At 45.2% G+C, this 72,089-nt stretch overlaps 1 protein-coding gene across 3 annotated transcripts; it reads right to left on the bottom strand.

The window, feature by feature from the left end:
- Positions 1-17,733: 17,733 nt before the first annotated feature.
- On the bottom strand, positions 17,734-57,527 carry TNFAIP2 (TNF alpha induced protein 2). 3 transcript variants are annotated; one of them, XM_050954140.1, is made up of 13 exons: positions 47,480-47,655; positions 42,593-42,698; positions 36,915-37,318; positions 34,001-34,640; positions 29,235-29,349; positions 27,681-27,803; positions 26,350-26,450; positions 26,148-26,246; positions 24,267-24,393; positions 23,380-23,502; positions 21,505-21,660; positions 20,851-20,972; positions 17,734-19,792 (listed from the first exon to the last, which is right to left on the bottom strand). In XM_050954140.1, exons 3-13 carry the CDS (start codon positions 37,300-37,302, stop codon positions 19,651-19,653), a joined length of 2,136 nt encoding a protein of 711 aa, XP_050810097.1. In that variant the 5' UTR covers positions 37,303-37,318; positions 42,593-42,698; positions 47,480-47,655; the 3' UTR covers positions 17,734-19,650. The 3 variants fall into 3 exon arrangements, with proteins under 3 accessions (XP_050810097.1, XP_050810094.1, XP_050810095.1); XM_050954137.1 differs by lacking the exons at positions 42,593-42,698; positions 47,480-47,655 and adding an exon at positions 57,355-57,527; XM_050954138.1 differs by lacking the exon at positions 42,593-42,698.
- Between the last annotated feature and the right edge of the window lie 14,562 nt (positions 57,528-72,089).

Here is a 72,089-nt window from a genome sequence, read left to right as displayed (position 1 = left end):
TCATGGTCCGTGACCTGTCCATGACTTTTACTATATACCCCTACCTAAAACCTGAGGGGGTGGTCTGGGGGCAAGGGGCTGGGCTGGTGGTCTTGGGGTGCTATGGGTGCTGGAGGAGGTGGCCCAGGACCTCCACTGGTGCTGCGGGGGGCAAGCTGGGCAGCAGCATGCCACCTGGGACCCCCACTGGGGCAGGGGAGGGTTGGTGCGGCTGGCAGGCTCTGTACCTGGCTCCACGTATCCCCGCAGCTCCTAGGCGGCGGAGGGGCTAGGGGGCTCTGTGCATTGCTCCTGCCGCAAGCACCATCTACACAGCTCCCATTGCCTGAGAACCACAGCCAATGTGACCTGCAGGGGCGGGGCCTGCAGACAGCATGCAGAGTACCCCTGTCCCCTCTGCCATCTAGGAGCTGCAGGTCCACGCTCGTGGGAGCTGGGAAGCCCCCCACTCGACGTAAGCGCTGCCCCACACTCCAACCCTCTGCCCCTAGCCCTGAGTCCCCTCCCACACACCCAAACTACTGCTGCTGGCCCAGGGGCTGCCTGAGCCAGGCAGCCCCTGTGCCAGCACCAGCTGCTGCAGAAGTCTCAGCCTTATCTGTGACTAAACCGTGGACTTAAAATATGTTTCACATACTACATGCTGGGTAATAACATGAGAGGATTCCATATTTCTAAAACTAATCTGAAAACTATGTATAAAGATATTGGAACTGCAGATAACATTCTAGCCATGTAAACACAGAAGACTGCCTTCATGGTGTCTCCTTCAAACTCCTCTCTCCTGCAACCTGTGATCCTTCCTCCAAACTCCATGCAGGTTTCTACATCCATCTTTCCTTTTAGCAATTTTTGCTATGTCTTTTGTGACCGGTTTTACTGACTTGGGACCAGAGGTTGTTAGTGTATGGCCTTTATCACCAGCCCGTTGCAGCTTGCTCAGCTTTATAGGCTTCAAACCACTATCCCACTTATTTGTGTTATTACTGTTATTACAGGATATTGCATATGTACCTCATTTCTTCTACCTCTCCTACATCAGGCTACCTGCTAGCTGAGGCTCTCTAGGTCCATATTTTCTATTAGAATGCTGGACAGTGACTGTTCTCCCTCCTCTCTCAAACTGGGGATATTCTCGTGCTGTATTGCAACTAAATCCATGGTTTGCACTGCCCAGCTTTGAGAGATACTTCTATGCGTCAGCTACTATAACTCCCAGAGATAATCTCTTGCTTTGTGGGTTTCTTATCAGCAGTATGTATTTGTCCACTGGCCTCAGAATGGTTTTATTGTACGTCATGATCACTTGGTCATGTTTCTGCCGTATAAAATTGCTGTTTATCAGCGTTGCTGGGATTACTCTGCAGCTGGCTCAGCAATCCATCTGGGATTGAATTAGTCGTTGTTCTAATAGCATAGCTGTAAATATGGCAATTAAATGACTAGCAGCCTTCTTCCATAGTGTGTGTACATTAGCAGATCCCAAAGAGTCTCCAAGTCACACTGAAGATATTCTCCTCTTCACTAGAAGTCTTTACATCCTCAATCACTGCACATTCTGCTGCTTTTTTCCCTTCTTCCTGGGGTAGCTTCAGCATTGGAACAGACAGTGGTTCTGTTTTCTACTCCCTTTACCCCATTGTCCATAAACTGGGCATTTTTCTTTCTGCCTTTTGTGTTGCTTTCCGCAGTACGTACACTGGACTATGATGTTCACATTTTCAGTCACTTCATCTTTGTCCTGCTTCCTGGGTTCCTGTGTACCTGTTCTGCACTAGTAGCTATTGCTGTTTTGATCCTTTCCTCGGGCAGTTCATCTGCCCTTGCTATTTGGAAGCATTTTTCTGGGGGTAGATCTGTTTCACTCGTGGAAGCTGGAATCAAGTGTCCCACAAATTATCCTATCTCCTAATCAGGGAATCTTTTATGTCCCCAAAGTTGCACGTGGACAACAGAGTTCTCAGCCCTGCAATGTAATTATCTGTTCTCTTTGCTGGTTTCAGGTTTTAAAAAAAACAAACCAGTATCTCTCCACAGTTTCATTTTGTCTGGTGTCACAGTACACCTCAGACACCTCTACCAGCTGTTGCAGCATTATGGGCATTATTCCTGGCAATTATCAGAGGGGTAGCCGTGTTAGTCTGGATCTGTAAAAGCAGCAAAGAATCCTGTGGCACCTTATAGACTAACAGATGTTTTGGAGCATGAGCTTTCGTGGGTGAATACCCACTTCCTCAGATGCATGTAGTGGAAATTTCCAGGGGCAGGTATATATATGCTAGCAAGCAAGCTAGAGACAACGAGGTCAGTTCAATCAGGGAGGATGAGGCCCTGTTCTAGCAGTTGAGGTGTGAAAACCAAGAGAGGAGAAACTGGTTCTGTAGTTGGCAAGCCATTCACAGTCTTTGTTCAATCCTGAGCTGATGGTGTCGAATTTGCAGATGAAATGAAGCTCAGCAGTTTCTCTTTGAAGTCTGGTCCTGAAGTTTTTTTTGCTGCAGGATGGCCACCTTAAGGTCTGTTATAGTGTGTCCAGGGAGGTTGAAGTGCTCTCCTACAAGTTTTTGTATATTGCCATTCCTAATGTCTGATTTGTGTCCATTTATTCCTGGCAATGGTTCTCACTTCTTGTCCTGTTTTCCTATAGAGAGAGTTTAAAAAAGCTTTACCTCATTTTTTTCATCTTTATCCCTATGCTTGGAAGGATTAGATTTTTACTGTAAATATTGAGGAAAAATATTTCCATTGATAATAAAAGAAATGTACAGATAGGCAGAGTAAGAAAAATGTTGTTTGAGAACTTATTAGAGTTAGATTTGAAGATATTTAGTTTGTGTATATTTTTACGTGTGATGTTGACCCTTCCTCCCCTCATAATTTCTCACAAATGAACATTTAAAACAATGTAAATTGGGAAAAAAATGCTTAAAAATAAACTGATATTTTCTGTCAAATTTAATTCTCTCAAGTCTTTTTATCCCCCATGGTCAGCTCTGCATACAGACTCAATTACATTGGTCTACAATTTTTGAGAAGTCGTCTGCTTCAGAGATAAAATGTGATATTTATTATGTATTTTGATGTGCTGAATTCAAATATGACAATTAAAACAACTGATTGGCTACTGTTTCTAAGATATTTACGTTTTTACATTTTATGTCTATGTATATTGTGTAGATAGTAGAGTTTTAATCATAAATTGTAAACCTAGGTCTTTTCATGTGTTTATGGTTGCTTTACATGATACTATTTCACCTGTCCTGTTTATGTAACACTTTAAAAATCAGCAAAAGGGTTATATAAATAAAATTTATTATGAAACAAAAGGCAAAAAACTATTATGTACATAGTTTAGTCCTATTCAGTGTCTACTCGGCGCTTCTTGGCTTGTCTCTTGTATTCATTAAATGGAGCATCTCTTGTCACTGTCCAGCAATAGACTGCAAGCATTGATGGGCTCCATTTGCCCTGATAGCCTGCCTGGAGATTCCACTGCTGTAGTCTGGAGCCCAACAGCTCTGCCTTACTCTTGGGTAGTTCCAATCCCTGACAAGGTCATTCAGTTCACCTTGTGTTATGAGGTGTGGTTCAGAAGAGGAGATGGGAGAAAATGTGGGTCCTGTCCTGTGACATTGATGGTTCAGGACCAGAAGTTTCATCCTCTTCCTCTTCCTCATCTGACTCAAGTGAGAATGATTCTGGTGCATCAGGAACCGGCAGTCCTTCTCCGTGGGGTACTGGGCGTATAGCTGATGGAATGTTTGGATAATGCACAGTCCACTTTTTCTTCTTCGACACACCTTTCCCAACTGGAGGCACCATGCAGAAGTAACAATTGCTGGTATGATCTGTTGGCTCTCTCCAAATCATTGGCACTGCAAAAGGCATAGATTTCCTTTTCCTGTTCAACCACTGGGGAAGATTTGTTGCACAAGAGTTGCAGCATATGTGCGGGGCCCACCTCTTGTCCTGATCTCCAATTTTGCAGCCAAAATAAAGGTGATAGGCTTTCTTAACCATAGTGCTTATACTGCGCTTTTGTGATGCAAAAGTCACTTCACCACAAACATAGCAGAAGTTATCTGCACTGTTCACACAAGTACGAGGCATCTCTGCTCACTTTGGCTAAACAGAAATGAGTCCCTTTGCAAAATTAAACACTGACAAATAAGAGAGCACGACACTGTATGATTTCTAGAGCTGATATAGGGCAATTTGTTCAGCAGAGTGATGTAAGCTTCGTTATGATTGCATCATCCATGACTTCTAGGAATAACATGATGCAATTCATATCATGTATGACGCAATACCAGCTTCAGATTGCATCATTCATTGTTTTGCCTAAAAAGCAAGTACTGTCCAAACCCAGTCATAGATTTATTCATAGATCCAGTCAAAGATGTATTTTAGTCATTTCTGGTTTAAATTGAGATCCCTTCCCTTTATAACTCACTTATCCTCCGCCATTCCCAAGTCAAGGGTCGTATATACTGACCCAATAGCATATCTTGAAAACTAGAGCCAATCAACAATTTTAAGCATCATTTTCGTTCTCAGTGACCCAGAATTAGAAAAGTTGGACTACATTTATTTCAGAAGCATTTTGGCTGTAGAGCAGTGTTATTGCTTCCCCTGCTTCCATGCTTGTCCGAAGTATTTTGTCTGCAAATTCAGCAAGCCCTGTGTTTGGAGTCCCTCCATGCTGCCTCTTCGCTCTGTTTCTAGCTGTTGCTTTGTTTGCTTGTTAATCACAATAGGGACCCCACTCATCTGATTTTTGAACTGGGCAGCCCTCTTTTTGGGCAGTTTGTTCCCCATCTGGTACTGAAACAAAACTGGACATAGTTTTGTCCAGTATTGGATGGGAAATGCCATTCTGAAGCATGTGCTGCTCCATTCCTGCCAGCTTGAACTCATATGCATTGTGTGTGTAAGGACATGCCGGCAGGGATGAAGCAGTGTACTCTTCAAAGTGGTTTCCCCTGTGTGACATGATGGTGCGTGTGAGGTCATGCAGGCAGGGGAGGGCCCACACCATTCCCAGAAGTACTGGAATGTCCTAAATCACAGTCTTCCTTGGTGTGGGCCTCACTAGAGTGCCTGGTGCTGCCATGTTTTTTTGTACCATCTGTTGGGTAGTAACATGAAGACTCCATGTTTCTAAAACTTAATACTGTTTGTTAAGAGAACTATTTACAGAGGTGCTGTAACTGCAGATAGCATTCCAGCCACTTGCACACAGACTGGCTTCTTGGTGCCTCCTTCAAACTCTTCCTTCCTGCAACCTGTGCTCCTCCCTCAAAGTTCCCTGCAGGTTGCTGAAAGAGGACCTGAATTGTCTGCTTGTCTGGGTTTGGGAATGTCTAAACTTGGTCCTGTTGTGCTTTGCAACTGTGCAAGCTGAATCTGCTGGTTGGTGTTGAGGTAATAATATCATTGAGGTGATACGCACAGTATGAGAACTTGCATAGAATATAATAGGTCTGTAGTGGCTGGTTCACGTGCAGTGCTGGGTGTATTCTGAGTGGAGGTACTTCACAATGAGGCATAACATCTTGGCTCTGTAAGAGGGGAAAAAAGTTGTTTTGCCAAAGTCTCTTTTCAGAACCCCCATTTCTGTATCCTGATCCTCTCTGTGGGGAGCTGTGCACTTCATTTGCCCTTCCAAAAAATCTGCAATGTTTGGTTAGGCTTAAAGGTGTCAGGATCCCAACACAGGCAGTCAGGACCAAGGGTTGGAGCAGGAGCAACCCTGAGGCATGGAGTAAAGTGTAATCAGGTTTCAGGTCAGGTTTGATATTAAGGGTCAGTGTCTGAGTCAGAAGGCAAATTCCAAATCAAGCTGAGGTTGAAGCCAGGAATTAAGGAGCAAGGAATGGCATGACAGCACAGGAAATCAACACTGTTGCCTGGACACTTTCTTGAATACCCTTAGGTTTATATAGGGTGGGGAGTCAATCAGCAGCCATGAGGTTGCTCCCGGTCAGACCCCTTGTGGCGGAACTTCCCATGGTCTGTGTCTGCAGATGGTCAAGGGCAGTGTGCGTGAGCCGGTTACAGCTCTTGCTAGGTGGCAGTATGGAGCTGTCAGCTACCTGCTAGCATTTCAGGCCTGATTTCTAGACCTGTGGGGCCTTACCAAAGGGAAGCCTTGCCTTTTCAAACAAAAAGAGGCACAGTCCGTTTCTGATTGACAATGGCATAGCCACTTGACTCCCATCCTACTGGTCCTTCAGCATGTAACATCTTTAATTACAGTACTTTCCCAGTCTGGCTTTCTAGTTGGAACCATGAGCTTCAGCTTCTAGAACAAGAACCAGTTTGCTGTGAGTTTTTCCTTAACCAATTTCCTGTGGGTTTCATGCTGTACGTGCTCATCTGGAGAAGCGTTTCCTGCATAAAAGCAATTTGAGCTCCTTGGGAGTGTTTTTAATAAGGAGATCAAATCAACAAAATGGGAATGTGTGGTTTATACATTCCACAATATCACTTTAGCCCTTGTAATATTTTAAAAGATTAGTAGGGGATCCTGAGTTGGTTTTTGAGGCTTTTGAGCATAGCTATAAACACTGTGAGCGCTTTGACGGCTGCATATCCTTTGATGCATTCTCTGTTTATGTAGCCATGTTTCTCTAGGGCAACTCCTTAGTTTTTCATACTGCCTTATTGCTAAGGATGTCCTTGTGCTTGCTGCTAGTGCAGTACAGGGTTTTGCTACCTTCTAGTTTACTCCTGTTCCCAGTGAAGCCTAGGAAAGTCACTGGGATGGGAGGAATGCTTCCCCTGTTTATGAACTGCCCAGAGTAGACATTGCCAGGGGATGGTTTAGCCCTCTCAGTGGCTTCTAAGGTTACCCTAATTTGCTCCCCTGATACAATGGTTCCTATTGCCAGGTTGTAGAACCACAGGGATGCAGCTTCACCCTGGCCATGTCCCTACCTGCTAACAATCTGCCCCTTCCACTTTCTGGCCCTCTCCTGAATGCCCTGTGAACCCAGGGCTCCTTTGGAAGTAGTGCAGAGGTTCCCTATGCTGGGGATATTCCTCAGGTGTGGGTGTGTGTGTTTGGGGGGGGTTCATGCCTGTTTACAGCCCTTTTATGCAAGGTGACCCACAGGACAATAATGAACTGGGCTCCATTAGAGCAGTACCAGCAGCCCCCAGCGTGAACCAGACAGAGAAGGAGCTGGAAAAGGGGTAGAGAGAAAATATTGAAAACTTTGGAAATGATTGACTGGGTCAAAAACAGTGACATTCGCCCTTTAATTAGGTGCAGCCTTTGGAGACAGCTGCTCCCAGCACGCCTCACTCCTAACTGGAAACTATAGCCCACACATGCTGGAGGATGGACTTGCTCTAATAATGTCTGTGATCTGGATCCAAGACAGAATGTGTCTCCAAGATGGAGCATTTGCATGAAACAGAATAGTTGAAGCTGCCATGTCTGTGGGCTGCAGATCGGTATTTAAATTAAGGGCAATTTCAACCTATTCTGATTCATGCAAGTTTAGAGCTTCCGTCAGGCTGCTGACATGTTGCCAACGTGGCCATCAGTTTGGTAAAGTTTGGATGTCTGAATAAACAGCAAATAACAACCCTGCTTGCTGGGGATATAATGTCAAAGCTGGGCTGGAATTCAGATGCCAGACATAGGCACAGAAAGGGGCAGCATTAGGGCTAGGCCTCCACTTTCACTTCCTCTTGTTCATCTTCCACATTTCAGTTCCCTCCCTTTGATCTTTGTGAACAATCTTAAAATTACAGAAGTGGGAATTAGAAGAATATGCTCAGAGTGGGCCAGAAGCTTTAAAAAGCACTGGAGGCTTAATTGAGGCTGAGAAGGATTGCAAGTTATGTACTTTCATTATATGTATTCATAGATCACAGGATGTCTGAGCTGCCAATTAAATACAGCTGTGAAAAAAGTAAATGCGATCCTAGGATGTATCAGGTGAGGTATTTCCAATAGATGTAGAAAAGTAATAATGCCATTCTGCAAGTCACTGGTAAGACCTCATCTGGAATATTGTGTATATAATCGACATGCATCTGACAAAGTGGGTATTCACCCACGAAAGCTCATGCTCCAAAGCGTCTGTTAGTCTATAAGGTGCCACAGGATTCTTTGCTGCTTTTACAGATCCAGACTAACATGGCTACCCCTCTGATACTTGTATAATTGTGATCACTCACATACCTGGAACTGGTGCAGAGCCGGGCTACTAGGATGAGCAGAGCAATGGAGGAGACTAAGGCCTGGTCCACACTACAGTGTTAAATCGATTTAACGCTGTACCCATCCACACTACAAGGCATTTAAAATCGATTTTAAGGGGTCTTAAAATCGATTTCTGTACTCCTGCTCAACAAGAGTAACCCTAAAATCGATATTACTATATCGATTTAGGGTTAGTGTGAACGGAAATCGAAGTTATTGGTCTCATTCTTTTACTGAGCTACCCAGAGTGCACCGCTCCGGAAATCGATGGTAGCCTGGGACCATGGACGCACACCACCGAAGTAATGTGCCCTAGTGTGGACGCGTAAAATCGATTTTATAAAACTTGTTTTATAAAATCGATTGTATTAATTTTGATTTTACTCTGTAGTGTGGACGTGGCCTAAAAGAGCTTGGCTTGTTTAGCCTAGCAAAACGGAGGCTGAGGGGGATCTGCTTGCTCTATATAAATACATTGGGAGTCAAACATCAGGGAGAGGGAAGAGCTATTTAAGCTGGTATAGGAACAAATGATATAAACTGGCTAGGAGTAAATTTAGACTGGAAATTAGGTTTTTAACCATCGCAGCAGTGACATTGTGGAACAGCTTTCCAATAGGAGTGGGGGGAGGGGCAAACAATCTAACCAATTTGAAGATGGAGCTTGCTACATTTATGAATGGAATGTGACAGGTTTGCTTGTGATAGCAGGGGACTGGAGTCAATGACTCAGAAGGTCCCTTCCCATCCTATGCTTTATGTTCCTATGTATTACAGTAACGCCTAGAAATCTCAGCCAAGGACGAGGACCCTACTGTGCTTAGCATAGTTCAGAAAAATAATGAAGGTATGTGAGTAGGTGGGATCATGACGGAACCGAGTGAGCAGAATCCAGCAGAAATAGGTCCCTATTAAATAGGACATTGAAGCTGCCTTTACAAAATCACTTTTATTCTTGCACTTGGCTGAGCAGTCAAGCTTCAATATTCTCATCTGTGAGGTTTATGGGTTGGGTTGGTGCCTGTGGGATAGGATCTGGCAACTCTGAGAGACTCCAGGACCAATATTTTTTTCTATCAGATGGTTTGAGTTACAGTATCTCCTCCCTTTCCCAGTTAATCTCCTTCCCTCACAGGCATTCCAACATCAATGAGCACTTGGAGAGCTCAGCATTTTTGCTGAAAGTTCACTCTTTTTACTTGTCGAAGATTGAATAACATGTCCGTCTCCAGCAGGAGTTATTCTTGTCTGAATGCTCTGTCCTAGTTAAATATTATTGGAGCTTGTGGCTCATTCCTTCTCCTAAAGCAGATGGCGTATTAGGACAGCTTTTACTGTATGCTCTGCTGCATTACGTACATGGGCTGAATGGGGGAATGGTTCAAGAGTGCACTGGGAAGGTCAGAGGGAATGCATTAGGTAAGAACTACAGAACTACCAGTGAATGCTAAGAGAGGATTCAGAAAACATCCAAGGGGAGATAAAGGCCAGAATTGCTGCTATGGGTAGGCACTAGAAGAAATTAAAAGATTCAGAGGGAATCACAAGAAGACAGAGAAAGGGCAAAGAGTGCCAAGGAAAACTAGAGCTATTGAGCAGAGAGATTTGACTGAAAACATCAGCTACTCCCTGTGCTGAAAGGGTGGCAGATAACTGAGAACAAGGGAAAGTGTTGGGGAGCTTGCCATGTGGGACAAAAGTGTGGGTGATATTGGAGTGCCAAAGCAGCAGCAGGGGCAGGTACCACACTGCTTGGGACCAAGAGCAGGGAAGAGGAGTTTGGAGAGATGGATGATAAGCACAAAGGGTCTGGCTGAAGACAGAGAAGCAGAGCAACACAGGATTGAGAAAAAGAGCAGAGTAGTGACTAGTGAGAGGAGAGGCACTGAAGGAACTGGAGAGCTTCAAAAGTCAAAGTGCAGGAGTCTACAGTGCATAGGGCCTACTGTAATACATAGGAACGTGGAGGGTGGAGAAGGAGCCGACAGGTCATAAGAACAATGAGGAGATCTCCAGGCTGATCAAAAAAACGAAGGACTTTTTATTGTTACAGTCTCCCTGGGCTTTAGAAATTGGTAACATACAAGCAACAATGTTCACATTTCTAGAGCTCATCTGCTTAAACAGTGTAATTACTCAGCCTTCAAATCAACCTCCCAGATGACACATGTGATCAGACTGGCATTTGTATTTGTTCTAACACATTTCAACAGGTCCATTCTCATCTCCATAGCAATGTGGCTGGCGAGACTCAGAGCTTTTCTTAGACTTGCGGAATCACTGCTTCACTTGGTTGGGGCAATGTTCTTTGTTCAAAACGCTGCAGTGCTAAATTATTGACAAAGGCAATGGATTACGCTGCTGCCTATTTTGATACTTCTCTTACACCTAACTGCCCAAGATATAGTCAATATTTTAAAAGTGCCATAATAGGGTGTGTGGCCATATCCTCTCTACAAGCCATGTATGTAGCCATCACGCCAAAGCCTCTGTCTACAGTGTTCTGAGGCACCACTTTGATCAGATGTTATAAGTGCGAGGAATGCATGCAGCAATTTACAAACATTCAATACAATCTAAACACTAAACACATTTTTATAACTCTAATACCTATTTTGACAGTACTAACACACAAGTGAACCAGACTAATTCAAGCTATGTGTTGTTCAGTATGCAAGTGAGATGCGGGGAGCTTGGCATGAGCGGGCACCTTGTTTGCCAGTGTCACACTCATTTTTTAATTTTAGAACATAAGGAAGGCCATAGTAGATGGACCATTGGTCTCACCCACCCCAGGATCCTGTCTTCTGACAATGGCTGGTGCTAGATGCTTCAGAGGGAATGAACAGAACAGAGCAATTATTGAGTGATCCATCCCCTGTCATCCACTCCCAGCTCTTGGCAGTCAGAAGCTAGGGAAACCCAGAGCATAGGGTTGCATCCCTGATCATCTTAGCTAATAGCCAACCTTCCATGAACTTATTTAGTTCTTTTTTGAACCGAGTAATACTTTTGGCCTTCACTACATCCCTTGGCAACAAGTTCCACAGGTTGACTGGGTGTTGCATGAAGAAGTACTTCCTCTTGTTTGTTTTAATCCTGCTGCCTATCAATTTCATCGTGTGACCTCTGGTTCTTGCGGTATGTTAAAAGGTAAATAGCACTTCCTTAGTCACTCTCTCCCCACCATTCATGATTTATAGACTATCATAGCTCCCCCTTAGTCAACTCTCTTTCAAGCTGAAAAGTCCCAGTCTTTTTACTCTCTCCTCATGTGGAAGCAGTTCTGTATCCTTAATCATTTTTCTTGCCCTTTTCTGTACCTTTTTCAATTCTAATCTATCTTTTTTGAGATGGGGTGAACAGAAATGCATGCAGTATTCAAGGTGTGGGCACACCACAGATTTATATAGCAGCATTATGATATTTTCTGTCTTCTTATCTATCCCTTTCCTAATAGTTCCTGACATTCTGTTAGCTTTTATGACTGCTCCTTTTCAGAGAACTATCCACTATGACTCCAAGATCTTTGAGTGGTAACAGCTGATTTAGACCCCAACAGTTTATCTGTATAGTTGGGATTATGTTTTCCGACATGCATTATTTTGCACTTATCCACATTAAATTTCATCTACCATTTTGTTGCCCAGTCACCCAGTTTTGTGAGGTCCTTTTATGTCTGTGCAGTCAGCTTTGAGTAATTTAGTGTAGTCTGCAAACTTTGTCACCTCACTGTTTGTCCCTTTCCAAGGTCATTTATAAACATGTTGAACAGCGCTGGTCCCAGTGCAGATCATTGTGGGACTCCCCCCACTATTTAACCTCTCTCCATTCTGAAAAATGACCATTTATTTCTATCCTTTGTTTCCTATCTTAACCGGTTACTGATCCATGAGAGGACCTTCCCTTTTATCCCATGACTGCTTACTTTGCTTAAGAGCCTTTGGTGAGGGACCTTGTGGAAGGTTTCCTGAAAGTCCAAATACACGATATCAACTGGGTCACTCCTGCCCACTGCATGTTGACACCTTCAAAGAATTATAGTAGATTGGTGAGGCATGATTTCCCCTTACAAAAGCCGCGTTGACGCTTCTCCAACATATCATGTTTATCTAGGTATCTGGTGATTCTGTTGTTCACTAAGTTTCAACCAATTTGCCTGGTAGTAAACTTAGGGTTATATCTGAACAAATCATATAGATTTAAATCTGGCAAGAGAGAATCCTACCAAGACATAAGGAAGCTTGGCAAAGCAGTCCAGTCTGGTGATGGAAGAATTCAAAGGTTCTGGCTTCTCACTCTTATTTCTATGCTCCAGAGCCCATTAGTGCCTTGACTGGATCTGACAAAGCATTCTTTATTTTTTATGCCTTCTCATCAGAAACATGCTTTAACAACCCATTTCTCAGCTGCCCAGAAATCTCAAACACACAATCTTTAATTTCATCATAAACTTCTTAAATTTGGCAGCAGTTCCAGAGACTTTGCTGACTTTCCTTGGCACTAGAGAGACCTTCTAAGAGTCAGGAACCAGTTGGGGCCAGAGTCAATGATCTAAGCAGAACTCCCGTTGATTTTAATGTGACCATTGCTTGACAGAGGTGTGTTGAACTGAGGAGCTGCATTTCTTAAAATGTTTCTGCGTGTCCCATGTTCAGTAGGATCTAATGAGGAATGTATTAGACTCTGGATGAAGGCTGGTATTTAGATCTCACTACTTAGCAGCTCCAGAGAACAGGCAGTGCTGCCCTCCTCATATATGATTTATGCTTTTTAACAAGAAATCATTAACAGTATCATTTACAATGTAAAATAATAAAACTGGCATTTAATCTGCTCCAAGTTTCTTTTCCCTTTGATATTTCCCAGTGCCTGCCCCTACTTCCACAAAGGTTGAGTTCTCCCCAGCCCACTCCTTCTTAAGCATGTTTTTCATTTCTTCCCTCTGCCTTAGCAGACTCATGGGAATACAATGCCATGAGTCAAGGACCAGACTTCCCCCACCCCCGTCAGTTTTTCAGAAGAGAAATGCTACTTTATCTGGTCTTAATGATCAACTGATATGTCCAAGTGTGGGAAGATGCCAATATAAATAGACGGCCTATGGTAACTAAACAAGCCACGTTACTGACAACAGAAGTTGATTTTATTTATCTTATAGGAGCACTGGTTTATTTGTGTTAAAATCTAATCAAGCCATTCGTGCATCCTCGTAAGTGTGCCTTGAAAATGTATATGAAGTATGCTATATATAAATAATGCCATTATAAGTGTCAGGTCAGACAATAAGATTAAAAGACTTTTTTGTTCCTGGGCTCACTGAAGCTGAAAATGAAGATTTTATAAGTGGGGTCTCATACAAGGCAATTACTCATGCCATATGAAATGTGTGTGAGAGATCATTTGTTCCTTTCCCTCAGATATTTAGATTTGCTATTTTCCTTCAAGCATTTATTTAAGTGGAATATTTACTTTTAACGCCAACATAACAATTTACACGATGTTTCTCTAGTTACCAACAGAGGTATAAATCAAAACTTGAACAGCATCAAGCACTGCAAAAAATTGTTTATAGCAAGTAAAACATTATTTGGCTAAGTAGAGTATAAACTTTCATATGATGGCTAATAGATGCTATGAGCATTCATGCTTGAATGTTAAAAAGTCAGTACTGCATCCAGATTTTGATTTGTAAGTATGTAAAGAGATGTAGATACACTGAGTTGCAATCAACTCACCTCAGACCTGATAAACTCATTACACCAAATACAACTTACAGGATATTTTATGCATAAAGAGTAATATGCAGGGTATCTACAGAAAGCTCATAACTTGTTAAGATTTGTAATCTTGAACATATGTACAGGTAATATTTAAAGAACAATGTATTTTATATTGAAAGTATGCTTTATGTACTTGGAGTAAAAACAGTCACCAGAGATAACGTGTCTCAGTGATGGTCCATTCCAACAGGGTTGGAATGATCACCCTGGGTTGGTTGATGATGTGGTGCAAGGCTCAACATTTCGCCTTGCACAGTACTAGGACTTCCAATGAGAGATCATCAGAGGCAAATGCAAACAACCATAACCACCTCAAGCTAAAAAAGGAACTTTACAATAAGACAAGGGTTGCCCTGTCTGTGAATAGAAACAAAAGGCTGTTTTCAGTATAACGCAGGGATGGGCGAAGCACTCTTCACTGAGAAACCCCCTTGTGGAGGGGCAGTGTTTCATGAATATTTGGATCCTGCTTCTTGAGAAACCAGCCAACTTTGCAACAGCCTGAATTTTGGGGGAGGAGTGGAACACCCTACTTTATGAGGTATGAAAGGGAACTATTGATAAGTGTAGATCCAGACTCACATTCTGTAACTTTCATCTTGTATTGTAACCATTTGTTTCCATGGCCAATTCTAGTTCAATCTTTATGCTGTCTTAAACCTACTTTGGTTTTATAATAAGTGCTGTGTGGTTTACAGGAGTGGTGATTTAAGATAAAACTGTAAACTGGGGTAAACTGCACCTTTAGGTGTGGAGGAGCTGGTATTTCTGTGAGTAGCCAGTGTCAGGGGCTGGAATTCACAGGGGAATGATTCAAAGGGACTCAGGGATGGGGGGGGGGCATCTATTGTTAACCTGCAAGGTAAAGACAGGGCTAGCATAGCCCAGAGGAGAGAGCTTGAGTAGCTGACACCCAGTCAGGCCAGCCAAGACTCCCTCACACTGGAGGCAGCGGAGGACAGTCCTGGCTGCCCCCAAAACTCACAGCATTTGAAATATTTTATGGTGTTGCTTTTTCAGCCACGTCAACAACATTCAGCAATGGCTGGTCGTGCTCTCTGGGACCTGATGCTTGTTGTTAAAATGGGTATGATTCCCATTGGTTTCAATTGGAATTGTCTGTTCCTGAGAGCCTGACTGACTCATGGTGGTTAGTCCTTTAGGATCAGTCAGGCATGTGACTGCCATCTCTAGGGAGAGGAATGTTGTAAATTGTGGCAGTGAAATGGTGGCTGATCCCTCTGGCCAACTTCTCATCTTTCAGTGTAACATCTTTGTGGCAGTAACTAGGGAGTTGGAGACTGCTTCCATGGAAGTTTAGCAACCTCAGCATGGAGGTTGGGCCTAGGAGCACAAATGACAATATGTGGTGAACTGTACTTTCAGTCACACAAGAAAACAAACTGGAAACAAGGGTGTGCATGAATAACAAGAATTGCATGAATAACAAGAATTAAGTGGTGTGATGTTTCATTCCATATTCTCTTTGAAAATACGCTTATGATATGACACAACTGAAATGTACTTTATGCAAGATGGGTTTGCAAGGTATCATTGGAAAGGTTACAATTTACTGAATGTAACTGTCCAATTTGTATGTCTGTATCATTTCTGTATCTGAAGTTAGGAATATTGATTATGTATCTGTAGTTCAACTATGCTACTTTGGGTGACGTCCACTGCTAACACTTCAGATACAACAAGGGAAAAGGGCCATTGGCCATTAGGAAAGACAATGGACTGTGAAAGAGCTTAGCTTTCCAGTAGACACTGGAGACTGCCTACAAGCAATGGCTGCCACAGCCATGCAGAGACCGGGGTCCGAGTCACTTGGTCCTAGATACCCCTCTTCCCCTTTTGGAATGCCAGTGGTTTTCCACTAGAAGACAAAGGGATCTCACCTTACACAAGAGCTATATAAGGCAGGGGAGTGACATCATCATGGTTCTCCTCTACCTCCCCACCCAAGGAGAGACTTAAAAAGACTTGGAAGCAAAAACTGAACTGAGGGGAGAAGGGTTGAACCCAAGCTAGAAGAGAGCGTAGCTTGTGGGTAATAATACCTGAAGTCTCAAAAGGGAGACTTTCAAGACTTTCTGTAATCTGCCTGCAATGATATCTAGGGTGAGAAATATTCTTTGTAACCAGTTTCTTAAGTGAAACTAGTTTAGTTTGTATGTTTGGTTTCATTTGCTTAGTAATCTGCTTTGTTCGGTTTGCTACCCCTTTAACCACTTAAAATCTGCCTTTTACAGTTAATAAAATTTGGTTTTGTTTATTATTAAACCCATTTTCTGTAATGTCTAACCAGGGCAGGGATGGGGGGTGAGAAGTTGTGCATTCCTTCTTCCACATTAAGGGAGGAGGCGGATTTCATAATATATCTTTGGGTCTGTACTCCCAGGGAGGTAGACACCTCAGTGCTGGGGCAAGTCCTTTAAGATGAGCCTTCCCAGAACTGTTTGTTTCATTCTGCAGTTGGGTGTGGCCCTGCCTGTGTGTTTGCTGGAGGAGGTTTAATAGCCTAGGTTAGCAAGATAGGTAAAAAGGGTGCCCAAGCTGGTATAAGAGGCAGGCTCAGTGGTATCTCAGCACATCAGGTGGCATCCTAAGGGGTCCAACCTGTCACAAGTGTATCCTCAAAAAATATACTGATCTGTTTTTATTATTCAATGTTTATAGTTCCGTAACACCTAGGCTGGGCACCACGGTGCTAGATGCTACACACACACACAGGAAATGACAATCCCAGCTCCCAAGACCATAGGAAGCCAGGCTACAGTATCAAGTGAATAAGATAGAGTATGCGCGCGCGCGCACACACGCGCACGCGCGCACACACACACACACACACACACACACACACACCATGTGGCCCTGCACTACAGCTTCTCTTTATTTGTATTCCAGTAGTACCCTCAGCGTATGAGGCACTGGACTCTAACATAGGGTTGCCAGGCGTCCGGAATGCCTGCTTGAAAAGGAATGCTGGCAACTCCAGTCAGCACAGCTGACAGGGCTGCTAAGAGTCTGGTTGGCCACCCAGAGCAGGCAAGCTCTGTGCCCAGCTCCCCATGACTCCCAGGAAGTGGCTAGCATGTCCCTCCGGCTCCTAGGCAAAGGGGTGGTGAGGGGGGCTCTGTGCACTGCCCCTGCCCTGCCCTGCCTGCCAGCTCCACAGCTCCAATTGGCCAGGAACGCCATGGCCAATGGGAGCTGTGAAGAAAGTGCTTGGGGTGGTGCCTGGGGGCGGGGGTAGCGCACAGAGCTTCCCTGGCCACCCAACTGCCTAGGAGCTGGAGCGACATGCCACCGCTTCTCGGGAGCCATGTGTACTTCCTCCATCCCTGGGAAATGCTTGGGCTGCTGAGGTCAGTGCTGCCCAGAACCCCTCCCATGCCCCTACCCGAGCCCCCTCCTGCACGCCAAATCCCTCTTCCCTGGCCCCAGCCTGCAGCCCCAGCCAGAGCCCACACCCCTGATCCAGCCTGGTGAAAATGAGCGAGTAAGTAAGGGTGGGGGAGAGTGAGCAACAGAGGAAGCCAGGACTGAGTAAGTGGGGGGCAGGGTCTCTGAGAAGGGGCAGGAGTTTCTGCAATTAGAAAGTTGCCAATCCTACCCTAACATTCGTCAGGGTGCAAGTACTAAGGGAATCATCTCTGAAGGAATACCATAGGGTTACCCATGCATATGGTATATACAGTACATACACACAACCAGAGGTAAGTCACCTACATTTCCAGCATAATTTTAATACTGTTTAAATATAAATATTACATACAAAGATAATTAGAAAATAAAATTGGATTCTAAAATACACCGATACCTACAAGTACCTGTGGAGATATAACCTCAGGGTTAGAAAGCAGACGCTTACATGCAGTATACACAAGATGTGGTCACATTTAAAATGGTTTTATAGTGACGTTAATGCCAATAGGCTTTGTCTGCAACTACCGTTTCACAGTTTCTGTAGTCATTATTAATCCTCCTGTTAGGGTGAACAGACAGCAAGTGTGGAAAATCGGGACAGTGGGTGGGGGTAATAGGAGCCTACAAAAGAGATCCCAAAATCAGGACTGTCCCTATAAAATCAGGACATCTGGTCACCCTACTCCTTGCAGATGAGCTTTCTACAGTCTGATACAAAGGGTAAAGGTCTTGGATTCAACAAATTGGATATTTTGATGATTAATTCTCTGACTAAAAGATTAGGTTTTGAAAACAAAAACTTGCTTTCAAAACATACTAAAGATTGGTATTTCCAACCCGATTCTAGACTCACACAGCAGGATAGAGGGCAACTAAGAGAGAGAGAGATTTTATACAAAAAGATAACACAAAATGTGTGCTGCAGTTAGGCTCCCAAACACTTAAAGCACATGTTCAAATCCCATTGAAAGCAATAGAACTGAAACACATGCTTTGCTGAATGTTGTGGATGTAAGCACTTTGCTGAATTGGGGCCTTAGGCTACAACAGCTAGTGCAATGTATAATTAGTTATAGAAACCTTTTAATCTATAGCACTGGGAACTACTGAACATAAACAGGAGGAAGTCAGAAATGTGAATACTTAAAATCCCACTCCGACCTGGAACTCTGATGGGAGCTCTGTGTGCAGAGCACTTGCAGGATTGGATCCTAATTTGCCAAGCAGGCTTAGAAATTCACACCTCGGGGAGGTGAATGGGGTATAGGAGTGGTAAATCCCACCTCTGGCTGACTGCTATGATGTGGCTAGGGAATGCTTTCTGCAAGGCTTGCTTAGCTGAGCAGCAGCCCATCAGTTTACACTGTGCTGGCTATAGCCTCACAAAAGAAAGGTATCAAAACTTAGATTTTTAAAAAATTAAAATTTGGATTTTACAAAATGCCGAAAGCTCCTGAAGTTCCAAGATCGGCAACTTTCTGTGCTGTGACTTTTCTCTTGTCCATGATAAGGCAATTTCACTTTTTGAAACGCATGCAGTCACAACCTTCAATGAGACCCTTTAAAACTTTCCTTATCCAAACTGTTCCTGCAAGCCAGCCTGAGGGCAGGCTTGGTTCCTTCCTGACTCCTTTGCCACATCTTATTGAACTAATAGAAAATGCAGCTTCTTAGCCTCTGATTAAAAAGAAAACCTAGCAGATGTCTACTGAGCATGCTCTGAAATTTTTTCCCCCCAATCACTTTATATTTAATTTTTCCCACAAAAGAGCTTAGCAAAGAGCCTCTTCTTCCATAGAAGACAAGCCATGCTTTATAGAGCTTAGCTAAATAATTAGTTAGCTAGGTAATACTTGTAATGCCCCGGGAAGTAACTGGAGTATTATTGTACCCAGGGGGAAACTGAGGCATAGTGGGATTGCCTGAGACCTCAGAGGGAGTCAGTGTCTGATTTGAGAGCTCTGTTTGCTGTTCAGAGAACTAGAACACAACCCCTCCATTAGATTCCATCCCTTCGTAGCTAAGCACAGAGCAAATCTCTTCCCACAGGGGAGTCACTCACAATGACAAAAAAAGGACTTCAGTAGAGAAATGCTTCTGCACCAGTTAGCTACACAGCCCATGCGTGAGGCTTGCTGAACCTAGCCCCATGCTGTGACTTTTACTAGCTTAGCAAATAGTCGCATACAGTATGAGTGCTGGGTGCAGGGATCAAGCCTAGGAAATCTTTATAGCTGAGAACAGTGATTCACAGGAAGTGGTGGACTTTGTGCTGACATCCAGGATGCTCAGGATGCTTCTTACTTCACTGTTTGGCAAGTTTCCCTTGATGTACAAGATGGCAGCAACGTGCTTTTTGCTAGCGAACAGAAAAGATCCAATGTTAGTGCCACTCTGTGTACGTATCTAAAGGTTCCTTTGTGGCCCCATCATCTGACCACCTAAAGGTCTTCAATGTCCTTATCCTCACAACACCCCTGTGTGGTAGGGGAAGTGCTTTTTGTTCTGTGTTTATACAACACCTAGCAGAATGCGGTTCTGTTCCAGGAGTGAGATGTCTAAGCACTACGGTAATACAAATAATTCAATCTCAATTCTGTTGATTGCAACTGAGACATGGAGAGGCTAAGTGATTTGTCCAAGGTTACACAGGAAGTCTCTGCAGAGGAGGGAATATAATCCTGGTCTCCTAAATCCCAGGCTAGTACCCTGACCACTGCACCATCCCCTGCCCTCAGTTGACATGAAGAGGAGAAACCTGGCTCAGAATCAATAAGGAGTCCGGTGGCACCTTAAAGACTAACAGATTTATTTTGGGCATAAGCTTTCGTGGGTAAAAAACCCACTTTTTCAGATATGCCCAAATAAATCTGTTAGTCTTTAAGGTGCCACCAGACTCCTTGTTGTTTCTGTGGATACAGACTAACATGGCTACACCCTGATACCTGGCTCAGAATGTGTAGATTCTAGATGGGGTCTTGTTTAAGACAATTTATTTTAGCTGATGGGTCACCAGCCAAACGGTCACAAAAAATTACATGTTGGGGGGATAGAGTGGAAGACACCTAATCTGAGCTATAAAATCAGTGGTTGCACAGCTGAATTATGGAACTTGGATCTGTATGTACTTTGGAAAAGAGGTCAGGAACATTTAGGGGGAAAAAACCCAAAAAATCTCCTACAAGATCTCTGAACTGTACCTTCTAAAAGGGGAGTTGTTACCCACCATGTGGCAGTGTTCCTAGGCACTTGGCATGGATGATGAACTCTCTGTGTAGCAGGCCTTGAAGTGCTTGAAACTGATCTAGAAAAGCTGATGCTCAAACTAGCTGCTTTTCATCTAACACTCAAGTATCTTCATGGAACTACTATGGACGTTCCTATTAATGTTCACAAGTATTTTTCAGTACCTCTTACCTCATATCTGGGTATGTATTAGCAAGCATAGCAACTTCTATTTTAATGCCATTTGAATCCTGAAGTCTGATTATTTCAGCCAGTTTTGGGAGTGCAGAATCCAACCACGTGGCCTTGGACCCCTATCAGAAAATAGTGAGCAAACAGTCTAATACAGGTCCATTGGGAATACAAAACCCTGTCTGCATGGGGTGGGGACATAACTAAGGAATGCTGTTTAAATAGGATTCCAGCTAAGCCAGTTTCTGACACAATTGGGTTTGGCACGAAGGAAGGAACCAAACAGCGATTAGAAATGATGCCCTATAGTTTGCAGAGACTTTGTTCTAAACTGGATTTAGCCTTGCCCGGATTGAGCATAACAGGAAAGGAACCAATTGCATGTAATCAGGAGGAAGTGGGAAATTAACATCGTACTTGGCAGCCCATTTGCTGCTACTAGAGTGTTAGACTTGTAAACTGTGTAACCTTCAGTCCCCGGGCATATATTCCAACTTTAACTGCCCCTAACCTCAGAAAACTCCCCTTCTGCGTAACATCCACTTGAAAAAACTAAATAGCATTTGAAGAATTTAATGCTAGAGGCTGAAAAAAACTCCTTTCAGAAGTTCATAGAACTAAATTCTAAGGTAGACATGGTGAGCCATCACTAACCTTCTCTTTGCAGAAGCTTTGCAAGTGGTAGGCGTGAGTTGAAATGAGATTTGCCAAGTTTTGCTGTAGTTCTGGGGTTTTCAAACTGACTTTCTTCTTAATTAGCCTCACAATGTATTCTCTCACCAAGTGACCATGAATCTTCTCCATAATGCCCTGTTTGTGGTGGGGCAGGGGGAGAGAGAATGGAAGTTAATTCAGTAGGATCGTATACATGGAACCCACTGGGAGGGCTACAGATTATGCCAGATGTCTGGCACAGAGTTGACACTTATCTCAATTGCACTTACATACAGGTCTCCATAGTCCCCTCCTACTATGTATCCAAGTCCAGTGGTAGTGAGGGGTGGGGCTACAGGGGCTGAGCCCTGCAATTGGGAGTTAGAATGAGGCTCCAAGCACTCGCCTTTGACTTGACAGGAGGAATGGGCAGCGAATGGGCAGAGCCTCAGATGGTTCCAAAGAGTAGCAACAGAGGGACAATCCTACCCCACCTCTAAGAGACTTTCTCCCATTGCTGTCATGGAGAGGACAGCCTTGAGCAATTTCTTTTCAGTTGCTCCCAGCCCCAAGTTCCATAGTTGCCCCTGGTGGAGCTGACGCAGGAGGTGAATACCTAGAGAAGGGAACAGCTCCTGCCCACTCACCAGGGGAGACACAGATGTGCAGCCTCTTTCCAAGGCCAGCCATCAAGGACCATAACAAGAGCAGTCTTGGAGCTGGGTGAGTTAGGGGAGGAAAGAGGGAATGGAGGAGACATTCACCAGGCGATGGGAGGATGGCCTGGGCTAGCATAGGTGAGCTCAGGGAAAGGGGGCAGGGGGTCTGTTTCGAATTTTTGTTTGGGACACCTTTAAACAACATTAAGCCCCTGTTTGTACATGTGGATCAATGGCAGTATGGTCCCAATGCTAAAACATGGTGTGCCAAATTCCTGCCCTCAGTTACACCTGGACAGCCATGCTGGATTCTCATTAGTTCTGAAGTACTAGCTCATCTCCTTATTACTGGCTGATCTGGAGTCCTGTTCTACCCAGTGCACAAAGACTCCCAGCCCCTCGTACGCAAAGCAAATGATGTCTGGGAATTGGCTCTTTCCCAGAATGGGGATTTCCTACTGGAAACGAGTGATGCACGAGAGGTAGAAATATCGCAGGGAAACAGGAATCTGCCTCAGCTCCTCCTGGTCCCCTATTTGATTACATATATTACTGAATTTGTTCAGATTATTAGAGAGACGAAAGGAGGAAACAGAATTCTTACATGGGGACTGTACATTGTCTATTTGAGGCTTACTGTATAATCGCAAGAAATATAGACTTGGACATTTAAAATCGTCTTGGATGTGGCTGAGGATAGAAGCTTGCACTGCAGATCACAACATCTAGACGTGGCCTGTTCTTGGGATTGGCACCCATTGCAACCTCCCCTGCAAATACTTAGGATTATCAAAGCCACCATAAACTAATTTGCACATGTGCAGCCATGCTGGGGCTGGAGGACCAACAGCCCAGATCCTTGATGTAGACAAAGCCGAATTCTGAAAAGCTGCCTGAAAATTAGAAAGGCTTCAATGTGTTTGGCCATCATGCTGAAGAAACCAGGGTCAGAAGGAGGTACGTGAATCTGGCTTTGATGGATAGGAGTTGATGCTGGCCATTGGGATGGTTTAGGTAATCCCTCCTTGGGAATGGGATTTGCAATTGTGAAAACTCACCAGTTTAAATGGGGTTAAGATGGCACTTGCCAACACGCACACCCAGTCCCCTGGCCAAACTGAGGTGGGTCCATATAGCTGAGCATCAGAATGGTCCCTAGCTGACAAGCCAAGCCTGGATTCCCTAGAATTCTTTCAATGTCTCCCTTCGACCTTACCTGATAAAAAGGGTCGTGGAGAGTCTTGAATTCTGAAAGGTGGTTGCTGGTGGCCTGAATGATTTCATTCATCGTTTCACTGCACGAAAGCCATTTACTTTGGGTGAACTTTCTAAAAATAGGCTGAGGAAAGAACATGCTGTTCAGCTTCTACAAAGCAAAGTCTAAATGCAAATATGTACGTAGAGATTAACATCTTATACAACAGGTGTGCATGGTGCTGTACGAAGAAATTAAAGATGGCCTGCTACAGGAGAAGGGGTGAATGGAGGATAGGGTGACCAGACAGCAAGTGTGAAAAACTGGGACAGAGGGTGGGAGATAATAGGAGCTTATATAAGAAAAAGATCCAAAGATTGGGACTGTCCAAATAAAATCAGGACATCTGGTCACTCTAATTGAGGAATAAAACAATGGGATCCATTGAGTTTAATAATGAAGGTGGGGGCTGAGACTTAAAGTTCAGATCTGGCTCTGATCTTTTCTCAAGTTTGGGTGTGATAGGTTGTGGGGTTTGGCTTGGGGTCCCTCTCTAACAGATGAGAAAAGATCAGATTTTTCTTTAGACTGTAAACTTCTCATTCAGTTAAATCGATCAACCTGAAGTGTATATTCATTGCTTTGATAAAGACAGCATGATAATGATCTCAGTGAAGAAATGTGATCAGATACTACAATGTGTACTATAAACCCTGGAACACTGTGTTGCTATATGTTTAACCCCCTTCCTACCCCAAAAGAAGAATTCTGGGAAAATTATGTGGAACCTACTTTTTTGTCCCAAATCAAATCAGTAACATATTAGACTTTTCCTCTACAGGAATATTTCATGATACAATTACATTCCTATACGCTTGGCATTTATTCATGTAATACACACAGGTTACCTTTAACTCCAGAAACAAATCTTGAAGCAGCACATCATAGCCAAGGTTCTCTATTTCACTAAGTGTACCAAGTATTTTCAATCTCGTGCTGTCTTGTGCTGATGGTGTGGTTTTCTCTGTGTGGTCTCTGAAACAAGATGCAGGGATAGATTTGCTACAAAGAATAGGAACACTAGTGGGAGACACATTTTAATAGGTCAGAAAATGGAACCTAGCACCAGGACATCAAGCAAACTAGAATTCTTAGTGGCTTCTATATCTTAGAGTAGAAGTGATGGTCAGTGTTAGTGGGAGGATACTGATTACATGACGATGACTTTTTAATTTGTCTGTCTGGCAATTGTTCTGTTGTTATTGGAGGTGCATGTAAATTATCACTGCACATGTGAATGGCAAAAGGGCAGATCCAAATAGCCCTGCCATTGCCCCGGTGAAGGCCAAACTGCAGTGGAAATAACATCCCCTGCTACACGGGACCCAGGCGCTGCAGGAACTCCATACCTCCTTGCCAGCTTGATGGCAGTTCTTGGCACAGGAGTGCAGGAATGAAGTTGTAGGTGAGCTGAGCCGTAGCAGGTTCACAGGGCACACAGTGCAGATACATGGACTCAAACCCTCATGAAATGAGTGGCAACAGGCAATATCTGATGCTCTTTCCTATGGCCCTGGTGGACATTGGCTACTATAGGCTGGGCTGTAGGATTCAGTTCCTCAGCCTTGTGCATAGGCGCTGACTCTGTGGGTGCTCTGGGGCTGAAGCACCCATGGGGGGGAAAAAAAATGGTGAGGACTTTGCACCTACTGGCAGCCCCCCCATCAACACCTCTCCCTCCCCCCTGTGTCTCCTGTCCACCTGCGGCTCCACAGATCACTGCCTCCCCATCGCTCCCAGTACCTCCCGCCTGCCAGAGATCAGCTGTTTCGTGGCATCAGAAGGTGCTGGGCGGGGGAGGGGAGAGGAGTGAGGGTGCAGTGCATGTGGGGAGGGGATGGAACTGGATGGGAAGAAGGGCAGGGGCGGAGCAGGGGTGGGAAGAAGCAGGGTGGAGGTGGTGCATTGGTGGAAGGGGTGGAGTAGGGGAGGGCCTGGGCAGAGCCAGGGGCAGCATCCCCCGGCGGAATAGAAACTCTGTGCCTACGACCTTGTGCCTTCAGTTTGACTCAGGCTCTGACCTCTCACGCAGGATTCAGTCTATCGTTTTTCCATTATTTCATGAAAATAATAAATATCTCCACTCTGTTAGGACAGCCAGAGGGTACCTTAGTTTTGTAGCAAAATTATTTAATGATGCACAGCTTGGATAAAAGGAAAAATGCAGTTGTGGAAACTGTCCTAATGGAATGAAACTGCATGTTCCTAAATAATCAAATGGCACTTTTTCTTTTACCCCAAGCGCATATCTGTTCTACAGATGGGCACTTGGAGACTAGGCGACTTGTCCATGATCAATCAGTGTAGGAACAAAGAATGAAACCCTGGTATCCTGATTCCATGACCCATATGTTGTCAGAACTTGCACTCAACAGGAACAGTTGAAATCTGGAATAACAGGATTGTTGTAGTAGCTGAAAATCTTTGGGTGGGGTTCTCAGCTGCTCTAAAATGACATATGAATGACTTCCCTGGAGCTATGCTGATTTACACTAGCTAAATAATAAGAGTGACAAGTATATACTGTACAGATTTGATTCAGCTTTCTGGATATTAGATAATGGAAGTTACACTGTAGCTTCTCTCTCTCTAAATCAGTATGTAAATATTAAATACAATTAAAAGTTTCCGTGTCTTTGCTGCTGTAATGCTCTTTTTACCGCCACAAGCTAGTGTCACCCGGATTGATTACAAAGCAATAAGTTAAGCATGTTCATTGTGACACTTACCTAAAATTCATACAGTTGTTAATATTTGCAATTATCGTAGCCTTGAAATAGCTGTGCTGCTTGTTTTTCTCTTTAAATTCTTCTAAGGCCTTCTGGTAGCTAAAGGGAGAGATTGAAAGAAGAGATCAGGATCAGTAACTTTGCAACTGGATGTCAACATTGTGCTTAAGAAGCTATTTCCTGCAACAGATTGTTACTCTACCTTTTCAAAAATGTTGACAGCTCCACCAATAGTACAACGGACAGTTGTTTGCCCAGTTCAGGTGTAATTTCTGCAGCTCGCTTTTGTCCTCCATGAATAGTCTAAGACATAAAATTGAACAACTGTCAACTTCAAACTTCTACAACAACCCTCCCCTGCAAAAAAACCCACAGGAGAATTGCTAAGGTGGCTGATGCTGATTTCTTATTAGTCATTGGTGTTAGAGCAGTGCTTTGTGTTTGTGCAGTGCCTAGCACATTGATCAAGAGCCAGTGGCAGCTGCCTGCATTGGCCGTCTATAACTAGAGACGGTGGAGAAGTGCCGTGACTTGTCCAAAGTCACACAACAGAGCATGGAACAGAATGCTCGTCTCTCCAGAGTCCCAGCACAGGGTCCTAGCTGCTGGACAACACTGCCTGTCCTGGAAATAAGCAATGGAACTGTATTTATTTTGGACACTAGTGCAATAGTTCCATCCTCTGATTTCAATCAGGAACATAAATGAAGGAGAAACTAAATAGGAATTCAGAGGAAGGAAAAAAAGTGTGAACATAGTGTCAAATGATTATATATATATATATATATAAAAATACACGCACACTTTTTGAAAAATATCTTCTAATCGCTGGGGAGAGGGAAAGAGTCCTACCCAAGAAAAGATGAAGGAAAAGAGCTGATTTGTCTAACACAACCCAAAACTCAGCCAAGTTCCTCAACAAATAACTGCCATTTTGTTCATTTGTGTACAAGAGGTCCTACTGGTTCAGTTTTGGTTACACACATGCATTCCCCTTTTGTCAGGTCAAACAAGGGCAGGATTTTTCCCCTTAACATATTTGAGGTGTGGGGAAGGGGAGTTTCCTAGGACTGCAGAACAGAGGGACCTGCTAGTCCCTAATGAATAACCACCCATGCAATCAGCCCATAGCCTCTGACTGAGGCAGGCCTAGTGGATAAGACATTGGCCTGCGCTGTGGGAGAACTGGGTTCAATTCCCTGCTCTGGTATAGCCTCCCTCAGTGACCTTGGGCAACTTACTTAGTCTCCCTGTACCTCCATTCCCCATCAGTCAAATGGGGATAACAGCACTGGCCTACCTCACAAGGGTGTTGAGGATAAAATCCATTGATAGTTAGGAAGTGCAGTTACCATGGTGATGTCAAATACCTAGAGAGATTTTTCCATACCATTACACGGTCTTCCCTTTATGTGGATATCTACAGGTCCTTGAATGGATTGTACTTGTTTTGAAATTCTAATACCTGCATGACAGTTATTTTTCAATATATCCTGGATCAAGTAAAACAACGCACTTCAGTGTATTTGTTACCTGGATGACATCTATCGCTAATTCACTGTGAAAATGTCCATCCAGTTTTTCTGGTTCTCTCTCTTCTGTCCACCTCTTTACTTCCATTTCTAAACTCTTGGCCAGCCAGTTCTTGATAGAAGCCTTGACAGAATGAAAGAAAAAAGGAACAACCTTTACCACAGCCCATGTACATGGTTTTTAGTGCTCACGGTTTGTGGACTACATTTTACTGCTCAGTCATGTAATTCGTCTAGCCTAACAGAATTTTACATCAATCCCTGCTAGGAACTTGAAACTCTGCTCTCTGCCAGTTACAAGCTACTGTCTGAGAGATGCATGTAAAAACCCTATACCCACAGGGCCCAGTCTTTATTCATGACCATATTGTACCATCCTGTGCTTAGCTCAGGGGAGGGCATACAAGAACTCTGGAACTTGAGGCTCATTTTAGTGTTCCCAATTAATGTTTGCTCAGGGAGAGGCTTGGAAGGTGTACAGGATATCGCCCCCAATTCCCAGGAGAATGGGAAATGGAAGCTCCAGTGCTTTGGGTGCTGTTCAGTCTCCCTTGTGGCTCCTCTACCAGCCAGAGCCCAGAAGATAATGCTACAAAAAGCAGCACGGTCTTCTGGGCACATCGCCACCTGACTAGCTGCCAGGCTGGGAGGAGAAGCATGCTGCATATAGTGGCTGCTTCTCAGCGCTGACTCTTCCTGCTCCTGACATGGATAACTGCAGAGCCGCACAGCACATATCGTAATTAACATCGAGAGGCTACTGCTGCGTTCTGTTTGCACAACAACTTGCCTGTCCCAGCTCACATCTGGAAGGCATTATAGACTGGAACTCCAGACTGAACTTCCTCTCTACTTACAAGTCTCCAAGAATTCTAGCCTGATGTTTTTGACTGATCACACGGTTCTAAGCACTGATTACTAGAATGGTCACCACTTGGGTGCTCTCCACCTTTTCCCCCCCTCCCCAAAAGACTACAAGACTAACAGTCTCTCTGCCATGATTCTTCAGTACAGTTAAGAGCTAGATTTTCAAAAAGAAGGCCTGCACAGTTGCACCCCTTTGCATGCACCCAACCTGCTTTCACAAATGCTTTGGGTAGGAGTCTTCTCTGACAACAGCACGCAAGTCGGGAGTAATGCCACTAGAGCGACACTGCACATACCTGGCTAGGAGAGGAGAACTGAGCCCTCTCTGCATGCTTTACTTAAAATTGGGTCCAAAAAAATCTTTGACAGTTTATTCCCTCTTAGGGTAAGGCTTCCAGGGATAGGATAATTGTTTTTCTGTGTAAATAGCCATGCAGCCCCCCAAGGCTAGTAGGCTGGGCTGAGCATGAAGAGAACAGCATTTTGTTATGTAGATCACTGTGCAAGAGAGAACATGATTCATTTCCCACTCACTTAGCAAGGTTGAGCTGACATGTCTGATCTTGAAGGGTATGTAAAATGACGCAAGGAGCAGAGCAATGCACAGTAACTGTGCCCTGGACAAAATAAAGCTTCACTAAGGCATGTCACAGAAATAAAGGTAAGAAAGGAATGAACAGATTCTCACCACTTCATTATACAGGTATTTAACTTCAAGCTGTTTGATCGTTTTGGGTGGCAACAGGCTCCCCAGTTTGGCTTCATCCAACTCTTTCATTAAAATGGAATTTTTTCTTATGTCACTGGAATGAAAAAGCCAAGCAATCACATTTCGTAGAGTCAGTGTAATTGAAGACAGTTGGTTTACATAAATCTAACATTGCTAAAGAAATTAGTGAAAACCATATGTAAAAATGGGTGTTGCCCTTAAACCCAGGCAGGCCTTGGCGGAAGGGAGACAGCACCCAGGCTTTGTAGCCCACGTCTCCAGTTATAGTTTGTTCGTGCCACTAAACAATAATGGACACTGGCACAGCTTGCTGTGGGAATTCAAACAGTGCAGAAGTGTTCTAGCCTAAATGGAACCAGGAGTTGAGTTTTGTGCCAGCAGCTGAGTTCTGGTGGGAAAGAGAGAATTCAAAGCAATGAAAATAAAGGAAACCCTTCCTCCTTCAATAGCTGAATTATCTGATGGGACACTGGGTTTTAGTGACTAAAGGAACATTGGACAAGCAGTTGTTTTTAGAATTTCAATGTCTAAAAGGCTGCTTTTGGTGTCTCATATCCTGCTGCTGTTCTTTCTGTGAAATGCCTATTGAAGGGAGGACTGATGGCTTGACATGGAGACAGAAATCAACTGCCACCCTGGTGTCAATGTGGAATCACTCCATCAGCCTCAAAGGAGACTTACACTGAGGGCAGGTTTTGCACTGCAGTGAGTAATGTTAGTAATTACCCAACATCCACAATTTATATATGAACCATCACTTCACAAATATCACATTGTACTCCTAGCAACAACATATGGCCTGCTTTTCTACAACTTCAGAAACTTGTTGCCAGATCTTTAGCAGCAGTAGTGCTGTGCCAGGCACAGTTTAGTGGGGGAAGATGGCCAAGGTGTGGAATTGGCATTTTTTGTTGAAAAAAGCTCAGTAAAAAATGTTCACTCAGCTCATTTATCCTTCACAGGGTATTTGTGTAAGAAAATAGCCAGAGTTCTAGATAATCCTACCCTAATCCAGTGGTCTGGAACATTGAAACATTTGCTGATTCACCCCTCCCAAATTACTCCTAAAACCACCCACTCGGTTTTCAAAACAAAGCCACACGTTTTGGCTTATGCCAGAACTTTTCTGAATGCAATACGCTGAGGGAGGCTTGCATGGTATGTGTAGCTATGTCATTGTTGTTTTGCCCCCCCTGTGCGCTGCACCTTTAAATGTCTAGGGATCAGAGTTGTGCTGTGTCCCTGGTGCAAAGTTGCCGTAAAACTTGTATAGCCAGCTGCAAGAGGATTCACCCAGTGCAAGGGGAACCTGCGGCAACATGAATCACTGCTGTACCTCCTATTGCCTGCTGCAGGAGGTGTGGCCAAGGATTCTCTCTACTCTGCTGTCCCCTGACAGGTAAAATAGCCCCTTGGGGCCACAGGCAACTAACTTAAACCTGTTTTGTGAGGGGAGCAACCAGTGCCCAGAATCATGGGTGGGAGGGGAGGCACAATGATAACTAAGTCCAACTGTGTACACCTTCCTTCTCCTCAGCTGCTCTAAGCACTCCCTAGAATGAGTTCGGGCTCTGGGCCCAGAAGCCTGCCCTCTGCTAGAGGTGACCGCTACGTTTCATTCAGGCTGTTAGATGAGAAGCATGGTTTGAGGAGACTCTTTCACAGAGGAAATCTACTGTCATCTGGTTTACATCTCCATATATTCAAATAAAGTCACTCAGAGAGATAGGACACTGAGGTTTTTGTGTATGAAAAAACGACTTGCTTTTAGAATTTCAACCCACTGGGGTAAATTCATCCCTGGTGTACGTATCCTGTGGTCTCTTATGAAATGCCCAGTGACATCATGTATCCTCATTTACCAGTGGCAGGTGCGTGCCTTGTGCATGTACCCTCCCGCACTGCACAGTGCATGTTTAACATAGGAAGTAGGTTAGGCTGGGTATGAAACACTGACAGTTTCTGCAGTTTAAGGGAAGGTGTCTGCAAACTCTCATATCCATATTTAGCAATACCAATTTAATCACGTGTTGCTCTTTATGAAAGTAGTTAAAACATGACTAGCTGATCAATGTTTCTACCCTGAGTGCAGCAGCACTTTTGAAAAAAATTATAAAATCAACCTCAAGTCAATCCATCTTACAGCAAAGCAGCACTTAGGAAAAAAATACTTGGGTTTTAAAATAAAGTAACACAGCTTTTGTATTTACAGCTTGTGATAAGGAACATGACTTCTTCACAAAACATATCTAACAGCAGAGCAATTGGTTTGTCTAGTACTTTGGAGGAGTTCAGTTTTACAAAACATGTGGCAGTTCAGCCCAGTAACGGTCCTTTGGCTAATGCTCTGCTGGATTTGGGTTCCATTCCTTGCTCTCCTAACTCAGGGAGTATCTACTAAGCAGCTGTGTGATGTGATTTCCAGTGTGGGTAGACATACATGCACAAGTTGTGTTCAAGCTAGTATGCTAAAAATAGCACCGGGGCCAGGGTGGCACAGGCTAGCTGCCTGAGCTGTACCCCCAGGGCCAGGGGGGATTGTACTCAAGCAGCTAATCCAAGCCTCCACCCACACTGCTGTGGCCTCACTGCTACTTTCAGGTGCTAGTTCGAGCAGAGCTAGCCCATGTATGTCTACCTGAGCTGGGCATTACGCCTCCCAGCTGCAGTGTAAACACACCCTGTGAGGTACGCAGGGACTGTGGGTAATGCCTAAGCAAGATACTCCGCCCTCCCAGATGACCTCACATCATGTTTCTCAGGAGCACAGACCTGCAGTTGAATGAGGGGCCACAAGGAAAAAAGGTCCTTCACTTCCCCAGGAGGAGGTGACTAGGGTAGAGAAGGAGAATCTAGAAGAGTTCAGTTGCACAGCTGGAGGGGTGATCAGGACAGGGCACCTGCCCAGGCCACCCTGATGTTGTGAGCTATTTCGTTAAAGAGTGGCAGCAATGCACTGGACTCCCTTCCAGCTCCACTGGGCTGAAAGATTGCTGTTGTGGCACTCTGAGGGGAAGCGAAAAATCCTCCCCAGAGGATTAGAATAAACTGCAGGTGTTGATTTCAGGTCTGGTCCTCAAACTGGGGTAAATCAGCATAGCACTAGATTCCAAAAATCAGCCATGTACTTGACACCAATGGAGCAAAGCCAACTTGCACATAAATATGTGGGCATCTTTGGAGCCAATGGAGCAATGCAGATTTACATTAGTGGAGCGTCAGGCCCAAGGACCACACAATACAAGACCTGGCAAATACCATCCTATGTATTTAAGCCACAGGGACAGGTGAGGGGACTCCCTGACTACTTAGACACTCGCTCAATTGGCTGAAGAGCAATAAAGTGTAATTGGCATGACTCAGTGCACGGGAGGATGAGGATAAAGTGTAACTGTACGTGGTGTCAAATGATCCCCTACAGAGCATAGACAGATAGGCATCTTCTGCCACCTGCAAGCCGTTAAGTTACAGGGTATAACCTGGCATGGCTATCAAGACACCCAAGAGGTGTTTGAGTTTCAAAATTACTGTCTGAATTGGATACTGTAAAAATCGTACTTGATGCTGTACATTACTAATCACTGTAGACAAACTCCTGCCCTGGGTCACATGGGTGTTACTGGTGGGGGCATGTGAGAGTCCCCCTCCCCCCCCCCATGTGGCAGCACTTGTCACAAGGTACTGGGAAAGGGACCTGGCTGCTCACCTGCCAGTTCTCACCAGCCTGCAGAGCGGTATGGTCTGCTAGCATAGGGTGTGATGTGACCCCTAGGTACCTTGTACACATGCTGCAACATGGAGCCTGCTCTAGAGGTGGGTGAACCCTGCTCCTTTCTGGGACCAGCAATAAATGATGCTGTAGAGTGTCTCCCAGCTGCCGTTGCCCATCCTGCACTGGCAAGATGGCTCCTACACTTTCAGATGGGTTGCAAACACATACCCACTTCCCAGTGTGCCTGCTTACAGCAAAGGAAGGATTTTGCCATAAATATCCCCTTTACTATGGCTATGTCCACACCATGTGGCTTGTGTCAGCACAGCCCTCTCGTGTACAGCCGGCCTACACCGACTAAAGACCTTTTTCTGTTGGTATAGGAATACCACCTCTCTGAACAATGCTAGCTGCCTTGACAGAAGCCGTCTTCTGTCAACATAGCTCAATCTACACAATGCAGGGCCGACTCCAGGTTTTCTGCCACTCCAAGCGGCGGGAGAAAAAAAAAAAAAAAGGCCAATTGGCAGCACTTCAGCAGCAACTCAATTGCACCGCTCTACTCTTCGGCAGCAGATCCTTCACTCCCTCCCTTCCTCTTTGGCAGCCGCCCCAATAGCGGACGGAGTGCCACCCCAAGCACCTGCTACCTTAGCTGGTGCCTGGAGCCAGCCTAGACACAGGGGTTTTGTCAGCATAGCTATGTTGGTGAGGAGTGTGGTTTTTTCACACCCCTGTCAGATTCAGCTACGTTGACATAACTTCTAAGTGTAGATCAAGACTAAGTGTTCTCTTATTAGATACACTTTGCTCAGACACCATCTCTAAATGTTCAGAGAGAGAAATCGCCTTTACTGATCGTTTCTGGAATCTACTATCCAAAATCTGGCACTGGCAAAACCAAAGATAACAGACTAAGTGATGATAGATCCCATGCATGTATGGCATGGGAATACATGAATGCAGATCAGTCAACTCTAGTCAGAAACACACAGATATAATCACCACTTACTTTGGATAAAAGTTCTGCACCCAGGTGAGGAGGAGATATAGGTCCTTATCTCCCAGTTCAAACTCAGCAATCAGCTGCAGCTGAGAAGAGAAATAGCTATGGTAACATTCTGCATATGTGCTGCATACGTTAAACTGTGCGTGGTAATGTTGTTTAATGCATTCCACCACTGTTATCATATCCTCTTTCATTGTCCTTCCCATGTGCAGAAAGCAAAAAGCAGTTGTAGACAGGTTCTCAGCAGAGCTAGTGAGCTGGATGTCTTTCATACGATCAGCTACAGACTGCTTCACTGTGTCCATCCAAACCTCCTTCCATTTTCTGGGTCTGTAACTCACGACCTTGTCAGGTGGCTTCTCTGACTTGTATCTCTCATCCTCCACCTCCTGCTCTTCTATTGTGTACACGGCATGCCGAAGTAATTTTGGATTAGATGGCGCTAGGATTATCGAATTCTTTATGATGCTGAAGACTTTACTCTTCAGTAGTTCATAGAGTGATTCCACTGTGCTTTGCTCCCTTAACAATTCCTCTTCACTCTTGCCACCTAAGTTGTTGTAAAGGGCCCACTCCAGAGCAATCAGCTGTTGAGTGGCATCGAAGAATTGGTCACTTTCAAGGTGCTCTCTGATTTGTTCAACTGTCAAAAGAACAACAATTTTTGTACCCAACTGCTTTACGACCAAGGCTCCCATCTCAACAAAAATGGCCCACGATACTACAGCGCATTCAGTTATATAGCCCTTTTAATGCAGATTCTTAGACTTCACGGAAAAGTGTCATTCAGGTGACTTTTAGAGATCTCTGAATATTGCTGCCATCTCTCTCACTAGAGATGACTGTGACTCAGGCTGTGCCAAGGTATTACCAGTCCAGCGGTTGGATGTGCTGCCAACTATTTTATGCTAAAATACTAGAGGTTCTACTCAGGGCTTATTGATAGATAGCTTCAAAACTCGAGTGGGATATCTATATCTGTTTTTACCCTCTGCCATCCATCTAGCAGTGAAAAAGATCCAGGCTACTAAACTGAGTGGTACCTGCATCTTTATAGCAGGAACACTGAAGATCATGGGAAAGTGCACATAGACACACCAAAAGCTCAGCCAGTTGTGCTCTTTAGTGTAAGTGACGGGAAAGAGTGGAAATGAGATGATACATTCTCAACTCTCACCCATGTCCGCTTGCTCCTCAAAGATCACACTGGAGGGAACAGATGTCAAAACCTTAGTCACCAGAAAGACTACAAATCATTCAAAGGCCATTAATAGTGCCACTGACCAACAGTGAAGGCAATCTGCTCATTCCAGTCATGTCACGCCCAATGACATCACTGGGAATTCGACACATGAATCACGGGCATGCTAAGACATTGAAGAATGAGCATAAGCAAACAGACTACAACAGTAACTGAAAAACCTGGCACATGAAGTCCCAATATTGTTGTTCCTGAATTTAGATTTCTGCTAGGATTGTGGAACAGAATGACAGAAACAGTTGGCAAGTACTCAGAATCCAGAATCTATTGTCCAGCCCTTGGTACTTGCTGTTGTACCAAGAGCTGGGCACCAGAACAAAAAAACCTCAGGGAAAACTGATTTGTTATCCTATGCTATGCCTGAGGGCTTGTCTACAAGAACAGGTTTCAGAGTAGCAGCTGTGTTAGTCTGTATCCACAAAAAGAACAGGAGTACTTGTGGCACCTTACAAACTAACATTTATCTGAGCATAAGCTTTCTTGGGCTACAGCCGACTTCATCGGATGCATGCAGTGGAAAATACAGTAGGAAGATGATATATAATACACACACACCCCTGCTGCAAATGGACCATTTTGATTACCACTACAAAAAGTTTCTCTCCTCTGCTAGAAATGATGTGTATTATATATCATCTTCCGACTGTATTTTCCACTGCATGCATCCGATGAAGTAGGCTGTAGCCCAAGAAAGCTTATGCTCAGATAAATTTGTTAGTCTCTAAGGTGTCACAAGTACTCCTTTCTACAAGAACCAGTGAGCATGCAGCAAGCTGAGGTATAAATCTCTCCTGCACTAGCCTGCCACATGCTACGTGTCCGTATGAGGCCTGCTGCCACACACTAAAAATTCCAGGATGTGCTTTAATCAACACTCGTTTCAAAGCAGGGTAAGTCAAAATGTATGTGCATTAAGGAATTTATAGCGCACACTAGCAAGGTCCACACAGACAGAAACTTTGTGCATGGCAGGCTAGTGTGGGGTAAATTTACACCTCAGCTTGCCACAAACTAACTGCTCATATAGACAAACCCTGAGAGGTTGGCCGGAATACAAATACTTCGTGCTAGTAGGTAAGCATTAAAGTGTCCAATCCTCCTTCAGGCACTATCCTCTGGACCGGAGGGGCTGCTATGTTAGAATACCCCTCCCAGTAAAGGTCAATTATCATTGTCCAAATCTACATCATTCATTACAGAGGCCTGGCTTTGCGGATGGTGTGGTTTCCAGGAACAACTAACAACAGGTGGTTTCCAGCTAACCTCGTGGCTGCATGGATGCTGGAATGGCCAGCAAACTTGCTTGGCCTCCAGACATATATCCTAGTGGTCAGACACGCACACATTTTGCCAAGCCTGTTTGTTATCTGTATCAGGGTTGTACATTTACATTAGACAGACTATACAACACTAATTGCTTAGAAGGAGGAAGGGATAGTCTAGTAGACTTGGGAGACCTTGGTCCAATTCCTGCCTCAGCCACAGACTTCACAGGAAATCTAGTGGAAGTCACTTAATCTGCCCTATGCCTCCATTCCTCACCTGTAAAATGAGGATAATACTTACCCACCCCCGAGGGGCGCTGTGGGGATAAAATACACTAATGTTTGTGGGGTGGCCATAAATGTAGATAGATAGAACTGGTGCATACTGTACCTGTCAGTGGCTTCTTGTCTGTCACTGCTCCATCCTTTTCTGTTTGATTCACTATCTTCTGACCACCCCGAAAATTAAAGGCATCTTTTAGTTTTCCCTTTATTCCTTTCTTTTTGGGACTCTCTCTGCACTTGGATGAAGGACAGCTCCCATTGGCTGGAGTGGAAGGTGCATGTGAGTCTCCGAGAGCAGAATCTTGTCCTCGGCTTTCAGTTTTCACCTGATCTTTTGGCTCGGTCTCTTCCACAGCTGATTCAATAGACACACTATCTGGCTCGGATTCTGATGATGTAGAAGGTTTTCCAGACGGCTTTACTCCAGTGATGCAGTCCTTAGAAATCTTACCCATCCCAAAAGGACTGTTGAAAAAGGGCATCATTTTTATCATTTTCTTTTTTTTAAGCCTGTAAATTAGAGTAAAGGAGTTGTCAGGCCCAAATGCTTGCATTAAAACAAAACAACATGCCAGTGGCACAAAGTTGAAGGCCTATTCCTGTAAATGAAAATTGCTACAGTAATCTGCTGTTAAACATGTGTGGGCTGCACTGAGCGAGTTACAGCACACGGCCCAAGAGTGTGTCAGTCAGGAGGAGCATTTGAAGCAGGAGATCTGCAGAACATTAGACAGGGCCCCAAGACAACACCTTTGTTGACATTAATAATACTGAGGTGGGTGGATGTATTCCTGTGGAACCTGAAAGTGATGATTCAGAACTGTCTTTACTGGAAATCTTCAGGAGTCTGTATAAATACATAAGTACATGTCTTTCCACCAGAGTGTGGTGGAAACAAGGAACTCAGTGAGGTTAATATACACAGTCTGTAATATAGACACACCTAGGGCCCAGTCCTGCACCTAATCTGGGCCTGCGTCTAATCTCTATGAGCACAGAAATGCATACACATCTGCACTTGATGGTACATGGCAGTTGCCACTGGCAGTTTGCACATGCAGTTACCGGATTTGTAAGCACAATCATAAAACTCAGACAAGCTGGGTGTGCAAATGCATTTGTTGGGGGAAGTCTGGGATGGGTTAACTATGCTCCCAGTGAAGTCACTAGTAAAACTCTCTCACTTCAGCCAATGTTGAAAGCTTTTTGAAAATCCCATTTATAATGTTTAGGAGAATCAGGCACGTACTGGGAAAAAAAATCTTATCAAGTAATATTAATGTCTGCAGGGAGTGAATCCTCCTGCATTAGCATAATATTTATTACTAGTCTCACTGAAACACCAGAGACCCCAGTCAGAGTCAGGGTCCTTTTGTACTCCAGGCTGTCCAAACAAAGCAGGATACATCTTTGCAAATGACTGATGCACTGTAGACTATTTTGGTCCTTTTTCAATGTATTCTGGAATGTAAGACCCTCCATTCCAGAAAGCCTCTTGGTGCAGCTACAGTATCTAAAAAGATACAGCTCATCTGCTGTCGAATTCCCATACAAATAAACCAAATCTCTAGATCCCACCCCCTCAGAAGAGATGGGTCTTACATAGCACAAATGCTGGCCTCCAGGCACTAGCTTGAAATAGCATGGGAAGCAAATTCAGCTCGAAGTTTCTATAGTGAGAGCATCCTCCTATGGCAGGGAAGGGTGGGGGGGGCTGTTTCTTGAGACAGGCAGATTCCTAATCATATAGGAATTTCCAGTGGTACTGGGATCGGCACTGCAAATGTCTGGTACTGTAAAATATCCAGTACTTAAAAAATTCACTCCCTACCAGTGAGCAGGAAGCATTCTCTGGTGAAGGAGGGACCAAAGCCATTAGCTCTTTGTACAGCACCTAGCACAATAGGGTCCTTGTCCCTGACTGGGGCTCCTAGACACTTCTGTAATACAAATAATAATAAAACAAAACAAAAAAAAAACCCAACCCCCCGCCCCATGCTAAGTTTTTAGCCCTTGCTGCCAGCAACACTCTTTGGCTCTCATGCAGGTCACATCTAATGCATTGCTATATGCAGATTGGCCACCCTTTAGCATCTGCTGTGAAACTGTAGCATCAGAACAGTGGGCAGCTGCATGGTTAGAAGTGGGGGAAGACTTTGGCTATGACCACACCCCTAACAAATGAACTTATAATATCAAGCCCTCCAAATGCTCTTCTTCAGTTTATACTGTAAGATTTAGGGCCACGTACTAGGATATATGTGTGATCACTCCCCTATATGCAGCTTCCATTGATACAAGTGCTGACGTGTAGGGACATCAATTGGAAGACTATGGCTCTTTGTTTTGAGTCCGATTACTGACATTGGCATCATCCAAAAACAACTACTCTAGAAGGTCAAGCTGACAGTATGACACAAACTTATGACTCACAGGCACTTGGGAAAGGGAATCATTCAGTTTTACACAGGAGTATTCCTTCCCCGCTTTGACCTATGGGGTGAGATTCAGGATTTGGAAGAAATAATGCAGGTTGCTTTTAGAGAATGCGAGAAACATGATCATTTTATTAATTAAAAAAACCTGTTGGTTATATTCAGTGCCACTGCCAGTCTACACACGCAGAAATCAACCCAAGATAACTGGCTTACGAAAAATTACCAGGCACACACCTCATTTAACAGGTTCGTTCATTTGCAAGTGATCACAAAGGTTTGCTAAAAGTTAAAACCTGGTGAGTAGCATTCCAAATGAATAGGAATAAGGGATGACTCTGGGAAATCCTAGGGGTAGATGTGCTGACTCTTCTGCCAGCAGGAATGTCATCACAATGGCCAGAAACACAGAGCTTGAACGGGAGTCCTTTCAAACCAGTCTTCACGGCAGCTGTGGCATCACTCACACAGGAAGAGAAAATGGGAGGTCTGATGCTCAGGCTCTTAAGGATGTTGTCATAATTGCTAACATAATACTAATTATGACTTTAAACTAGGGATACAATTTCCCCTTCTGGAATCTTACAAAAGAAATGTGGGGATTTTTTTTTGTTTGGGTAATTAGCCATTGCAATTCACTATAGCTAGACTCAATAAGGTACATCAACTCCAGTTTTATGGTTCTTATGATGTAAAACATCTTCCCCTTTTATTTGTCATTTATTTCAAAGGATGCCATTGTAATAGAGGATCTAGACAGATGCCCAGTGGTTATATATCACAAGGCTATTGTCCTAATCTCTGTTTCCCAGAACAAAGACTTATTTGTATCTAGATCTGCTGGGCCAAATTAATACCTCCTATGAGATCAGGAAAAAATACACACACCCTCACACATTTTTCTGTTTGTTCAACTGCAGAATTAGTTAGAAGTATCCTCACTCCCATCTGGCACTCCAAGCAAGCTGTCCTCTTGTTCTAAATGGATAAAGACATTTCTCCATTTGCTGTCCTCGAAGGTGACATGCAAATTAAAAAATTGGGCTTATGCTTTTATTGTTTTGATGAAGACTTGAAAGGTAGGTTTTGAAGAGAATTGTACCTGTTTTGACAACAATAAACCTTGCTCATCTGCCTCAGAAAACTCTGAGGACTGGAGAACTAGCAAAATGACACTATAAGGCTAGAGAGGGAAATGTGAGAGGGGATTGTAGTCAGAAGGACTAAAGCTTTGTTTGTATAACATATTTAACGTCAATGACAAATCAGCATTTTGGATAAAGGATGGGCTTGTGAAAACATTTAGCACATCTCCACTCCTTCAATTAAAGGGCTTGGTCTAACATGTTTATTGTCAGGTCATTCAGCAAGTCCTCCAGAGAGACTAGACTTGACGTTCCTGATATTTCTAAGGTTAAAAAAAGCAAAAATTAAAAATCCAAATCGACAAACATGAAAGGGCACAAGCCCAAGTTAAAAACTAAAACAACGGAAAGGCTCCAGCCTTCTATCTCAGAGGGCCGCATTTCAGCAGTGGGTGACAATCCCTGTATTTATATGGTTTATTCTGTAAACATTGTAAAAGGCTAAATGATTATTGCAAAAGTAATTAAATATCAAGAACTAGGTTTACCCTAAACCTGCTATGCAAACTAGATACAATCACCTTAGGTTTGAACAGGGACTGGGAATGGCTGAGCCATTACAAACATTGAATCTATCTCCCCTTGTAAGTATTCTCACACTTCTTATCAAACTGTCTGTACTGGGCTATCTTGATTATCACTTCAAAAGTTTTTTTTTTCCTTACTTAATTGGCCTCTCAGAGTTGGTAAGACAACTCTCACCTTTTCATGCTCTCTTTAGGTGTATATATGTCTCCTCAAAATATGTTCCATTCCATGCATCTGAAGAAGTGGGCTGTAGCCCACGAAAGCTTATGCTCAAATAAATTTGTTAGTCTCTAAGGGCTGGTCTACACTATGGGGGAAAATCGATCTCAGATATGCAACTTCAGCTACGTTATTCACGTAGCTGAAGTCGAAGTATCTAAGATCGAATTACTCACCGTCCCCACGGTGCGGGATCGATGTCCGTGGCTCCCCCGTCGACTCCGCAACTCCGTTCGGGTTGGTGGAGTTCCGGAATCGATATAAGCACGTTCAGAGATCGATATATAGATGAGATGCGATATATCGATCCCCGAGCAATCGATTGCTACCCGCCGATATGGCGGGTAGTGAAGACGTAGCCTAAGGTGCCACAAGTACTCCTGTTCTTTTTGTGGATACAGACTAACACGGCTGCTACTCTGAAACCTAAACCTGTAAATACTGCTTAGTGCTAGGGGGCACAGTCAATTTCACTCTTTCATTAGTCCCAGTAGTTATCTAAATGCAAAGCTCTTAGTGGTTTTGCATTCATTTAAGCTGCCGGAATCCCCAGGGTATCTCAGCCGCCTGTGCTAACTTGGAATGCAGGCGACTCCACTCTCCCCTACCTCAGGCTAAACAGACAAGCTGAGAGCCTCTGAACTCTTCACCTGCTTCTCTGCTGTAGTTTGGTTTTCCCTGCTCAGTAACCACAGCACCTGACTTCACTTACTCAAAGGGAAGTTGGGTAAATTAATGGCTATATCACTAGACTAGGCATTAGGAGACTTGGCTTCTGTTCCGGGCTCTGCCACTGGTTTGCTGGGAACTTGGGGAAAGTCAGTTCTCCTCCCTGTATCTCAGTTTCCCTCTTTAGTGAAACAGTTAGAGGTCCACCGCTGAAAAGCACTGTATAACAGTTAGGTAGCATTTGATATTATTAAAGCTCCTCCTGGCTAAAGCCAGTGAACTGCATAACTTCTGCAGTACTGAATCATTTCCCAGAAATGGAGCAAACTCCTCTCCCAGCCAAGGAATCAGCAATTGATGCCACTTCCCTTAGAAGCATGCAATCTAGATAGAATCCACTTCATTAGTAAGAGAGAGCTCCAAGTGGCACCATTTCAAAAGGTGCCCCAGTGATGTGTAGAACAATCTATGGGCATAATTATTTCTGACTTGGTCAATCAGAGCCAGAATCACAGTCGGGAGCATACATGGAGCCCTCTGCCATTCCATATTAAGTAGCAATAAGGTTAGGATCAATATTGCTATTGACTGATGTTAGTGGTTGGATTCTCTGGATTGTGCAAATAGCTTTGTGTTCCTCAGAATTCCCAGCTCCTGAAAAGTTGCAATACTGAGGTTTTGGCGTGTGGGAGAGGTGTGATGTGGTGCGGAGGGCAGGGGAAATGCTTGAATTAGATCTCGGATGACAGACTCTGAAGATCTGGACACCATACGAAAAGGGCTCTTACCACTTTTATCTTGCCAAAAAACAGACACTCAAACAAAACGCAGAATCTTCAGAGAACTAGTACAGGCAAGTCTTATCTTACGCGGGGGTTCCGTTCTGCGGTTAGCCTGTAAAGTGAAAACCACGTATACTCAAAATTACATCCCCAAACCCTTGAAATCCCGCCCGCAGCTCCAGCGGTTGGGCCAGGGAGGCATTTAAAGGCCTCCTCTGGGCTTCGACTGTAGCAGGGAACCCTGGTGGAGCCCTTTAAATGCCGGCCCCGGCCTGGCTGCCAAAGCTGCGGACGGGATTTAAAGGGCTCCACCAGGCTTCCTGCCGCAGTGGGGAGCCCGGAGGAGCCCTTTAAATCCCACCGCAGCTTTGGCAGCTGGGCTGGGGATGGCATTTAAAGGGCCCTTTTGTTCGCCCCAGGGGCTACCAGCCACCTCTGCAGCTGGGAGCCCCCTGGGTGATTTAAAGGTCCTGGGACTCCCAGCCACAGCTGGTGCCCCAAGACCTTTAAATCTTGAGGCCACGCCTCTTCTGCTTGAGGCCACGCCCCTCGGACTCCAGCCCTACAATGTAAAGCTGAAATCACGCATGTTAAATGCGTGTAAGTTGCGACAGACCTGTAATCTGTCTCCTGCCATATGGGTATTTTAGCACATTTATTTAGGCAAACCAGAGAATGGGCTGGGCTTAGTAAGATGGGCTTGTTCTCTTATAAGATTCTTTGCTGGTTTTCTCCCCTTCTTATTTCCTCCTCTTCCCCCCACTGAAGCCTGCAAGTATTGTCAGGAATTTGTCTTATTTTCTTGTTTACTTCCAGCCTATTGATGATACAGGCTTGATGAGATTTATGGCCTCTCTGTAGTTTAAGGAATTCTATTTACCTCTATTCCACAGAGAGTTCAGAAACCCAAGATAAGTTACTCAGAGTGTACTGTTATATCTACATTTTCCTTTACAGTCATGACTTCCATGAATTCATGTCAAGGGCTGGTGCAAAAACTGAATATTGACCAATGTAACTAAAATCACTACAGTCCCCTAGTGTGGGTGCAGTTACTAGTATAAGATTGTTTATAGAAGAGTATAAAACTGTTTCCCTTCAAACCAGCTTAGGTCTTGTTTACATGAGAAAGTTGCACTAGTTTAACTATATTAAGCCCTCTCTCGTGGGTTGGCCTGGGCATTAATTTCCCAGTGCCTCTAACCTTACCATATTTATCAAATCCATATTGCTACATTCTGGGCTTTAAAAGAGACATCAGCAGCCTTAGCAGCCTTCTGTCTGAAATGTGTCTGAGACAAGGTAATATCTTTTATTGGCCCAACAAGATTTATTACCTCTTATCTTCTCTCTCTCATGTCCTGGGACCAACATGTCTACAACAACACTGCAGACAACTCTGACATGTTTCACATACAGGTGCCACATGACACTTGCAGAAGAATTCAGCATGTTGGGTGCTGAGCTCTTTTGAAAAGCTGCCTGTCAACTTTCCGTTCCATTGCAACAAAGGTTAGATTTTCAAAAAGACTTAACATTGGCCTGACTCTGCTGAACTCAAAAATCAGTTTTGCCATGAATTCTAGTGGGAGCAGAGTCAAACTAATGCAGAGCATTTTTGAAAATCCCATCCAATTTGTCTGCTTCCTTTTGTGTGTATGACAGCACTTTGTGTATAGTCAGTTTCAAGACGTCTTTGTATGTAGATCTGCTGGGCCAAATTAATACTTCCTATAAGATCAGGAATAAATATGGTGCGTGTGTTCCACCTATGACTTAGGTGATTGTCTACACTGAAGCTGGAAGTGAGCCTCTCAGTAGACAGATGGGCACTAGTGAGGTTTGAGCTAGTGTAACACTGACAGACCCCGGTCATCGGTGGGCAGGATTAAACTGGGGCTCTCTGGACCTTAGTGCATGAGCCTCTACCACATGAACTAAAAGCCGCTTGGCACTTAGTGAAAGCTGTAGAGCAAACTCATTTAACTCTCTAAGTGGTCTTGGTGCCACTAGATGGGACAGAACACCACACCCAGAAGGTGTGTGGGTTACACTAGCACACTCGAAACGGCAGTGTGCATGTTGAGCTTCTGCCAGACTCACGCTCGCCACCCACACTCAGAGCCAGGGGCTTGAGAGCCCATGCTGCTGCCTAAACTGCAATAGCCACTCAGTTAAGATCGCATGCAAGCTTAAGTCCTGCTAGCGTGCATCTGTCTACCTGTGCTGGGAGGCTTGCTGACTGCTGCAGTGTAGACAGGTCCTGTTCTCACAAACATTTACACGTGCAAGTTTTAGCATGCAAGTATTCCTATCGACTTTCAGTGAGGCTCCATAGCAGGGCAGAAATCTGTTTGCCTCTGTGTAACCCCGGGAGAGTGTGTTACAGGTCCCCAAATCCGCTGATCCACAGAGGATGTGAGTACAGCTGGGTGACTTTTTTTTTTCCAGCGACTAATACATTAAATGAAAAATGCAGTTTTGTGGCAACCCCCAAACTCTTTGCAAATTCAGATCAAACTCAGCAAATAGTTTCAACAGAAGTAACATCTGGGAATGACCGTTTGCTTAGAAACAAAACTGAAACATCCAGTTTTGATATGAAATGAACCTAATCTTTTTTTCCCCCCATGATTTTTTGGTTCCACAACCAAGCCAAAAATCACTTATCTGTTCAGCTCCAATTAGGAATCTGAAAGTCCCCAAGTCATTTCCTGATGTGTCAGCCAAAATAGCAGCTGTCACATATCCACATCTCACTGCAGAATTGGAGCTTGTGGGTAAAGTCCTATTTTCAAAAGCGACTCAGGCACTTAGGAGAGCAAGTCCCTATGATTTGGGCTCCTAAATCACCTCTGAAAATAAAACTTAAGCGCTTTTGAAAATTTTCCCTTATGTGACTACGGCATCTAAGTCACTTTCTCTCGTTAATGAGGATTTTTCAAAAAGCACTGGGGAGAAAAATTACCAAAAAAAAATCATTAAACCTACTAGGGGACACAGGAAAGCGTAGTAGCTGAAATTTCTTCTACTTCCCTTTGAAACTAGGTTTCAAGTTGGTTTAAATGTAAACAATTCCCTCTCTTGCTATCACAGCCAGAGAAATTAGCATCTTGAGAATCTAGGACTGCACTTCAATACAGTCTTCCAAGGGCCAAATTGTGCTCTCAGACCTGAACACAAATCCATGGACATTAGTGGGAGTGGCACATTTATATCGGTGAGCTTAATCTGGCCCCAGGATATTAGACAACTGGCTAGCTGTTTAAAAACTGGTTTCTGTAATTAATTTACTTTGTGTGCCTGCCAAAACTCTCATTACTATATATAAATAAATACCAGTGCATGTGCAGAAGGTAAATTATTATTCATTGTATTTTTCCTCACACAGCTTCCTTAGTGTATCTGCATGACATTCCTTCAGTACTGTAGTTAGAAACATTGTCTAAACTTATTAAAAGATGCAAACAAAGAGAATGAGAGAAGGATACAGGCAACTTCTACTGTAGACACAGAGTTCTAACAGTACTTTGTACTTACACAGCATCTTCCTTGCCAGGATGGCTCAGCCTGTTGCAGAAATACTTAGCTCTGCGAAGCAGCTATTATCCCTGTTTTACCGATGAGGAAAGTGAAGCACTGAAATTAAGGGGCAGATTTTCAAAAGAGCTCAACTCCCCATTGGTCAATTACATGAAGAGGCCAGACTTTCAAAAGAGCTGAGCTCTTGATTGAGAATCCCAGAGGAGCTGCTGGGTAATGAGTATTTCTTAACATCTGACCATAAAATGTGTGCCCCATTTCTCCATAGGCACACTGGAAACAGAACCAGATGTGACTTTCAGTCACATGCTTTAATAACAGCCCTCTCTGCAACAGCACCAAGGAGAAGCCTCTATACAAATGTTAAGAAGATAGTTCACTCTGGAGTTGAAAACATCATCCAATTAAACGTCCTCATAGCCATTGCAGGGGATGAAGGGATCACTTCCTAGGTATACGGTGAGATTCCACAAGGTAGGAGATGTTCTAGGGTGAGGTGGGCTCTCCAGGTAGAGTGATTCCAGGATGGGAATTACCTTTGCACCTTCAAAAGGGGGCTAAAACATCAGGGGGTAGGTTCAAAGTGTTGCTGTATGTCCAGCAGTATACAGCAATACCGTAATTGCCCATTGTGGTTAAAATCTGGCAGAATCCAGGCACCAGATGTCTTTCCAATGTTATTGGGCTGGGATGCGTCAGAGCAGGACTAGTCTGGATTTTTGCAGTGAAGTAGGAGGAACTGTTTTCTCCCTAGCATGATTTGGGAGTTGGGACCCAAACTGCTAAAATCCATCTGGAGCCCCATGTTGGATCCCTGTTTATGCAGCACTTTTCACTGGAATTTTTGGTGCTGGAGGAGCAGCTCCAGGTGTACTCCAGGACATGGAATTTAGGAAGTGAATACCAAAAATAGGATGGATCTAGGAAGACAGAACTGGGTTTGTGTGGTGCTGCTGCTGCAGTGGGATCCTGGGGGTTGATGATTTTTCAGTGCCCCAGGAGTTTAAGCTTTAAAATTTGGGAGCTTGGGGCCAAAATCTGACCGGATCCACCAGACTCCAGGGACCCCATCCAGGATTCATGCTGCGGGGGCTGGGGTTTTGTGATGTAGTGGGAGCAGTTAGGTCCGGTGTCTTATTTCAACGGGACAAAAACTAGCAGGTCCCAGGGAGATCCAGGGTTTAGCGTTTGCCTGCAGTGGATTCCCTACTCCTGTCACGAGCCCTTCAGCAGGGACAGGCTCGAGGGGGGAGCAGGAGAGTGGGGCACAGGGAGAGAAGGCACCGACCCCACTAGTGAGGGGCGGGGGGAGGTCAGCTGGAAAGCACAAGGAGCGCTGGGGTGACTTACTCTGTCCTGCCGTCCCAGACTGGCTTGCGTGGCTCTGGTGCGCGCTCCTGCCGCAGGTGACTCAGCTCCGCTGCTGCTGCTGGAGGAGCTCGGTGCCGCGGCTATATAGCGAGCAGCCCAGGGGGGGCGGAGGGAGGAGCGGGCCCCGGGGAACTCCGCCCGCGGTTGGGCCCGACAGGGGGCTGCGGGAAGGGGGAGCCCGGAATTCCCCCCGCACCGCGGCGGGGAGCGGGGGCTCGCGGGACAGAGGCCAGGAGGTGGGGCTACAGCACAGCTGCTGCCCCCATGGTCTCATGCCCTTCTGTGCTTTCTCTTGGGAAATGCTGATTCCGCTCAATCACCAGGGTTCACAGTTGCTGAGTCAGTGGTGCCCCCAGCTGCCTGCCATTGCCACCAAGGTAGCCAGTGGAAAATTTTCAAAATATTCAATGGCATTTTTTGTTCATCCTGTTCCATGTAAAATATCACATTAAAGGTTTCAGAAATAAGAAATGTTCCCTGGGATGAAAATCCCAGTGCTGCACCAGTCTAAAACTAACCCATCTATGTAGGAAACAACGATTTGGGGTCATCCCCAGCTCCCATGTAAATGACTCTCCACTGCCTCAGCCTCAGGATTCTGCATTGTTGGGATAAATAAGCTTCAATAAGTGGCACCAAATTTGTACAGAAGAACATAAGAATGAGTCAGATCAATGATCCATCTAGCCCACTACCCTGTCACCCAACAGCGGCCAATGCCAGATGCTTCAGAGGGAATGAACAGAACTGGGCAATTATCAAGAGATCCATCCCCTACTGTCTAGTTCCAGTTTCTGGCAATCGGAAGCTAGGGATACCTAGAACATGGGGTTGCATCCCTGATCATCTTAGCTAATAGTCATTCATGGACCTATCCTCCAGATATAGGTGGGCACGTACCTTGTGTGGAATTTAGGTTACTTTAGGACTCAAGGAGTTACAGCTGAGAGGTGGCTGAAGGTATATTAAGCCCCATAGAAGCAACAAGCGGGGAAAGGCAGATAGGTGCTCAAGGGGATTAATAAGATACATTTGTTGCTTTTCTAAGCACCAACCCAGTTGGGGACTTTTTGAAGTAGGGAAGACCTGGAGCCCCAATGCTCTGTCCTTTGGCCTTGCTTGATCCTCTGGCTCTGCCAGATGGAGTCTCCTGCTGTTTCACACCTCTGTCTGTCCTGTTCTACATGCAAGCAGCAAGACATGGAGGGATGGGGAATGGGCTATGACTGTTATTATTGCCAGTTCCATGCCCATTCCCTCCATCCCACTTTGCTCAGAGGAAGCTGTGAGGGGATGGGAGGCAGGCAGCACTGCTTTTGGTCTGAGTACCATGGCAGGCCACCAGAAAGGGTTAATGTGCTGTGCCCTGCATAGTATCTCAGTCCAAGTCAGATTTGTTATTCATATAGCACTGGAGATGCATCTGGAGCTTTGCAGAATGTGTAAAATGATGATAGTGTCCCTGCCCCCAAAAGCTTAGTCCAACTCTGATACAGAGGCCAGGCAGTTCTGACATGTGGGCACGCCTGGTGAGAAAACAGCCCAGGAGGTTTGTGGAAGAAGTGAAGAAAAGCCTGAGCATTTTCTTCTCCTTCTACTATCTGTCTCCCATTCACTGTTCTCCGCCCAGCTGCTCCACTCATTTGAATGTCATTAGGCAGCTGCACCTGTATGCAATTTTGGGTATGTCTACGCTGCAATAAAAAACCCACGGAACAGCTGTTGGCTGATTCAGATCAGCTGACTTGGGCTCAAGGGTTTGGGCAGTGGGACCATACAAGATATTTTGGCCCAGGCTGGAGCCTAGATCAGGATTCAGCAACCTTTGGCACGCAGCCCATCAGGGAAATCTTCTAGTGGGCCAGGACGGTTTGTTTACCTGCTGCATCCATAGGTATGGCTGATCACAGCTCCCACTGGCCGCAGTTCACCGTTCCTGGCCAATGGGGGCTGTGGGAAGGGGCAGCCAGCACATCCCTCAGCCCGTGCCGCTTTCTGCAGCCCCCGTTGGCCTGGAATGGCAAACCATGGCCAATGGGAGCTGCGATCGGCTGAACCTGCAGACACTGCAGGTAAACAAACCGTCCTGGCCCGCCAGGGGCTTTCCCTGATGGCCTGTGAACCAAAGGTTGCTGAACCCTGGTCTAGACCCACCCGCCTTGCAAGGTCTCAGAGCCTGGGCTCTGAGCCTGAACGTCTACATTGCAATTTATAGCTTTGCAGGCTGAGTTCAACAAGCCGATGTCAGCTGACCTGGGCCAGCCGTGGGTGTTACAGTGCAGACACTAAGGCCACGCCCACACTACAGAGTAAAATCGAAATTAATAAAATCGATTTTATAAAACAGGTTTTATAAAATCGATTTTACGCATCCACACTAGGGCACATTACTTCGGTGGTGTGCGTCCATGGTCCCAGGCTACCATCGATTTCCAGAGCGGTGCACTCTGGGTAGCTCAGTAAAAGAATGGGACCAATAACTTCGATTTCCGTCCACACTAACCCTAAATCCATATAGTAATATCGATTTTAGGGTTACTCCTTTCGTTTAGCTGGAGTACAGAAATCGATTTTAAGACCCCTTAAAATCGATTTTAAGTGCCTTGTAGTGTGGACGGGTACAGCGTTAAATCGATTTAACGCTGTTTAGCGAGCAGCCCATGGGGGGCGGAGGGAGGAGCGGGCCCCGGGGAACTCCGCCCGCGGTTGGGCCCGACAGAGGGCTGCGGGAAGGTTAAAGTTTTGAAAGTTAAATTGCAGAGAGGCTGCTGCTTACAACTGATGAACTTGGATGTGGAGTGAGCACTCAAATATGCCATTTCTGCCAGTTTGCCACCTGCCACTCTCCAGTGCCAAGGGCCTACCTCTTGGACAATGCTTTCCAAGCAGCATGCAGGGGCATACGTACAAGATTAGAGGTGGATCTCCACGTGGGTCTAGGGCAGATAATGGGGTTGAAAGCGCTGGCTCAAGAATGTGAAGCAGCCTTTCGACTCATTCCAGACCCAAACTTGTGTTGAACCTTTTTTTAAAGCTTTGTTGTATTCAGAGAGAGTTCTCATCTCCTTCGCCAGCATAACAATATAAGGAGACGGGACAGCTACTGCCACAGTTTTTCTGTTCCGAGCCAAGAGCAAAGGTTCTAGATCAGAGGTTCTCAAACTGGGGGTCAGGACCCCTCAGGGGGTTGCAAGGTTATTACATGAGGGGAAGGTCGTGAGCTGCCAGCCTACACCCCAAACCCTGCTCTGCCTCCAGCATTTATAATGGTGTTAAATATATAAAAAAGTGTTTTTTAATGTATAAGGGAGGGGGGCTGCGCTCAGAGGCTTGCTGTGTGAAAGGGGTCACCAGTACAAAAGTTTGAGAACTAATGTTCTAGATGCTAAAATGATAGATGCTGCAGAAGAACTGAAGAGAGGGAGCGCCTGATCCTCAGCTGGTGCAAATAGGCATAGGCATACATGCAGTGGTACCCTTCATTGTTTCATGAGCAAATGAATGAAAGGATCTAACTTATCTTAGTTTAGGGGATCTGTCTGATCCTCAGCTGGTATAAAATCAATGTAGTTCAATTGATTTCAACAGAGCGGCACCTATTTACACCAGCTGAGGATTTATCTGAGAGAGAGTTTCTGGAAATCTGAAAGAGAACTTCTTCCAATGAGATTTCCTGCCTCATTTTGCAAGCTCAAGAGGGTTCAGAGGATAAACAATTTTATAAGATTTGGATAAGCATTTTGGATCCTTCCCAAATCTGAACAGCAAACTTTAAGGTTCACTGATCACTTCTGCACACCGAGAGCCAGTCCTGATATCTACATTCTAATGGCCAAGATCATACAAGTGTGATATGTCCTGTAATGAATGCATGCATAGACTCATAGACTCATAGACTCTAGGACTGGAAGGGACCTCGAGAGGTCATCGAGTCCAGTCCCCTGCCCTCATGGCAGGACCAAATACTGTCTAGACCATCCCTAATAGACATTTATCTAACCTACTCTTAAATATCTCCAGAGATGGAGATTCCACATGATTGACTGATTTTTGCATTTTGTGCAACAGAATGAATAATCACTTCTCCTTCAAAAATAAGGGAAATGCAAGATAACTTTGCTATATGTATAAGCAACCATCTTTTTTATACCCATTGTGGTGTAGGCAGGAAACTGGTACAATTACTGTGTGATATGATCAGGTTTGTTATGAAGTTCCTCTTGTGACATTCCAAAGTCAACAAGCTAATTATAGAAGAATAAGTGCTTTCTTATTTGAATACACTTATTCATTGGGATGTGTCTGAGATTTCTGGTTAAGCACGTTTAATTAGCTGGATTACTAGTGATCGGTAACTTTATTTCCCCACTGGGGTTTTCCAAGAGCTGAGCTAATTTAAATCCTGTATGAATCTGGCTGCTCATGAACAAATTCTAGGATGCCAATACATGTACAATCAGGTTGTTTTTTGATTACAGACTAAAACCATGTGCTAACACATAGCTAACCATGGTCCCTGTTTCAGATATCTTAGAATCTGATTTGGAAACACACTCACTTTCTGAGTCTTAAATAACTGGAGGAGTTTAACTGTGTAAAAACAACCTAAGTGCAGCCCTGTAGTTGAGTCTATGGAATAGTTCCCAAAGCAGGTTAAACTGGAAAAACTACTGTATACTAAACCAGCTTTTCCACAGAGGGTATAGGAAGCTGAGTTAATGCAGTAGCCTTTTTCCTTTGGATACAAGGATTGATCTTATCATATGTAACAAACAGAAAAAAGTCTGGAATCAATTTAGCCCACACAGGAATTTGCCCATGTGACCAAACAATCAAACAGTTGCTCTATTCTGCTCAGAAGAGGTAACTAGGTCACTTAGTGAGTTCACAGAAACTTAGCAAGACATCCCGTTTCCTTACAAGCTTTTGAATGTCAGCTCACATCCACCATAATCTCTTCACTGCCCAGAGGACAGCCATACAGTCCCTGAAATCTAGCTACCAGATAGAGATTAAAGCAGCAGACAAAGGGGGCACCATTGTAGTCCTCAACTGTGATGACTCCGTTAACAAGGCTAACCACCAACTCTCTGATGCCACCAACTATCAAGAACTCGAAGAAGACCCTGCACCACAATTTACCCAGGAACTTAAGGATATCATCAATTCCTTCTCCTAACAACTCCAAGATAAATTCTACAAACTTCATGAACCCATCCTAGGGACCTTCTACACACTTTCCAAGATACACAAACAAGGGAACCCAGGCAGAACCATCATATATGGCCATGGCACTGAAGGAATATCGGAACTCATAGAAACCACCCTCAAACCACTCACCACACAAAGGGCCAGCTTCCTCCAGGATACAACTGACTTCCTCCACAAACCCTGCAACATTAACAACCTCTCTCAGAGCACCGTTCTTGTCACCATGGATGTCACCTCCTTATACACCAACATCCATCACACTGACGGCATCACTGCCTGCCTCAAATACTTACAAGACAATGGACAACCCTCAGCTCACCCCAAACACATCGCCAAACTCATCCATTTTATCCTCCCCATAACAATTTTACATTCAACAACAAACACTTTGTCCAAACCATGGGAACAGCCCTGTGTACTAGGATGGTTCTCCAATATGCCATCCTCTTCAAGGGCCATTGTGAAGGGCTCCTGTGGGCCTGTTCCATGGACTCCTCTGTGCCTGTTCCATGCTAACGAGATGCACCTGCAAGGTTTGTTCAGCCTGAAGAGGGAGGAGCTTAAAAGAGGGAAACTTACCACAGGAAGGAATGATGAACAAGAATAAGGCTGCTCCACCCAGAGACTGCTGGTAACAGAGATAGTCCAGCCAAGGAGGAGACAGCTGCGAGACACACTGCTCCTGAAGCTGCCCTGACTGACAACAAAGCAATATGTCCCAGGAAGAGGGGTAGAACGTAAATCCTGTGAAGGGGCAATGGACTCTGAGAGACTGAGCCCATAGAGTTGAATCTCTAAGGGCTGCCTGAGAGACTGGTCCTCGTGCCAGCCAGATCCTCCCCTCTTGCAAGGGGAAGAGATCAGGAGGACCTACCCTCTGAATATGGGTGGCTTCCCTGACAGAGCTCCTGCAAGCGCTGCCAACCAGAGGAGAAGAGAGGGTAAACAACAGACGGACTGGATATATGGCGTCCAGGGAGCCCCCCCCCCCAGCTGCCTTGAAGAAGAATTTCTGAACAAATGCATCACAAAACCAATGATATACCAGAGATACATCAGTGATATTTTTATTCTCTGGACAGATGACTTAAAATCCCTCATAGATTCCTACCACAACTTCAACAACCATCACTCATCCATTAAACCCTCTCTGGAACACTCCCCCATCAGCATCAACTTTCTGGACACCATCATCAGATTTAACAATGGAATCCTACAGCCAACCACATACCACAGCAGAGCTCAATTGTGTCCCCTTCCAAACACCTCCATTTCCCCCACCTCCCCAAAAAATCTGTTGATGGGAGTGTCTGAGCTGGATACATTGATTGAGACACGTAGCCAATATCTCGTGTGCTCCGCGTTGTTCGTAGATGCTGAGCTGGTCATTGCTTCAGAGATCCTAAGAGAAAAGAATGGAGTATATTGGCTAGGGTGGGCTGGGAGCAGCCAAGAGCAACCGAATATGGAGGGCCCTGGTGAATTTATTGAGATAGGTGTGCCAAGAGACTTTGTGGCCATATTTTTGTGTCTTTGGGCCAGAAATATAGGCATGTATGGGGTGTAGCGTTAGCTGAGGGTTTTTCAGTTTCAGTAAGTCTGATTGATGGAACCCAGACTGTGAGGGAAAACACCTGATCAGCCAGTAGTACCTGTGTGTAAAGGGGGTACCTTCTTCGGGAGGGAGTGGTAGTGCCTGCAGGATAAGGCTGGGAAGTTTGAGCCAAAAGGAAGCGGCAGTGTCAAGTGTCTGAAAGAAAGCAGCTGGTAGCTCAAAGGGATCTTTGTGAGATGGGTGAATGAGGGAATGTGATCTCTTGCTTTAAGAGGTGGGGGTGATGGAACCAGTTATTGAAACTGCTTTGCTTTTTATTCAAAATGAGTCAGAGCACAGAGCTAGCAGTATTCTTCGGCAACGTAGCACCTAAATATTGACCTGCAATCAGGGTTCCTTTCCCTTTAATCCAGCGATGCTCAAACTTTTTCAGTCAGCCTCCATCCCCAGTAATGGAATGTGCCTGTGCCCCGCCTCCCATTACTGCTCAAGAAGCTTATGTCGACCTAATTATGTCAGTGTCTACACTACAGCTTTGCTCCCGCCTGTGTAAGAGCTACTTCACTGACATAATAACTCCACCTCCACGAGAGGCATAGGGCTTATGTTGGTGTAGTTAGGGCAACACAGTGTCCCAGTAGATACTGTGCTACTTATATCTATTGGCTGTCTTTCTTGTCGTTCTACTGGAGAAATTGACAAGAAAGCTGGCTCCTGGCTCCCCAGCTGGGCTGCTGCCCGGTCTCCACTCCAAGCCAGCCTGCTAACCAGGCTCCCGACTCAGGCTGCTGCCTGGACTCCCCACTCCCCAAGAGGAGCCCCTTGGGGTCCTGGCTCCCCACTCCCAGCAGGGATGCCACCCAGGGCCTTGGATCCCCACTACTCGCTGGGAGCATGGCAGCTGACTGGGGTCTGGGCACAGATTTCCCCATCAAGAGCTCAACTGCCCCCTGGGGCTCTCTGCTCCCTGGTTCCCACCAGGAATGAGACAACTGCACCGGGCTTCTCTGCTTCCTGCTCCCTGCCATGAACAGGACAGCTGACCAGACACTGTGTGCAGATCTCTCTCCTGGGAACTCAGCTGCCTCCCTGGGCTCTCGGCTCCCTGCTCCTCACTAGGAGCATGGCTGAGCCCACCGGGTAGCTCTTCACCCTGAGTCCAGTCAGCTGCTGTGCTCCTAGCAGGAAGCAAGCAGCTGAGAGCCAGGGTGGGGGAAACCAGGCTCCCAGTGGGAAGATATGCGCCTGGTGTCCAGTTGGCTGCCCCGTTCCCAGAGGGGAGCCGAGAATGCCAGTGCGGCTGCCCTGCTCTCAGAGGGGAGCCAAGGGTAGGGGGAATCCCAGTTCCAGGTGAGGAGCCGTGCACGGAGTTGAGAGCCCTGGAGAGCCATGGAGCACTGCCCCTTTTAAGTTGATGGAAGCACTCCTGGGGAGGATGCACACTACCAACAGAAGGGAGGACAGCGTGGACATGAGCCACTGCAGTAATTGCTGCAGTGCCTGTAAGTCGACCTGACATGGATCAAGTTAAGTTCATAGTGTAGACGTGCTGTAAGAGTGCCTTGTGAGCACCAGCTGCCAAACTTTAGTTTTGGGTTAGAGGATTAACCTGAGCCAGGGCAGTGGCTTGATGCTTCCAAGATCTTGAGCAGTTCTTTTGAGATCTTGGCTTCAAATGCTATAAATCTCTTACAATCAGCTGTTCTAGATATTTGTGCCATCTTGAGCCATATTCGTACTAAACTCTCAATGTAGGGCCCATCTGGTTTTGACCCAACCCAAAGTCAAAACCAAAAGGTGGGTTTGGGACCAGGAATTCAAATCTGACAGCAGCACTCTGAAATGTAGGTTGGAGGAAGGGTTCATTTTTGTGGCTGGTCTGACATTCTCACCCAGATACTTGTTGGAGGAAGATCCATATTTGAGGTTTCAGTTTGGGCCCAGCTGTCACTGGTATGTTTTAAATGTACAGGGGCTAGTAATGTTGGCAGTATGGTCTAGCAGCTAGGCCACTGCCCAGCAGTCAGGGGACTTGTGTGCTAGTCCTGAGTCTGCCACTGAACTGCTTTATGACCTTGGGCAAATCACTTAGCACTTTCTGCCTTGGTTTCCCCATCTATACAATGGGGACTGTGATACTTTACTTTTATCAAGTGCTATGTGAGGTCTAAGTAGTATTATTGTTAAATATATTTAATGGTGAATATTAACGAATAATGTCTGAGAACACTGATACTATGGTGACCCTTTATGCAAAAATAGATAGAGATATTCTTGTTTATTTCTATGATTTTTGTGGCTATCGTTGTGGCAGAATCAATGGAGACAGTTGTGTGAATGGTGTTAATCAGGACAGGAAATATTCTCATTTCCCCTTCTTTGCCTGAAACATTTTTTCACAGGAACTGATTTGGCTTGAGAAATCTGTGCCTGGAGATTTGCCACGAGAAAGATTAGTTTTCTCCTCTTCGCTGGTGCTAACAGGCTTTCAGGGAGCAGAAATGGGGTTAGTCAAGCTGCGGCACACCTGAATTAAAATGCAAATGTGTTCCAGCATTTTCTATTCTCAGTGCTGCCTTTTCAATAGGGAGGGAGCATTGATTAGTGGTTAGAGCAGAAGACAGTCAGGAGAGTTGAATTCTATCCTTGGCTCTTCCACCGGCTGTGTGATCTTGAGCAATCTACTTAACATCTGTGCTTCATTTTCCCTATCTGTACTGGGGTGTTGGTGGCAATAATTACCCATATCAAAGGAAGGGTATGAGGCATAATTATGCATGTTAAGTACTTTGAGATTCTGGAATAGAAAGCTATATGAAAACACCACACTATAATTGTCTTATGACCCCACCTTCATGCCTTTAATGCTCCTTATTTATATAAACTTGCCCTTGTTAACAACTTCTGAAGGCACACACCTGTTGTGGTATTAACACAAACATGCAGCAGTTAACCCTCTACACCACCAAACGAGGTGGGGATATGCAAGCTGTATATTTTCTTCAAATACTTAAGCTACTGGTGCTATCAAGAGAAAAGAGAATCCCAGATTTCCAAATATTGCTCAGCAAAACTGCTTGTTACTCACCATTGCTCAGTATTTCAGATGTATCCTTCCTCTTTCAACTCCAGGTACCTCCTGGTTGGTGCCCTAACGTGAGTGCTTCGACTCAGGTGCGCATGCACTGAGCAATCCAACACCTTCTGAAACAGTTTCCAAGCATGGATATTTAAAATGGCTTCTGGCAGCTTGCAAGTCAAGTAGTTTTAAACAGCCTTTTGAAAAAACAAGTTTACCCTGCTACACACTGGCTACCAGCAGGCAGCATCGCTGTTACCTGAAACCCTTTGGCATCCGTTCATGAAAACAGTTTTGGAACAGTCAGTCTCTCGGTGGAAATGGGGCCATTTTTATAGCTAACCTCCCCTACGTAGGTAGAAATGTTTATGTCCTTAAAAATCTGTATATATGAGGATTTCTTTCAGATTCCTTTAGTTCAGATTTGTCTTTGACCTCCCTGAAACGGTCGCTCAAATGCAGGCTGTTATGTAAGTGTCATAGTGTAGCTTCTATATTGTAGATAAGGAACTTAATTTTAGATCAGAAGGAACGAAGTGCTGATTCAGAAGGTCATCCGACCTTACCAAATCCTGTCTGGGCTACAGCTTACAATAGGGGAGTCCTGTCTGATGGTAGCAGGTTCCTGGCATACTGTATATGGGAGTATGCCCTGTTACGTGTGATCCCAAAATCTTTTGTAAAGGGGAAGGGGGGAAGGGAGGGTTTCTAAGAGTAGCGAGAGATGCTGGGCAAAGATGTTCTTAGCGATGGAAGGAAGGCTCAAGGGAGCCTCACAAGGACCACATACTATGTCAAACATTATAAACTATCCATCGTGGGCTCTGAGTCAACAACGCACTTAAGGATGTGCCTAACTCTAACCATGCCAAGTATCAGAGGGGTAGCCATGTTAGTCTGGATCTGTAAAAGCAGCAAAGAATCCTGTGGCACCTTATAGACTAACAGACGTTTAGGAGCATGAGCTTTCGGGGGTGAATACCCACTTCATCAGATGCATGCCACAATCCCAATGGGGCTACTTATAGAATTCAGTGGTTAGAATATAGTGGTTAGAATTCAATACATGCTTACATGCTTTGCTGAATCAGGACCTTAATCTGTAAACGGAAGGAGTATTACTGCCCATATGGTACATTTGCTTTCTTTTAAGTATAGAAAGCAGACAAGCAGAGATTGTCTCTGTCCCAGTTAGGTCCTCTGTGTACAGCTGTCCTGTGGCAGTAACTCGGACCACCTTAAGATTTACCATATTTTTACCTCTTTGCCCTCAGGAAGTTCAGCTGAATGGGGTTCATGTGCATCTTTCAGAACTGGAGGCACTTCTGCTGTCAGAGAGAAGATGGTAGCAGATCTTCAGCAGAAGATCATTTGTTGGGAAATAAAGTCCCTGCTTCCCACTTTAAGAACATGGCAGATCTCCTCAGAACCTTGGCATCATGAATCTTTCCTGTGATTTCCCTATCTGTGTTTAGAAACCTGCCTCTGTTGTCAGCCATGACCTGAAGAATGACGGGATGATATCCATCGTGGTTCATTCTTGCCCATTCTGACTGGCAAACTCTGACTGCAGTGCAGTTTGGGAACCCTATCCTCTGAAAGCTAGTGAATATTTCAGGCACATTTCTTATGCTGGCCATCTGTGTGTAAATCACAGGGTTAATTGCCTCACAAACCTTCACTACCATGACCCCGACAGTAGACTTGCCAGCACCAAAGTGGTGTGCTACTGTCACGACTGGGATGTGAGTGGTCTGACATAGTGGTCAGAGCAGAGCTCGGGACTCAGGCCGGGTTAGATAACAGGAGGTCAGAGTTTGCAGCAGGCCAGGGGGAAATTGGAGAGTTATGTGTCAGGTGGGGTCAGGTTACCAGGAGATCGGCGGTAAGAGCAGCTATTGCAGGGGAAGCAGTCCTAAGCAGGGAAAACAGGACAATTTCCTGTTCTTGTGCTTGATTTAAATAGAAGCTGTGAACCAATCAGGACCCCCAGTGTTCTGCCAATCAGCTCCCAGGACCGGGGTCCTCTGTCAGAGTTCAGCACTATTCTGACAACTGTTAGCAGGTTATCGGGTGGCAGGTTGGAACTTACTTGCTCTAAATAGCCCTCTAGAACAGGGTTCAAGCACCATGGTCCCTGTCAACTATGGGCCTGTAGCTGTCTGAGGTAGCTAACCCCCAGAGGGAAATAGCAACCTGCTTCTGTACCGCTAATGCATTCCTCAGCTGAGTTCTCTGGCAGCTGAGGCTTGGTGCAAGCTCCTCACATAGATCCACAAAGGCCTGTTTCCTCATGCAGAGGTTCTGGAGCCACTACGGATCATCCTAAGTCGGCAAAACAGTGTGAGCCCACCACATTGTACTAGTTCTCCTGCACCTGCAGTGATGGTAAATCCAGGGCTATTCCATTGTGTCTGTTCAGTCTGCCATGAATGAATGGTTCTCATCCCCCAGGTCCAGCTGCCTTCGACATCTCAGAAAATGCTCCTGAAATACAATCCAGTGTCTTGCCATGCTCATATTCCACTACACAAACATCGCACCTGCAAGAAAGATCAGGATCAGCTCATTCAATGGATCCATGGCTGTGACCCAGTTTTGAATGGACAGAAGTGAGGCGAGACCTCATCTGGAAGAGTCACTGGCCAATGTGAAGATGGAGAAAGACTCTCTTCTGCACAGGGGTCCAGAAAGGACAGGAATGTACTACCAGCAACACACCACAAACCAGTTTCTAGGGAGGTTCCATCTGACACAGAGAACTCTGGGATATGCCACCTGAAACCGCCCCAGAATTGCATATCTGGAGTAGCAGTGTGGATGCAGTACACAGGGTTCTATGCATGACCAGCACAGCAAATGTGGACTCTTGGGGTGGGTTTACCTAGCTTGTGACCGTATGGACACAATCCACTACAGGGGCATGCACACCACTGTAGACTTACCTATAGAGAGATGTGGCTGGACGACTAAGACACTGGACTGACCACCAAAGTCTGCAGGAGGAGGGTCAGACAGAGGGGCTGCAATGCTGGGTCTTGCCATGGGGAGGCACTCTGGGATGATTACTCTATGTTATTGTTACTTTAGTAAGTGGCGAAAGACAATCCTTTGGAACTGGACGCTTACATGTTTCGATACAAATAATTGCAATATGAATGAACTCATAATGAAAAAGACATTACAAAGGAGAAGATAGTTGGCCAGGGAATAATGACTAATGAGGCTGAATCAGTGTCACTAGTCTGAACACTGTTAAGTACTGTGAATTCTTGGTGCGCTCTGTAATATCTTATGTGATATGTAGAATCCCCAAGAGAAAAGCTGGGCCAGGGATTATATGACAGGGTTGCCTGTAATAGCAGGGGACTGGACTTGATGACCCAGGAGGTTACTTTCAGTCCTATGTCCTGTCTACCTTATGGAAATGAAGCAACCGTGAGACTTAAGTATGTGGATACAGTAATACCTACAATGTAATATTTAGTGATCTGGGTATCTTTTCACTTGAATCCTCCTGCCATGGCTGGTGGTGCTTTCCATGTTGCATTTCACCACTGTTGTGGCATATCTGATTGGAGACAGAATCAGAGACCTTCTCTGAGCTCTTAGCAAGAGTTCTGCTGCAAGATTAATAACTTCTCTTCATTGAATGCGTAAGGGGACAATACCCCTCACACTGCCCCCTTCAATCCAGGAATCTTCTGAAATGGATTGCTGGCTTTCAAAAGTACAGTCGTCTCAATGTGCAGTGGGAGAGGGCGGCAGTAATCGCAGGTGGATGTGCAATTGTCAGCACACTGCCATGATGTTCATTATGTGAATACACTTATAGAGGAAATACATCCAGTTTGTTTGTATCAGTTAATTAGGTTGTTGAGATTTCTAGGTTATAAAAATTAAATGAATTGTATTTATTATTGGTATTGGAGGAACCCCAATAATTGTCCAGGACCCTGTTGTGTTAAGCACTGTACAGATATATTTTTCTCTGAAGGTTTCAAAACTGCAGCCATGGGAGAGAAAGCAAAGTTATATTTGTAAGCATTGCATCTTTATTTTCTACAGACTTCACATTTGGCATTTATACAGGCACTGCCCTTCAGCTGTGATATTATCACATATTCTAAGCCAAGCGGGCTTGGCTAGTACTGCATGGAAGTTTTCCAGGGAAAACCCTAACCAGGGTTGGTTAGTAGTGCATGGAAGTCTTCCAGGGAAAATCCCACTGGGGGTGTGGATTCAATAGTTGAAGTCAGTGGGTGTTATCCCAATTTTATCGAGACTGTCCTGATATTTACTTGTTTGTCCCATGTCCCGACTGAACATCAGTTGGGATGCAAATTGTCCCGATATTCTGCCCTCTGGCACACAGGCAGAGGGGACTCGTGCCCCCCCCCCCTCCACCTTGGCCCTGCCCCAACTCCGCCCCTCCCTCCCCCATTGGATTCCTCCCCAAATCCCCACCCGGGCCCTACCTCCCAGTCCCCCCCCACTGCCCTATTGGCTTCCTCCCCAAATCCCTGCCCTGGCCCTGCCTCTTCCCCAAGCATGCTGCATTCCTCTTCCTCACCCCTCCCTCCCCGGCTTGCGCTAATCAGTTGTATGGCGGTGCAAGTGCTGGAGGGAGGGGGGAGAAGCAGGACGTGGCAGCCAGCTCAGGGGAGGTGGAGGCAGAGCGAAGGCAAGCTGGGGCAGGATGTGGAGCTGCTGGTGGGTGCTGGGCCCCCATCAATTTTTCCTGTGCTCTGGCGGTTCTTGGTTTTTTTTGCTTCACTGGCATCTCCCACCCCGTGTCCTGATATTTCACCTCTCTCATCTAGTCACCCTAGTGGATGTCAGGGTTCCTTCTCCACTCTGAACTCTGGAGTACAGATGTGGGGATCTGCATGAAACACCCCCAAGCTTATTTTTACCAACTTAGGTTAAAAGCTTTCCCAAGGCACAAATTCCACCTTGTCCTTGAATATTATGCTGCCACCACCAAGTGATTTAGACAAAGAATCAGGGAATGGACCACTTGGAGTCCTATTCCTCCAAATTATTCCCCCAAGCCCTACACTCCCTTTCCTGGGGAAGGCTTGAGAATAATATCCTCACCAGTTGGTAAAGGTAAACACAGACCCAAACCCTTGGATCTTAAGAACAATGAAAAAAACCAATCAGGATCTTAAAAGAAGAATTTATTTAAAGGTAAAAGAATCACCTTTGTAAAATAAGGATGGAAGATAACTTTACAGGGTAACAAAAGATTCAAAACACAGAGGATTTCCCCTCTAGGCAAAACTTTAAAGTTACCAAAAAAACCAGGAATAAACCTTCCTCTTAGCACAGGAAAAATTCACAAGCTAAAACAAAAGATACTCTAATGCATTTCCTTGCTATTACTTACTATTTCTATAATATTAGATGTATTATTTCAGTGGGAGCTGGATTACTTGCTTGGTCTTTCCCTTCATCTCCGGAGAGAACACCCACACAGCGCAAAAAAAAGCCTTTCCCCTTCCACACCACCCCCCCAGATTTGAAAGTATCTTCTTTCCCCATTGGTCCTTCTGGTCAGGTGCAAACCAGCTTATCTGAGCTTCTTCACGCTTTACAGGTAAAGAGGGATTTTATGCTACCTTTAGCTTTATATTTATGACAGTGGGGCTTTTACCATTGATGATTGTGGATGAGGGCCCCTCTGACCTTCTGTGTACAACAAAATTCCCATGGACCATTTCAGAGAAAGCAGTAGCTGTAATGTCCTGACCAGATAACAGTCACTTCATTCTGCCTCCCTAAATTCTCACTGATCTGTCAGTTTGTTAAAATTTTCTTCTTTTCCTGCCCTGACCCCTTGTGCAGTGTTGCTACGTTCCATCCCAGAGAGAGTCAAATTGTAATGATGGGTGAGGTGATTCACATACATGGACCCATGCCAGCACTCCTGCAAATTGTTCCAGTAATGCCAAAGGAGTACAGAGACCATTCTTAAATCATCTCTGCCTGCAATAGCATTACCACAGTATTGGTAGAATTCCCTATTGTAAACATGGGCAATATGTGCCTCTACTGTAGCATTAACAAGGGCAAAATGTGAACCATGGTAAAGATGATCATTGGACTTGCATGCATTCGTAGCTATTGGTGTAAGGAAGGGCTTGCTAGAATAGCCTTTGTTTATAAGGCTTATAGCACTAATGTCTCAAAACACTTACTCTATTTCCTTTAGCAAAAAATCCTGGAGTTGGGAAGCATGTTGGGAAACTCCCAGATTATTTTTGGCTCCTGCGATACTCATTCCCAAATTTGCATTAAACAAAGTAGCCGAGCTGGGGCTATGAAGCTAAGGGAGGAATTTATAAACTACAGCAATGAATATAAACTTACCTACCAAGCACTGTGATAACTTCTTAAACAGGAAGGGCAAAAAATAGTACTGTGGTTGTCATTTGTAGCTACCTGAGAATAACTCTATGAAACTAACTTACTACGGCTGTTTTTTTGCTCATAGCCATCAGGCAGATGTTCCATTAGCCTTGGTGTTGTCTCTGTGCTGGGTGCTTAATCAAACAAAAACGTGCACCTGCTCAAAATTAACCTATACAATACTTCCACAAGCAAAAGGGGCTTCTTAATGGTAATCCAGTAAGAGAAATGTGCAACCGTGGGCTTGTTTAAATAGGAAATGGTTCAGAAGAGAGACTGTCTGAGGACAGAAAATACTGCTTAGGCTGAATGCGTGGTTGGGCCCAAATGCAATGGAAATGCTCCATTTCTGCTCTGAAAGGGGAGGCGGGCAACAGACGAACAGCCAGCTCAGCTCTGTGTTCTGTGGGGCAGAGCGCCGTGCCATTGATTCAAAACATCACATGCTGTGCGCTGTAATGATCCAGTCAATAGCAGAAGTGTGATCCCTGCATCTACCACATCTGACCGGTTTGAGCTGTTATCTGCATCACCCAGAGGCGACATGCGAGGGTGACTTTGGTGTATTGCATAACTTCGATGAGATTGCTCCAGACATGAGTAAATAGCCATTAATTACCTGGTCTCAGTGTAGTGGTGAGGCTTCCTCTGTTACAGACCTGGGGCCTAGCTCTGTTGCTCAGGGGGTTAGAGCAGTGGTCTTGGACTGCAGGGATGCAGATTCAAATTTCACAGGGGTCTAGGTAGCAGTCTCTGACTTACTCTCCTCGCTGGTAGCTCATCTCTCCTCATGTGTCCCCCACCATCCCAGATTTCTGCCTTTCATTTAGCAACAGCTTTATAAGAGGTTTTCATACTGTAGGGCACACCTCCCTACGGAGGAACTTTTGGGTGGGGGGAAGCAGCAATGCCAGGCAGCTCAGACCAGCCCTGCGTTGCAGGTTCAGGAAGGGAGCACCACCTGCCCCCCCGACTCATCTCAGCAGGCCACCCAGCCTGTCTGGATTAGGGGTGGAGGGTGCAACCAAAAGGGTTGTTTTCAAACTTTGAGCTGACCCCACCCCCACCCCTTTGAGTTACAATTTTTGGTTATGCCTCCTGCCTCCACCTTCCCCTCCAACACACACCCCAGACAGGCTGAGTGCCCTGCTGAGGTAAATCAGGGGGTGGAGGTGGCACTCCCTTCCAGAGCTACCTAGCATCGCCGCTCACCCTCCTCCCCAAACATTCCTCTGCAACCCCATAGCAGGACACATCCCACTGTTTGAAAACCTCATCGTAGATCCAGAGGTGATGCAAGGGACAGTCACATCCCCCCCCCCCCAAACATTTACATTGTGCCCCCACACTGTCAATAGCTACACATTGCCTCTGGCACCATCAAACAGTGCTGCAGCTGAGGGCCTGTCTCAGTAGAGCATAGGTACAGACTAATAGTTGAGAATCCAGTTGTGTTTAAAGAGCAATTTGCCTTGAACAAGCTTTAAAGTGATTGAGGCTTTTTGGGTCCAACCAGCCTGTGTGTAGGCAGTGCAATTACACTAAAATCAATAGAATTGTGCCTCCTTATTCCAAGGCTAAAGTTGGCTCCAAGGATCTTGCTGTGCAGAACAGAAGAATGAATTCCTCTGAAAGTAACCAAAGGGATAATGACAGGTTTCAGAGTAGCAGCCGTGTTAGTCTGTATCCCGTAAGCAAGACTCGCCGGGGCTCGACCCTCCCGGATGAGGAGGGGAGCCACACCGGCCTCGACTTGTCCTCTGCGGGTCTCGGTTCTCAGGACTGTCGCCCACCGCGCGGGTAGTCGGTCCCTGTGGGTAGGACCGGGCAGTGGCAAAGTCAAAGGGGGCCCAGTCCTTGGTTCGGGCGGGGCACCAAACACAGTTCTAACAGCTCTGGCTTTTGGAGCAGGGCAGAGCAGTGGCAAAGTCAAAGGGGGAGTCTGCCACCCGGTTACGGGTGGCAGGGGGAACACAGGCCCACCCTCTCCTCTGCGTTCCAGCCCGGGGCCCTAATAGCGGCTGACGCCGCTAGTAGCGGTCAGTGGGGAAGGAAGTCCTGACCGAAACACACTGACATCGGCAAGGTTTGCTCTACAGCCTGACTAGCGTCAGGCTTCCCCGGGCTACTTCCTGTATCCCCCTCCGAGACTACCTGGCTTGTGGGATCACCTTCAGGGACATCCCACCACATCGGCTCCTCACGGCCAGGGCTGGGCGGCAGGTCCGGCAGCTCTTCTGGGAAGTCCGGCCAGGCCTGTTCCAGGGGGTCCTTGGGGCTGCAACAGGGCCGGGGCAGCTCCGGCCACTCCTCGTCGTAGCAGGCGTGGGGCAGCTCCGGCAGCTCCTCGTCATAGCAGGTGCGGGGAGGTTCTGGCCAGTCCAGACACCGGCCTGCAGCCTTAGCAGCTTCCCAGTCAGGAGCTCCTGCAGACAGGTCTGCTCCTGACAGCAACTGGGCTCCAACTGAGGGCTGAGGGCCGGCTTTTATTCTTCCGGGTCGCTGCTTGACCCTCTGGGGGGCGGGACTTCCGCTTAGAGGCCCCGCCCCTCTGGATGATTGACAGGGCTCGACCCTCCTGGATGAGGAGGGGAGCCACACCGCCTCGTTACAATCCGCAAAAAGAAAGGAGTACTTGTGGCACTTTAGAGACTAACAAATTTATTTGAGCATAAGCTTTTGTGGGCTGCAGCATCCGAAGAAGTGGGCTGTAGCCCATGAAAGCTTATGCTCAAATAAATGTGTTAGTCTCTAAAGTGCCACAAGTACTCCTGTTGTTTTTTCAAAGGAATAATGGCACTTGAAACCATGCACTTCGTGGAAAAGAACTTCATGCACAATACTGCAAAGGCTGAAAATTCAAGCAGTTCCAGGCACAAGATCCACAGGATCTTCTGAAATCCTAGGTTCCTGGAATTAGTGTTCAGAATGACATCGCTCTGCGTGGGGTTTCTCAGTGGGGACAGAGGCAAGTGAAGGGTTGGGGCATTGGCTACATTAGTGATAGAAGGAGCATGGATTAAGCAGCACAAATAGCAGCCCTGATTGCCTCCCCTTTCCCCCTTGCTCTCTGCACCTCAGCCAATGATGCACAACTGTTCTGCTCACCCTACAGTTATCAAAGGTCAGCTTGGTGTTTCTCAACATCTTCCTGCTGGGTTAAATGAGTCACTAAGTGAGAACTTTCCAAATAATGGCTCCTTTGGGGAGTCTTGGAGAGGAGTAACTCTTGCCTGAGTATAAATCCAGCACATTCTTTCTGAAATATTCATTCCTGTTCATGCAACTCTGTTAATACATAACATGTGTCGGTCCTCTGGAATGGCTTTATGTCAGAATATGTGAATTACTACTACTAACCAGGTGTTCAGTGAGAACATGCACAATCTGGAGATAGTCTTGAGATGCCAACAGGTAATTCATTCATGGTCTCTCTCTGGTGGTATAAAATTCTTAGGACCCATTCAGTTATAGGGAGTCTCATAAGGAAAGCCTGTGTATTGCATTCTTGCAGAGCAATCAATGTGTTCTAAAAAGAACGGATTACTGGGATATTCATGTGTGAAAGTTCCACATTCTTTGTGGCAAAGGCACTTTTCCTCGACATTTTTGGCCTTCCAAATCCCTAATGAACTCTTGAAGTATAATCCCATAATTACACGTTATCCACTGAATGCCCAACAAATGGCATAATGTTATGCTTATAGCACAGCCTCCTCATATTGAAAGGCAAATAGATTACAAGATGTGAGATCCCCTTAATGCACCCAATGAGCCATGCAGAATGTCATGTTCAGTTGCTTGAGATATCAGTTTTTTTAATCTGTTTACATGGGTTACAATAGATCAAGAGCAAACTGAATGCACTATTTGAGCTAAACCTGAGACTGGGCACTAAAGTCCCAAATTTAAATCCTTTTCCTGCCACTGATGCACTGTGTGGGCTTGGATAAGTCACTTCACCACCATGTCTGAGTTTCATCCTTTATGGAATGGGGACAGTTCTGTCGATCTTCCTCATGGGTAATGGGAGGGATGGTTAGTTGTGTTTGTATGGTGCCCTGAAGATTCCAAGTGCTGTATAAAGAATAGGTAGGTGTTAGCAGCAGCAGGTTCAACACATTGTTGTCACATCATATTCACTAACTCATTTTCATACGGTCATAGGACTCACGTAGTCAACAATCTCGTCTGATACACTTACCCTGCAACTCGACCCATGCAGATGGAAGATGATTTAAAATCTCTGCTGTTCAGGTTTGCAGCTGACACAATGATTGAGAGGGTAGTACATAATGAAGTCAGGTTACTGTTAGAACAATTTGAATCTCCTGATATTACGGACGGTACTACCTTTAACAGGCAAGCCAGGTGCTGCAATGAGACCCACCTTCATATGATCAAGGAGCCTCCCTGCTCCAATCAAGGGCTGCTCTATTTAAAACAGGACGCTGAGGTGATGGGGTATAGAGACCAGGAGCAGCTAAGCTGGTGATTTTTGGCCCAGCTCCCTGCAGGTTGGGTTTATGCAGATGCTCTTGTTTTGAAATGGAAGTTTTGAGTAATCCAAACCTAGGCTCTGGGGTAAGAACCTTTAAATTGCTGTTCAAGTTCACCTTTAAGGGGAGACATGTTAATTAGAGTGTTTGGTTTCTCCAGGCTGAAAGCTGAGTTGTGGTAAGAGCTGCCCAGGGAATTTGGGATGCTGTGGAGAGCCCTGGATGGGTGTGCTGGGGGGCAGGGACATGGGCTGGGGGCTGCTCTTGCTCAGGGCTGGTGGAGGGTCTGTGGTGCCCTGCAGTCACCAGGGCTCCCTGGGTGGCTCTTATCACAGCCTAGGGTGACCATATATCCTGTTTTGGCAGAACAGTCCCTTTTTTAAAAAACCTTTTTGGGAAAACTGAGCATTTGTCATTAATTGGCAAGAGCAAACAGGACAAATGGATAGTTTTCCCAAAAAAGGGCTCAGGGAGGGGGTGAGCAGTGGGACTTGGAGGGTGAGTGGCGGAGCCCTGGGTAAGCGAGGAGGGGAGCTTGGTATGATATCTGATTAGAATATGACTGTGCAAATCATTGTTGCTACCACTGTTATATAATTACAACTAATTTTATACAAAGTGTGTTAAGTAAAGTGTCAATAGAAAGGATTAAGGGGCTTGCAGGCTAACTGACCCAGGGTCAACCTTTAGAGACAGGTTAGAAAAGTATGTGAATGGTAATTAGGGCCATTCCATGATAGACTAGAACTTTGAAATGCAAACCTGTAGTGTTAGAGAATTGGAGGTTATACTAATTGTGTGTGTCTATTTGTATCTTGTTAAATGTTCACAGATCATAAAATATCAGGATTGGAAGGGACCTCAGGAGGTCATCTAATCCAACCGCCTGCTCAAAGCAGAACCAATCCCTAGACTGATTTTTTTACCCCCGATCCCTAAATGGTCTTCTCAGGATTGAACTTGCATATCTGGGTTTAGCAGGCCAATGCTCAAACCACTCAGCTATCTTCTCCCCCACCCCATGTTAGTCATGTGGACAAACAGTTCCTGTCTGTCACTATAGCTATTAATGCAGAGATATCAAAAGGACATCTTAACTTTTAAATGAACTGTAAACATAGTGGCATCACTGAGTTCTTCTTTCTTTGAAATGTGTAGCAAGTCACCTACAAATGGTGGAAAACAGGCAATTGCCTTGTGTTAATCCCTGTAGGTAACTACTGGTGATACTTAGGAAATAGGTCTATTTCAAAGTTTCCTTGATTGCCCGTTGTTTGTCTAACGACGCTGAGCTGTGAAAAGAAGGCCTAGAATTGTATTAAAAACTCTTGGGTCCTGATCCTTTTTGTCTCAGATCTGCTTGATGCTTCATGCAGGGGATGCTTCATGCACTGAGATCTTCAGTCCTATCTGGATCACCCTGAATATGAACATTGGATTATAACCTATGGACTAAGTCTGCAACTACATAGCTTACCATCTCTACTATCAGAGGGGTAGCCGTGTTAGTTTGGATCTGTAAAAGCAGCAAAGAGTCCTGTGGCACCTTATAGAATAACAGACGTATTGGAGCATGAGCTTTCTTGGGTGAATACGTGCATCCGATGAAGTGGGTATTCACCCATGAAAGCTCATGCTCCAATATGTCTGTTAGTCTATAAGGTGCCACAGGACTCTTTGCTGCTTTTACATCTCTACTATGAATCTGATCTCAGAACTGTTCTCATGTATGTATGCATGCTGATCTTTTAACCAATACTTTCTCTCCTTTCTTTTTTTAAATACATTTATTTTAGTTAATAAGAATTGGCTGTAAGCATGTATTTGAGTAAAATCTGGAATATTCATTAACCTGGGGGGTAATGTGTCCAGTCCTTTGGGATTGGTAGAACTTTCTTATATGATTCAGATTTTCAGTAATCTTCATCATATTTGACTTGGGTGTCTAGGTGGAGGCCTAAGGCTGGGATGCTTTAAGGCAGTGGTCACCAACTGGTCCATTGTGATCTCCTGTGGCACAGCAGGGCTGCCGCTAAGACAAGCTCCCTGCCTTCACTGGCCCCATACCACACCTGGAAGCAGCCAGCATGGCCCCAGGAGTGGGTGGGCAGGGGTCTCCCTCTGCATGCTGCTCCTGCCTGCAAGCACCACCCCTGCATCTCCCATTGGCCAGGAATGGGGACCTCTGGTCAATGGGAGCTGTGGGGGCAGTGCTTTCAGAGAGAGGCAGTGCATGGAGCCATGTGCCACCCCCGCAGGGGTCCATTGACCCCTTCAGGGAGCAGTGTGGGGCTGGGGTAGGCAGGGAGCCTGCCTTAATGGCAGCCATGCTGCACCAACGATCGGGAGCCACCATCAGTAAGTGCTGCCTGGTGGGAAGCTGCAGCCCAACCCACAGCCCTGAACCTCCTTCTGTACCCCGTGCCCCAGCCCTGACTCCCCTCCCAGAGCCAGCACCCTGTGCCCCCTCCTACACCCCAACTCTCTGCCCCAGCCCAGAGCCCCCTCCTGCACCCAAACTCCCTACCCTAGCCCAGTGAAAGTGAGTGAGGGTGGGGGAGAGTGAATGACGGAGAGAGAAGGGGATGGAGTGAGTGGGGCAGGGCTTTAGAAAAGGGGAGGAGCCTCAGGAAAGGGGCAGGGTAGATCCTGGGTTGCCCTTAAATTCAAAAAGTGATCTTGGGCATAAAAAGGTTAGAGACGACTGCTTTAAGGGAACTGTAATGTTGGCTTCTGGGTAACCAGTAAGATATTATAGAAGCTGATTTGGTAAATCTGAGTATTGGACTATCCACCAGCTTTGGGGATTGTCTACTTCAGGGGTAGGCAACTGTCATAAACAGATAGTTAAGGGTTAATGTCTCTTTTACCTGTAAAGGGTTAACAGGGAATCAATCAGGAGATAAGATATTTTCAAATCTTGGTGGAGGGAAGCCTTTGTTTGTGTTTTGGGTTTTGCTTTGTTCTCTCTGGGCTCTGAGAGTGACCACACGTACCTACAGGGGCTCTAACTTTCTATTCCAATTTTGTGAGTACAAAAGTAGAAAGGCGGTATAGTCTTTTTATTTGTCTTCCTTTATATTTGCAAATGTGTAGTTTGCTGGAAGTATATTAAATTGTATTTTGCTGGAGGGGGGGGGAGGCTTCTTTCTACTTTCTATAAGCTGACAGACCCTGTAACTTTTTACCATCTAAATTGCAGAGATAAACTTTTACTTTTTTTTTCTATCTCTGCAATTTAGATGGTAAAAAGTTACAGGGTCTGTCAGCTTATAGAAAGTAGAAAGAAGCCTCCCCCCCTCTCCAGCAAAATACAATTTAAAATACTTCCAGCAAACTACACATTTGCAAATATAAAGGAAGACAAATAAAAAGACTATACCGCCTTTCTACTTTTGTACTCACAAAATTTGGAATAGAAAGTTAGACAGCCTGTAGGTACGTGTGGTCACTCTCAGAGCCCAGAGAGAACAAAGCAAAACACAAACAAAGGCTTCCCTCCACCAAGATTTGAAAGTATCTTATCTCCTGATTTTTACCTGTAAAGGGTTAACAGGGAACCAGAGACATTAACCCTTAACTATCTGTTTATGACAGCAACCTCTGGCACGTGTGCCAAAGGCAGCACATGAGTTGATTTTCAGTGGCACTCGCACTGCCCAGATCCTGGCCACCGGTCCGGGGGGCTCTGCATTTTAATTTCATTTTATATGAAGCATCTTAAACATTTTAATCTCATTTACTTCACATACAACAATGTTTAGTTATATATTATAGACTTACAGAAAGAGACCTTCTAAAAACCTTAATGTATTACTGGCACACGAAACC

The sequence above is a fragment of the Gopherus flavomarginatus genome, chromosome 5 (genome assembly GCF_025201925.1).
Source record: "Gopherus flavomarginatus isolate rGopFla2 chromosome 5, rGopFla2.mat.asm, whole genome shotgun sequence".
NCBI lineage: Eukaryota > Metazoa > Chordata > Testudines > Testudinidae > Gopherus > Gopherus flavomarginatus.
Note: the sequence above shows the minus strand (reverse complement) of the source record. Positions and strands in the feature narration are given on the sequence as shown.

Coding starts and splice junctions, on each gene's coding strand:
- TNFAIP2 (XM_050954137.1), bottom strand. CDS start 37,302: ATGATAAAAATGATGCCCTTTTTCAACAGTCCTTTTGGGATGGGTAAG. Junction 34,641..36,914: donor AGACAAGAAGCCACTGACAG/GTACAGTATGCA, acceptor TTCTTTTGACAG/TTGAACAAATCAGAGAGCAC. Junction 20,973..21,504: donor AAAGCTTCTGCAAAGAGAAG/GTTAGTGATGGC, acceptor ATTTTCTGATAG/GGGTCCAAGGCCACGTGGTT.